Source organism: Solanum lycopersicum, chromosome 3 (genome assembly GCF_036512215.1).
Source record: "Solanum lycopersicum chromosome 3, SLM_r2.1".
NCBI lineage: Eukaryota > Viridiplantae > Streptophyta > Magnoliopsida > Solanales > Solanaceae > Solanum > Solanum lycopersicum.
In genome coordinates, this window is record NC_090802.1 from 4,348,396 (window position 1) to 4,419,515 (window position 71,120).

General features: G+C 30.8%; 8 protein-coding genes across 20 annotated transcripts in view; 4 read left to right on the top strand and 4 right to left on the bottom strand.

Annotated features, from left to right (window-relative positions):
* Nucleotides 1-4,088: 4,088 nt before the first annotated feature.
* Nucleotides 4,089-5,978, bottom strand: LOC101267488 (probable (S)-N-methylcoclaurine 3'-hydroxylase isozyme 2). The gene is made up of 2 exons (XM_004234317.5): nt 4,947-5,978; nt 4,089-4,771 (listed from the first exon to the last, which is right to left on the bottom strand). Exons 1-2 carry the CDS (start codon nt 5,844-5,846, stop codon nt 4,172-4,174), a joined length of 1,500 nt encoding a protein of 499 aa, XP_004234365.2. The 5' UTR covers nt 5,847-5,978; the 3' UTR covers nt 4,089-4,171.
* A 4,631-nt stretch (nt 5,979-10,609) lies between these two features.
* On the bottom strand, nt 10,610-12,388 carry LOC101267203 (probable (S)-N-methylcoclaurine 3'-hydroxylase isozyme 2). Its single transcript, XM_004234316.5, has 2 exons — nt 11,416-12,388; nt 10,610-11,293 (listed from the first exon to the last, which is right to left on the bottom strand). Exons 1-2 carry the CDS (start codon nt 12,274-12,276, stop codon nt 10,694-10,696), a joined length of 1,461 nt encoding a protein of 486 aa, XP_004234364.1. The 5' UTR covers nt 12,277-12,388; the 3' UTR covers nt 10,610-10,693.
* A 6,678-nt stretch (nt 12,389-19,066) lies between these two features.
* On the top strand, nt 19,067-26,481 carry LOC101266907 (E3 ubiquitin-protein ligase BIG BROTHER). Of its 8 annotated transcripts, none has more exons than XM_069296246.1 (8): nt 19,067-19,590; nt 22,364-22,551; nt 22,682-22,901; nt 24,010-24,044; nt 24,148-24,207; nt 24,292-24,510; nt 25,251-25,359; nt 26,135-26,481. In XM_069296246.1, exons 2-7 carry the CDS (start codon nt 22,426-22,428, stop codon nt 25,335-25,337), a joined length of 747 nt encoding a protein of 248 aa, XP_069152347.1. In that variant the 5' UTR covers nt 19,067-19,590; nt 22,364-22,425; the 3' UTR covers nt 25,338-25,359; nt 26,135-26,481. The 8 variants fall into 8 exon arrangements, with proteins under 8 accessions (XP_069152347.1, XP_010317582.1, XP_010317579.1 ...); XM_010319280.4 differs by having other exon boundaries at nt 24,292-24,336; XM_010319277.4 differs by having other exon boundaries at nt 24,386-24,510.
* A 4,266-nt stretch (nt 26,482-30,747) lies between these two features.
* Nucleotides 30,748-34,251, top strand: LOC101266604 (F-box protein PP2-A13). Its single transcript, XM_004234314.5, has 3 exons — nt 30,748-31,264; nt 32,009-32,124; nt 33,607-34,251. The coding sequence occupies exons 1-3, from the start codon at nt 30,926-30,928 to the stop codon at nt 34,025-34,027; spliced, it is 876 nt and encodes a 291-aa protein (XP_004234362.1). The 5' UTR covers nt 30,748-30,925; the 3' UTR covers nt 34,028-34,251.
* Nucleotides 34,252-39,696: 5,445 nt separating this feature from the next.
* On the top strand, nt 39,697-43,700 carry LOC101266305 (F-box protein At4g00755). 3 transcript variants are annotated; one of them, XM_004234313.5, is made up of 6 exons: nt 39,697-39,803; nt 40,348-40,569; nt 41,752-42,165; nt 42,267-42,448; nt 42,825-42,943; nt 43,140-43,700. In XM_004234313.5, exons 2-6 carry the CDS (start codon nt 40,443-40,445, stop codon nt 43,405-43,407), a joined length of 1,110 nt encoding a protein of 369 aa, XP_004234361.1. In that variant the 5' UTR covers nt 39,697-39,803; nt 40,348-40,442; the 3' UTR covers nt 43,408-43,700. The 3 variants fall into 3 exon arrangements, with proteins under 3 accessions (XP_004234361.1, XP_010317578.1, XP_069152352.1); XM_010319276.3 differs by having other exon boundaries at nt 39,736-39,972; XM_069296251.1 differs by lacking the exon at nt 39,697-39,803 and adding an exon at nt 40,040-40,257.
* Nucleotides 43,701-47,118: 3,418 nt separating this feature from the next.
* On the bottom strand, nt 47,119-55,016 carry SEU2 (transcriptional corepressor SEU2). The gene is made up of 10 exons (NM_001365625.1): nt 54,970-55,016; nt 52,869-54,009; nt 52,659-52,790; nt 52,273-52,321; nt 50,317-50,531; nt 50,164-50,232; nt 49,490-49,590; nt 48,852-48,945; nt 48,623-48,692; nt 47,119-48,469 (listed from the first exon to the last, which is right to left on the bottom strand). Exons 2-10 carry the CDS (start codon nt 53,805-53,807, stop codon nt 47,385-47,387), a joined length of 2,754 nt encoding a protein of 917 aa, NP_001352554.1. The 5' UTR covers nt 53,808-54,009; nt 54,970-55,016; the 3' UTR covers nt 47,119-47,384.
* A 9,986-nt stretch (nt 55,017-65,002) lies between these two features.
* LOC101265513 (protein COFACTOR ASSEMBLY OF COMPLEX C SUBUNIT B CCB2, chloroplastic) lies at nt 65,003-71,057 on the top strand. 2 transcript variants are annotated; one of them, XM_004234310.5, is made up of 7 exons: nt 65,010-65,479; nt 65,566-65,684; nt 65,768-65,839; nt 67,292-67,435; nt 67,568-67,721; nt 67,870-68,061; nt 70,422-71,057. In XM_004234310.5, the coding sequence occupies exons 1-7, from the start codon at nt 65,269-65,271 to the stop codon at nt 70,430-70,432; spliced, it is 903 nt and encodes a 300-aa protein (XP_004234358.1). In that variant the 5' UTR covers nt 65,010-65,268; the 3' UTR covers nt 70,433-71,057. The 2 variants fall into 2 exon arrangements, with proteins under 2 accessions (XP_010317574.1, XP_004234358.1); XM_010319272.4 differs by lacking the exon at nt 70,422-71,057 and having other exon boundaries at nt 65,003-65,479; nt 67,870-68,170.
* LOC101265206 (dihydrodipicolinate reductase-like protein CRR1, chloroplastic) overlaps nt 70,800-71,120 on the bottom strand; it is a 4,253-nt gene continuing 3,932 nt past the window's right edge. For 2 of the 3 annotated variants that reach the window (XM_004234309.5, XM_010319273.4), the window contains one exon: nt 70,800-71,120. This exon is cut by the window's right edge. The gene's annotated coding sequence lies outside the window, so the exon portion shown is untranslated. The other variant, XR_003246297.2, reaches the window with a different exon arrangement.

Consider the following 71,120-nt stretch of genomic DNA (forward strand, 5'->3'; position numbering starts at 1 on the left):
TCAAATATGAAGTCGCTATTTTTAGAAAATCTTTTACTCCTAATGTGAGACTTTTCAGTGCAAATCTAGATATTTAAACAAACCATAATGTTCGTAGAAAGCGAAAAAAAATTGATTAAACTAAATTTAAATAATTAAACCTCCGAATTGGCATGCATGCTAGTCTAGCTAGTCAAATAATAAATGGTTTACGTACCTTAATTTCCACCCCTATTTATCGTACGTAATCTCTAAATTTATAATAATTATATAATATAGTCTACTTCTAGTAGTAGTAAGTATATATTCTTTTCAAAACTATTATTCTTTTCAAAAGTAAGATTTTCCTCAAATGCTTAATTAGATATATTCATTTGTTTGTGATCTCAAAGCAAAAGATAAATTGCACGTTAATTCACCTTGCATTTAATCTTGAGTTAAACTTTTTTATAGAATAGCTATAGGTTAGTGCATGTGCACAGTTATATTCATAGCTCTCTGCTAGTGCCAGTTGTTAATTACTATTATTTTTTCTTTTGAAATGTTTGAATGAGAATATTTTTTAAATAGAAAAAGGATGATCACGTACTAATATATTTGTCTTAAATTTTAACTTTGTTGAATCATATATAAGGAAAAAAGTTCTCAACCTAGATTGCTATATAAGTTTTAGCTATGATTTAGGCATAGCCATTATAGTTCTCTCAAATAAAAATTTCAAAAACGATTAAGATATTGTTACGTTTCGTATAATTTTTTTTATCAACTTCTCACTGTGAGACGTTAGTACATGATCTAATTATAGATGGATAAATAATATCTCGTGAGAGGTACCCCTAGGGAATATATCCAATGAATTTTATTTAACATTATTTTGAACTAACCTACCAATTAGCTTAAGATCATTAATTTTGATCTTCTATTACTAAAATAAAAAATTCTCCATATACAATAAATTCAAGCATGATTTTTTCTTTCAAGAAAATTATATGTAGCTAATAAAAGAAAACGTGTTTTACTTGAAATAACACTAACCACAAAACACTTAACGACAATAAATTTTGATAATTGAGTTGATGATATTACATTCAGAGTCTCTCTAAAATTTTTAGCAGACATCTATAAAGTATTGATTATAAATACTTATATTAATTATTGTTACTAGATATAATATAGCGATAATTATATTATTGCTGCTAAAATGTCCCTCCTATTATTCTATATGTATTATTGATTAAGTTTTTAAGTATGAGTAATGAATTAAGCTATTTAATTTTGTTTAGGATTTGATACTTGTTATAGTTTATCTAATTCATGTTTAAATTGAACTTAAAGTCAAATATGTACAGGAATAAGTTTTTCGCTTTTTGTTTTAGTTTCTTGTAGTGGAGAGTTATTAAAATTATTGAGAGATTTATGATATTGATGTTTAATGTCTTGAATCGGATCCGTTACAACAGAAAGAACGGGGTCTCGCTGTCAATTCTGTATTTTGGGATTTGTTGGGCTCTTAATTATCTGTCAATTCTGTATTTTGGGACCAAGCCTGTTAGGGCGTAGCTTAGCACTATACATAGACGATATGACAAACCCTATTCTGTATTCTGTTCTTGCCTCTCCATAATAAAACTGCTCCTCCTCTTTCTGTGGACGTAGCCAATTTATTGGTGAACCACGTAAATCTGTTGTCTTGTTTTTCGCATTTATATTTTCTCGTATTATCTCGAATTCCCCATAACAATTGAGAATAAATTATTTTTCTTCAAGCTCTTGTTCATAACTCAAGAAAAGATAAATTGGGAAAAAATTTCGAAATAACAAACATTACCCCTTAAATAGGACGCTTTACCTATAGTTTAACTAATTACAATTCATTACAATATTTTGTTTTGTCACCATTTGTATATCTATATTTTTTTTGTGAATTTTGGAGAAAAAAAATATAAAATACAAGCTACAATATGTATCAAAATGAGTACATATTAGGAGGAGAAACGAGCGAGATTGAGAGAGGATTGTATTTTTGTATTTATTTTGCATTTGTATTCTGAAATTTAATGCATAACTGTTTAGTATTATATATTACTTGTATTCAAAATACAACGAATACAATTATATTCATCTGTTATTTCATTGGATATCATTGATATTAAATATATTTGACAGGGAAGAGTTGAATGCATATTGTATTCCTATGAATACAAGTAAAATTGATACAAACTATTTTTCATAAAAATGTTGACATTTTTGCCATTTTCCATAATTTTTCCTAAAAAGAACTATAAATTAGTGATACGAGTACCCGGGCCCCCAAATATTTTCTCCAGCCTTTTTTGTTCTTATAAAAAAGGATATACAATAATCGTCGTCGACTCAAGAAAATTATATACAATATATATTATGTATATATAAAGCTCTATATCGCCAAAGTTCACTTGTGGAACGTAAGCGAACTCGATTAACCAAAATTTTGACTTTAAGTTTTCAAATATTCTTGATAAATAATATTTGGGCTGTGTTTTGATGAAATTACACCACGTTAATCTTCAAGTTTTTTCAAAGAATTTCGATTATTTAAGAAATATAATTTATACCTACAAGTTCTAAAACTATTAAAAATACCTATAAATTTGTATTATCTATTTATAATGAATATGTTCAGTTAGAAAATAACATGATAACATAATTGATAACAATCAACAATAATGAAATAACAATATATGCAAGAGCAATACATTAATTGCATATTTAAACTTGTCATTGGTTCGATTATAAATATAATCAATTAAAACAAATTGCTCTTTTTTATCAATTTTATCACTTAAATTAGAATTCAAATTTTTTGAGATGAGATAGTAATAAATATTAGTTGAATTTAATAAATAATGAATATTTTTTTTACAAAATATAGAAGCTTGGGATAATTTTTAATTTTTTAAAATTCTCAAATATCAGAACATGGCCCAATTCAAAATACTAGTTTTTTGGGAACTTGGCAAATATATAACTAAGCATCAATTTCCAATTTTTTTCCCAAATATTCTTGGTGCCAAACGGGTTGAAAATTTTTTTCCATCAATTTATAATTTTTCCTACAAAATAGGCTAAGATAGAGTCATCAAGTGATATACGTGTGTCAAAATTTTACTTGGTAAAAAAGAAAAAACTGCGCTAGATGGGCCTCATGGAATTTGCTTAGTTGGGTTATGAGGCCCAATATTACTCGCCCAGAAAGTGATCATAATACTTTGGGCAACTTCACATATAGCAAACAAAAAATTTCATATTTGTATGCTATAACAAACTTTGCATAATAGCGCTCCATAGCAAATATAAAACTGGATAATTTGTTATACATATACAATTATATAATTTGCTGGCCTAAATTGTATAATTCGCTGGCCTATGTCGCTGCAATTGTATAATTTGTTTTGCATACAGTTGAATCAAATTAAAATGTATGTATATTGCATAATTATAAGTGTATAGCAAGAAAATATATGTTTTTCTCGCTTTATATAAGAACAGAAACACAATATATACACTTCTGTTGTATAAAGCTAGAGAAAATTGTATTTCACTGCAATTGTATAATTCGCAATTGTATAATTCGTTGGCCTTTTTCTCTGCAATTTTTGAAGTAAAATGTTTGTAAATTGTATAATTAAGTGTATAACACGAAGATATACATTTTTGCATGTGTATATACAATTTTCTCTCGCTTTATACAAAACAGAAACAGAATTATACACTTCTGTGTATAAAGCGAGAGAGGCGAGCGAGATTTTTGGGAGAGAGACGCTGGCAAATTTTAGCTAATGTTTGCTATGAAGCACAATTAAATCAAACACTAGCTATTCCATTTAATTTAGGTTATTAGTTTGCTATTATATACAATTTTCCCTAATACTTTCAGATCAACCCTACATAGTCCACCAAATTCGGATAATTAATACACGCTATTCAATACTATTCTTAAACATTTTACCAAAATGATACGCAAGTCCAGTTATATATACGACATACAATCACAAAAATACACCATATATACATCCCACATATACCAGAAAATACACTCATTTCACAATCAGTTACATCCACACTTGATATAGGAATAATAGTATATAGTTTTTATTTGTAAGTGAAGGTACATGTTGCATATGGAGAGATAAAAAAAAAAAGATATACATAATTACATTGGGACAATGAGTAGAGGCTTCTCCTTCTGTATAGTAACACCAAACTTGTCTTCCATATCTAACTGCATTGGATCCTCACCATTTGGAAGTGACCACTCAAAGTAATGGATCAAACTAGCTAAAATCAATTGAATTTCTTGTCTAGCAAAACCTAAGCCAGGGCATATTCTTCTCCCCGCACCAAATGGTATGAACTCGAAATCTTGACCCCTGAAATCCACATTAGAGTTGAGAAATCGCTCTGGCCTGAAAGATAATGCATCTTCCCAAGTGTTTGAGTCACGCCCGATTGCCCAAGCGTTCACAAACAATTTCGAGTTCTCTGGGATGGTGTAATCCATGATCTTACACGTCTCAGGTGCACGACGAGGAATCAAGAAGGGAGTAGGCGAATGGAGTCTCAATGTCTCCTTGACACAAGCAGCCAAATAAGGAAGGTCACTGATGTTTGATTCTGTAATTATATCATTTTCTCCGATCTTACTCGTAAGCTCAGCTTGAAGTTTGTGCATAGCGCCCTTGTTCCTCAGCAGTTCCGCCATTGCCCATTCAATGGTTGAGGTTGTGGTGTCAGATCCCGCAGAAATTAATTCCTGAAATTCATGAACAGGATTGTGTCATGTCAGCCTCGATTAATTTTGACTAAGAATTTCACATCAAATTTTCTCCGCTTGATTTCTCATATTGTCACTCAACTTCATCACTATTAATTGAGTGACCGTCTGAGAAATCAAAGTATACTAGTTCTAAAAAGATTGAGAAATTTACTGTCAGTAAGATATTGATCTGTAAATCTGAGAATCCACTATCAATCATGACATCCAAAAAATCCGAGCTACGACGGTTAACTGCCTGCCTTTTTTCCTTCACAATTTGACTCCAGATGTTGATCAATTGATTCTGATACATTTTCGTCTGCTTACTCAATCCCTGCAAATCCAGAGCCTCTAATAAAGGATAGAATTCTGATATATTTGGCATAGCTCCCAATTCTATAAATTTCCTAAAAACACGTTTGGTTTCACTGGTTTTTGTTTCATGATCCAAATCACATAAATCTTTTGAGAAGAAAAGGTTCCCAAACGTGTTTAAAATGGTGCCAAACAGAATTTCAGATATCATCACCGTTTCTCCTTTCTTGGACTTGAGAAAATGTATCATTTCCGATACTTTTTTCTCCCTGAGAGCAGTCTGTGATTCTACCGCTTTGGGTGAGAATAAATGTGTTCGACAAAATGCCCGCAAGAGCTTCCAGTGATTGCTCAAATCACTGGAAAAGACAATCGAGTGTTGATTAATTACAGAGAGTTCATATGGAGCAACACTGGGCGGAGACCGAGCTGATAGAAGACGATCTTGAGTCTTGAGGATTTCAGCTGCAGAAGCAGGGGACGAAGCTACCACAACCAGTTGAGTTCCCAGCTTGACAGAAATCAATGGGCCATGAATTTGGGCAAATTTTGCCAGTGAAATATGAGGGTTTTTCCCAATTTGGAGAATATTTCCTAAGAGAGGCCATGATCGAGGACCTGGTGGAAGATTTCCAGATTTTGGTATGAATTGTTTAACGATGAGAAACAATAATGGAATGAAGATAAGAAAGGATGGTGGCAGCATATAATACTCCATTAATTCAACACAAGTAAGTATATTGAGAAGATATTTCATAATTGGTTAATACACATATTATATAACACCAAAATGTTCCAAGTTGTCATACTCACCAATTACAAATACGATTAATATTTTTCTCCCTGTCCTGTCTTGCTCGTCTCTCTCCTCCCTCTTCCAATCTTATTTGTCAGATATATAATTATATATAGTTTGATAGATATACATACATAAATTTATACATACATAAATTCATTAAAATAATATAATATGATGCATTACAAGACAATGTATAATAGTCATTCAAACAAAGTGTAAGGGAGCAAAATAACGAGAGTTTTAGGATTAAAAAAGAATATTATAGTTCAAAATGAATGATTTTTTTAAAAAACTTAAAAAATTATTATTAATCACTATATATTTATTTTACTAGATTTACCCTTTTTTTTAAAAAAAAGTTTTCGAGTGTTAAAATTCCAAATAATAATTACCTATACTTTTAGAAGTGTCAAAAAGTATATATTGATTAATTATTATATAATTAATATCTTGTCATGTTTTTAATGATTTATTTATATTTATTACTTATGTTGAACTAGAGAATATTACTACGAATAATTCAAGTTGACTTACATTACATCTCCATCTACATATAGGTGACTTTACTTCCTAAATACTCCTCAAATTCATTTTCATATGGTACTTTTTCTTAGAATATACTTTTCCTTTTAGTTAGTTACTTTTGATATATATAAAAAAAAAGACCTTTTTTTTTAATTCTATCTTTAACAATTAATATTATTTTTTAAGACTTAATATTAAATATCAATTAATAGTAAAGTGTGACAAAATACGTATATCAATAATCATATTTCTTAATTGATAGTCAAATTAAATAATGACAAGTAAAATTTTTTTTTGTATAAATTTATAAAGTATTCTACTTTTTTATAGAAATTTTGTTCAATATTTTATTTTTTATAGATTTATCTTTCGAATTATAGCTATATTGATGTTATGTAATAATTAAAAAACAATTATACAAATAACATATTTATTATAATAATATAATATAATACATTATGAATAATACTTAACAACCAAGCAAGCTATGAGTTTCGAGAGTAATAAGAAAATAAGTAATTTCAATAAGCATGAGTGTTTTCCGGGTAAAAAAAAATAATATTATACTGACTTTATTAACACTTTTCTTATTGTGCACGAATGATTTGAAAAAATAATTAAAAATGCATTATTATTATTATTTTTTTTGCTAGAATCACCCTTTTAAAAAGAAAATAAAATAAGTTTTCAAGTATTTTTAAATTCCAAATAATAATTATCAATATTTTTAAGCAGAATGAAAAAGAATATATTGATTAACTTTTATTTTACTAAATCAAGAAATATTAATCAAAATTTATCTACGTTATCTTTGCAATTAATTTCTTTTAAAAGTGTTCATATTTATTTATAAATTTTTATTTTTAGTAAGAAATAAAGCAATAATTTTTTTATATCTATAATTTCTCCATATAGTGTAAAAAGGAGGAGGCAAAAAATATTTATTTTTCATGACAATGGCTAAGTTAATATGCAAGCGTTTACTCCTTTCATCCATTTATATTTGTCATGTTGCACTTTTTAAAAGTTAATTTGATGCATTTTTAAAATTAAATTAGATTATATTAACTCAATTTTTTAGATAAAATATTTAGATATTTAAAAACTACACCAAAATTACTATACATTGCAATTTTTGATATATCAATATAATAAAATAATATATCTTAAAATATTTATCAAAGATTTTATAATTTAATTCTAAAATAAAAAATATAATAATTAATAATAGACGAAAGATGTAATTTTACTTGTATTCGCTACTTTCGAATAGTGCGAATATTGTATATTTGAATTTATTATGTTCATTAAAGTTAAGATGAATTTTAAAAAATCACTTAATATTTTTGTCAGCACATAATTCTTAATTGGCATAGGATAAATAATTTGAAGAAAAGAAAGCTCGGAACTGTACTTAAAGTGAACAGGTCAAACTCACGTTTAACATTATTTTTCTCATTTTATATAGATAGATCATAGGAAAAAGAAAATATTGCCCCCATTTCATAAGGAATAAGCATAGTTGAACAATTTTTTTTTTTCGTTCAATGTTCAGAATTCACATTAAAATTTTGATTAAATTAGATTTGTTTTATAAGATTTATTTGGAGAGGCACTTTCAATAAATTTTTCTTTATATCTAGGGTTATAAGTCAATATATCTGACTATGAATAGAACAATCTTATCATTGTGCATGTAACAAACCAATAAGGGCGGCGCTGGAGTGCATTTATTTTTAATTTCCTTTTCTTTTTCCGCTACCGTCTTCTCTGAGGCGGATGAATAGTTAAGAGGATTCGTTTAGTGTAGTATATAAATATAATATTAAATAGAGTGTATTAGTAATGTTTGCATTAATAATGTTTGTATTAGTAATATTTGCATTTGATGCTGTAATATATCACAAATATAATAATCACAGTTGAAATAAAATGAACAAAAATGTATAAACAAATCTTTAGGCCGAGGCATGAATTCTCGCTCTCTTTAAGGAGATTCAAGCTCACTGCGACATAATTTACATCGATCCAGCAGTATAACTCTTGACTTGTAACCTCCAGGATACAACAACCCAACAACAGTGTATAACTCAAACAACTTCGGATTAGTTGAAGAGTCCAAAGCTCCACAAAAGAACATCTTCCTTCAACATATAATACTCTATTTTGTATAGTGAATATAGTTGAAGACTTAGAATATATTCTATGTCTCAACTCCCTCTTTCACTACATTAACTTCAATGTAATACCACTCATCTTTTTCGCTCTATATTTTCTTGTACTTCTCTTGTTTCCTCTCCTTTTCAACACAAATGAAGACTACACTATTTATAGGTGATGAATTTTTCCTTGCAATGAATCGGAGACAGTGGATAGTAAATTTGCCATATGAATGGCTCAAACGTTACATAAGTTACAAGACATAAATATAGAATAATAGATGAAATTAAGAGTTGGTGGTTACTAAAAGCTAATGACCATTTTGTTCCATAATTGATGAGAGTAAAGAGACACAAATATAATGTCCATCAATAAACATAACATGATATATAATGCGGCATATAATATATATTTTTTATTAATATTAAAATGTCACGTCAACAATTCCCCAATATTAAAAAAAATTCTAATATTGTAAAAATATTGTTGTTACCTTTTCTTCTCTAATTTTACAAAATATTATATACTAATATATAAACGTTAAATAATATTTATTGTATAAAAATAAAAAATAAAATTTAACCGAACTTATGAAATTTAATTAATAAGACATATATTGTTGAATATGTATATATGAAAAAGATATTTTAGTTTTGAGAAAAATAATTTTTTTTTGTATAAAAACACTCTTACTGAGTTGTTAAACACTTAAATTTTCAAGAAAAATATTTTTCTAAAATAAGTGTTTCTGACTTCCTAACAGCGAAAACATAATCTTATTCTTCTTCTACTTTTCTTCTTTCCCTTTCATTCTTATGTTTCTGCTGAAGCATAATCATCAAAGTCAATGCCTTAAAAAAAGTTCGACGTACTGTAAATATGAATTTAAATCGAAAAACACAAAATATCGAGAAAATTTTATTGTTTATAGATAATATTGAATTGATCGAAATTAAATAATCGATATATATTTTATGTATAATCAATGTATATTTAATGAATAGTTAGTTATATTTAACTTTTTAATTGTATCATAATATATATTCATAAAACTCACGTAATGTAAGCCATACTGTACGATCAATGAATAATTTTTTGACTTTTGACAAACTATATGATATCGTCAATGTATACATTTTTTTTTATGACTTTTGACTATATTTTATGTAAATTAAGCATGACAATTTTTATTTTAAACCAATTACGTACTTTATTGTATGAATTTGAATATGACCCTTTAACTATCTTGCATTATTTATTAATCAAGTAATGTGCCACCGAGTAAATTGAGTTTTATAACTTGTTGAAATTGGAGATTAAATTGAGTAAAATTTAAATTTTGTAAAAAATAAATCTAATTAAAAATATCTTGATCCTAACTATTAAAATTTTGGTCAGGTTACTTATATTTGAGCTTATTTTAGACACCCCTTTTTGATACTTGGTACTTATTGTATTGTATTATACTATTAATTTATATAATATTTGTTTTGATTACTACTTAAATATATTGTATCGTATTATTTAAACGTATTGTTAGGTGACAACGACAAGTCTCATTTTGTATACCAATCAATTTAGTGTGATCGCATATATAGTTAGCTTTTTATTTTCTTCTTATTGTTTCTTGATTTATTATTTAATAATGAGATAAAGGTAAAACACTTAAACTATTCCCCTATTTTGAGTTTCATACTTAAACTATTGATAATTTGAGTTTCACACTTAAACTATCACTTCCAAATAGTTTAGTTATGAAACTCATAAAAGAAAGGAATATGTATTTTTGACACTCAACTCTTAAATACACATATTATATCTTTTAACATACATTTTTATTGTAACTCTATCTTGTATTCTACTTTTCTTGTATATTTTATGATTCAAATTACAAACATATGTGACATTACGTAACAATAAAAAATAATGTAATGTATTCAATATATTGTTATAACAACCCGATCCGTTGTTACTAAAGGACCTCTTGTGCGGAGTCCTAGAAGTAGAAAATATTTTAAAATTTAAGCTCACAATAATTTTAACATAAATAAAAATGACATATTTACTAATTTCATTAACTTGAAATAAATTGAAGAGTGGGAAAAAAAAAGATGCACATATTATTTAGGAACAGCTAGTAGAGACTTTTCTTTCTGTAGAGTAACACCAAACTTTTCTTTCATGTCTATCTGCATTGGATCCTCACCATTTGGAAGTGACCACTCAAAGTAATGGATCAAACTAGCTAAAATCAATTGAATTTCTTGTCTAGCAAAACCTAAGCCAGGGCATATTCTTCTCCCCGCACCAAATGGTATGAACTCGAAATCTTGACCCCTGAAATCCACATTAGAGTTGAGAAACCGCTCAGGCCTGAAAGATAATGCATCTTCCCAAGTGTTTGAGTCACGCCCGATTGCCCAAGCGTTCACAAACAATTTTGAGTTCTTTGGGATGGTGTAATCCATGATCTTACACGTCTCAGGTGCACGACGAGGAATCAAGAAGGGAGTAGGCGGATGGATCCTCAATGTCTCCTTGACACAAGCAGCCAAATATGGAAGTTCACTGACGTTTGATTCTGTGATTATATCATTTTCTCCCAACTTACTCGCAAGCTCAGCTTTAAGCTTGCGCATGGCGCCCTTGTTCCTTAGCAGTTCTGCCATTGCCCATTCAATGGTTGAGGTAGTGGTATCAGAACCCGCAGAAATTAATTCCTGAAATTGAAGCACATGAGTCTCACTCATTTTTGATAAAATTTTTACATCTATTTGAAACAGGGCTCAACCCGAGTATATTAATTCTATGAAATTGATCCAAAGGGGATTTGAGAGATTACCATCAATAAGATATCGACCTGTAAATCCGAGAATCCATTATCAATCATGGCATCCAAAAAATCCGAGCTACTACGACTAATCGCCTGTCGTTTTTCCTTTACAATTTCACTCCAGATGTTGACCAATCGGTTCTGATATATTTCAGTCTGCTTTCTCAATCCCTGCAAATCCAGAGCATCAAATAGAGGATAGAATTCTGATATATTTGGCATAGCTCCCAATTCGACAAATTTTCTAATAACATGTTTGATCCCGCTGGTGTTCGTTTCATAATCCAAATCACATAAATCTTTTGAAAAGAAAAGGTTCCCTAACGTGTTTAAAATGGTACCAAACAGAATTTCAGAAATCTTCACAGTTTCCCCTTTTCTAGACCTAAGAAAATTCATCATTTCCGAAACTTTTTTCTCCCTGAGAGCAGCCTGTGACTCTACCGCTTTGGGTGAGAAGAGATGTGTTCGACAAAATGCCCGCAAGAACTTCCACTGATTGCTCAAATCACTTGAAAAGACAATCGAATGTTGATCAATAACAGAGAGTTCATATGTAGCAACTTTGGGCACAGATCGAACCGATAGCAGACGATCTTGCGACTTGAGGATTTCAGCTGCAGAAGCAGGAGATGAAGCTACCACAACCAGTTGGGTTCCCAACTTGACAGAAATCAATGGGCCATGAATTTGGGCAAATTTTGCCAGTGAAACATGAGGGGTTTTCCCAATCTGGAGAAGATTTCCTAGCAGATGCCATGGTCGTGGACCTGGTGGAAGATTTGTAGATTTTGGTACGAGTTGTTTGAAAATGAGTAAGAAGAAGGGAATGAAGATAAGAAATGATGCTGGCAGCGTATAATACTCCATTGAAATGTTCCCCTAATACTGGTGCGACTTTTTCTCCCTTAAAAAGCACTAAATCTCCAAAGTACCAGAAGAATTTGACGTAAATTTAAAGTACATTCTTATGTTATATAAGTGATCAAAAAATATCTTTGCATTTAGATTCTTATGTTATATCACTATATGAGTGTTATCCAAAAAGTTACAAAATTCATCTTTCTCTCTATTTTTTAAAGAAATTCAAGCCATCAACATAAAATGTATTAAGTCGAATGAATATATATATTCACACGGTTAAGCTAGTCAAGTTAGATGTTTTTTTTTATTTTGAAAAATTGAGGGTCTAAAACAAAATGGATTCAAATTCTAAATATTCTTTGTAAGAAGTATAGCCATACAACTCCGACTTCAAAAATTTCAAATAAAGTAATTATTTTTTTATTTTCATAACTAAACGCCTACATAATTTCACTAGATTTTCAGCATATATGTACATAGTATAAAATGTGAATTGAATTATATATATAGTACATACGCATTAAATATTTTATTAAAGAAAATTTGTAAATAATTAGACGTAGTATTTTTTACATAATTTTTATAACCATCGAAATCTACTGTATAAATATTTCAAACATATGTATTATTGCAAGTCAATTTACTTGATGATGCAAAAAACATATAGACTAATAATACAAAAAATTTAAATTATGACAATGAAAGATTCATTTTTCTATCCATATCCTTATTCTTTTTAGGTAATTTTGATCTTCTCGTCGTGAAGACATGACCAAATCAAAGAAATATCTTTTTCTATTGATTCAATTAGTTTCTTAATAAAAATAGACTGAAGGCCAACACAACCAACTATTCATAAAAGAGAAATGAATTACAGAAATCAGTGAATGAAATAAGGCGAAAAAAAAAAAAAAGCCAGTACCAGTAATTTGAAAAAACGATAGACATCTAGCGCATTCACTCGTTTTTTCTTTCTGATAGGCCAACTCAAAGAGGGAAATGCAAGGGGCGTTAGCGGTCTTTTTTGCCTCGCCTGCTACTGGGAAGAGCCGCTGTCATTCTTCGCTTCGTTCGAGAATCAACTGCACATGAATAGGCTCTTCTTTAGGCCTTCAAGGAGGAAGCAGCGGCTTTTTTCCAAAATTCCGGGGAAAATCAAATGAAATTCTTTTCGTAAGGCAAGAAAGTCGCCTAAGGAAAGTAGAAGTCTATGCACACTAACCGAATCTTTTTTTGGATAGTATAAAGAGGATTTATGTCCACTTAGATAATATAAAAATGTACATTAAATTTGAGTCATAATTGAAGTTAGCAAAAAAAAAAAAAACTCATAAATTACTCTTTATGTATCTTTATTTCTATCCTTAATGATGATCAGTCCAAGAAAGGATGATTGCGGGATTTTAAACAAACTTCAAAATTCAGACACAAATTAAAGAATATATTATTATTATTATTAAATAAAAGAAGCAAATATACATATATGTGAGTTTTTCTCATTCATAAATTATATCACAAATTAATATTATAATATAATGATGTCAAAGTTTTATAATGTTATTTATTTTCCATACAAAACATTAAATATTTCATATATGGTTCTATATTTATATTTTACCATGTTCCCAATTATCACTTTGACTTTAGTTTCTCTAATTTCCTGTTATTATTATCTCCATTATACAACTTCCAGACAATTTATAATTTTCAAGTTAGGATAAAATTAAAAAGATATATAAGCTTTTGTTTATCAGAGAATTTATCCTACTGATATATATAATTTACTACTTATTGAAGCAACAAGAAATTAGAAATAAAAACTTACAGAGTTTCTGCTGAAATTTCTTAACATAACATTGTATCATAGTAGTAACTTCGTTAGTTCTTTATCTTTCATATAATATAACTTATTCGACTCAAATGATACAAAGTGAATATTTATTTTCTAACATTAAATAAAAGAATATGATTACATAAAATTATAGTATCTTTGTCAAATGTATCTTACATCATATGTCTAACTCAACAATATCATGTCAGGTGATTATTTTTCAAAAATATGGATATAAACTATTTCAAAATTTTAGTTTATACAAAGCATTAGAATATAGAGTTTGCACAAGCTAGTAAAGTGTAACAAATGGCTTTTTTTTTTCTCTACTATATAGTAACATGAAGAGTGGAATGACCAAGGGTAGCTTTATTATTTCTAGTGACCAAGGGTAAAGTTGTTCTTTTATTATTGGGAAAAGGGTCTGATATACCCCTCAACTTTGTGATTTAGAGCTGATATACCGCTCGTTATAAAAGTGGCTCATATATGCCCTTATCGTTATACAAACGGCTCACATATACCCCTGTCGTTACAAAATGGCTCACATATACCCTTCATTTGACGGAAATTCAAAAATTAGTTTTAAATTTATATTTGTTACTTCTAATTTTTTTTTAAAAAATTATTTAGGGATATATATGATTCTTTAAAAATAATTTTATTATGTTTTAAATTTATTATGTTTCGTAGCGATAGTTTAGTAATTAAAAATTAGAAGTAACAAATATAAATTTAAAAATTTAGGGGTATATTTTATTATGTTTCGTAGCGATAGTTTAGTAATTACGGTTCATAGCAACATGTTAGAGGGAGGATAATGGCTAGTAAAATTGGGAGAGGAAGGAGAGAGGTGAGCGAGAGAGCGAGCAGAGAGTGGAGATACACGATTTGTGTATGTATGTCTGTCGAATTGAATTGTATATGTATATTTTGTAACTGCTATACATATGCGTTTGTATATTTGGCGAATGAGATTAGAAGAGGGAGAAAAGAGGCGAACGAGAACAAAGAGTGGTAGAAAGACTAATTGTATTTATATATCTGTAATATATAACTCCGAGATATTTTGTCAAAGGATATCATTAGTCCTTGTCAACTTTGCTTCAACAGTAAATTATTGTGTGATTTTCTTATTAGTTTTTCTGGCAATAGTTTAATTTTAATTTTTTCACCTGACATGTTTAAAATTATAAAATTAAAAAATATTTTAATACATTTGATTTAACTTTAATTTAGGAGCTTGAAATTTTTTTATTATTTTTTTAAACTATGTATCAAGGGAAATTAAATTATTCTTTATTAAATAGTGGAGCATTAAATATAGTAAAAGAAATTTGTTATCCTAAATCTGGTTTGTTGAATTCCCATACAAAATATATTTGTTTTAAATTTGACAGTTATTGACATTTAGCTCATGATAATATTTTGTTAGAATAATTTAGAAAACTCCCTTTAGATATAGCTTCATAAAACCTTCATTGTGAATTGTGATTTAGCATTGTTACGCCTATCTTTTTTCATTAATTTTTTTCAAAAATTCTTTTAACTTATCATTGATAAATTAAATTATGATCTACCTAATTTACCCTTTTAATATGTTTTTTTAAAAAAAATTTAATATACCTTTTTAATGATACAACTTCAAAACTCTAATTGTGTATAACTTTTTGGCTTCTACAAACACCAGAAAAATCGTAGGAATTGATCAATGATATAGTGCTTGTTCATCTCATATGAGATATGCTTTTGTGCGCTAGAGTTTCCTTATAAGCTTAATTCACATCTAATACATAATTCCCCTCTTAATATTTGACCTTTTTTTTATCTAATCACAATTAAAATCGTCGAGTTTGAATCTAATTTTATAGGTGAAACGATTCAAATCGTAGTCTGAAAATTTTGAGATGTTATATATATATACATACATTTGAGCGAATAGCCATATCATTCTTGTCTATATAGTCAACCACATTTTAAAACGATACTTTTCGTTATCATAAATAGTTGGTACTTCCTAGAGGTCTACCTGATCAATTATATCAAATGAACCATGTTGCACATTTGTTGATTAGCAGGAAAATACGCTAAAACAAAAATAACTTTTAGTGTCAATAAATAGACATATTAATAATAAAGAGTGCTAAAATTTTTAGTGACAATTAGATTTAATGTTGATAAAGGTTTTAGAAATATATACAAAGTATGCTAATTACTGCTAAGAATACATGTTTAACGGTATTTGAGCTATTATCGTTAATTAATTGTCGCGCTAAAGACATGAGAGTGATGAAATTTTTTTTTGTTGAACATTTGAGTTCTTTTGCGATCTTAGATACTGATAGCAAGTTAATTGTAAATTGTGGAACATGAAAGACATTTGTTATAGTGTTCCTATATCTGAAATAGAGCTAGCTCCTGTGTTTATGACTTGAGAAATATATCTCCATTAGGTAGAAACACTTTTTTAGGATTAAATGTTTTTAATTATATATTGTGTCTTTGTTCATTAGTTCAATATCATATACCATGCGACTAATTGAAAATAAATAAAGGGAAAAAAGATAAATATATTTTCCAAATTATCGTAAATGTTATGCAGATATTTTTCGTTATTTTTTTGGGACATTGTTGTCGTCGTCCATAAATTAGAGCATATATGCCTTCACTCTAACAAAAGGGCAGGGGCACCAATGTCTTCAAAGTATGACGGCAGGAGCATCAATGTCCCAAAAGTATGACGACAGGAACACCAATATCTCAAAAGCATGACGGAAGAGACATCAATATCCCAGTGTTGGGAAAGACAAGACACTAACAAAGAATGTCTGACAAGATAACAACGGAAGAATACCCAAGTCTATACTTTCCCTTCTCGATTTGAACCAAGAGAAGACAAACAACCACAAGCAATATGATAGTAAGGCAGCAAGTAATTCAACCAAACAAATATAACAAGATAATAATAAACCAATCACACAAGACACCAAGATTTACGTGGAAAACCCTTCGATGTGAAGAGTAAAAAACCACGGGACCAAAAGCTCCACTATAATCACCAAGAGTTACAATATTGTTCTCCAAAATTGGCCACAAAACAAGTGTCAAACAACGAGCAACAACAAAATAAGATTGCACCAAATCTAGAGAATTAAAGGAGCAAAATCACCAATTTCGCAGCTACTGTTTACGACAGCAAAACTGAAGCTGCAGGACACCAAATCCAACTCTGTCAGTTCCTAATCAAAGATTGAGATGAATATAATAAGCTGTCCAAAAATCAGCTCAATCGGACAAGAAACGAAGCGGGAATCGCAATTTGAAGTTGGCTGTTAGGGCTGAATTTTTGACTGTGAAAAACTGCTCTTTTTTTCCTTTTTGGCTGCTGAAAAACTCTTTTTATATCTGAAAATAAGACCTAAATATGCTTATATTTGCCTCATAAGAATGAGCTTATGGGAAAAAATGGATTGGTCCAAATTGGACTTTTATTTATCCATATATGAAGGGGAAAAGGTCCATAACCCAACACCCAGAAATATGACGAAGAATATTTGTAAAGGTGGAATGATGTAAATGTAGTAGCTCATCACAAAGTGTTTTTCTTGTCGTTGAGATTCCTCTTTGCATCTGCATTTTATAATATACTTTTAAAGTAATGTGTCATCATGAGCACCATCTTTATTTATTGTGTGATAGAAGTGCTTTCTCTAATGAATAATATAATAATAATAAATCTTGTTTTACTTTTCCCTTACTTCCTATCACCTTTTGGAAGGTAAATTAGCAATAATCATATTTTTTTACGCAATATTTATGTGACAATATTATTATTTGAGATAAGTGAAAAACATAAGCTTCGACCATAACTTAGACACTATTTTTTGCCGTGTTATTTTATCACTCGTAATTCAAATTAATATTATCAAAAATTTCTTCATTCTTCATGATTAATTATTATCTTTCTTCTATAATCACCTCAAATAAGATAACTTACACGTTTAGTATATACGCTCTCATAACAAACCAACAAAATAAATGTAATAGAATAATAAATTGTTCCAATTAAAAAAAAATTATAGAAAAATTAGACTCAAATAAATTAAAATAGGACCAAGCCAATAAAATAACAGATTAAATTGAATTTGAAAATTAAATAGATAACATTAGAGCAAATAAAGTAACCACTATATAAGATGTCACGTGCAAGGATAGTTTGACATCACATATCAAAATAGCAAGTACAAATTTTATTAGGAAAATTTCAATAGAACACGACTTTTTGATTTGATTTAATTAGCTAAATTTATTTTTAAGTTAATTTTTTTAATTTTTGAAGTATTTGATATACATAAAAAATAAGTTAAAATTGATATAAATCAGTTAGAAAGTGTTTGACAATATGAAAAATGAGTTAAAAATCAAAAATAGATTTTCTATTTCTTTTTATTTTTTATTTAAAAATTATTTAAATTTGATTTTTATTTTTAATTTATAAATTATTTTTTTAAGTCAATTAAAATAGACTTTTATATTAACGACTTCACATGTCGATTCATCCCATAAGTACGTACTAAATACATTCGTAGTTGTATTTTTGTTGTTTTTACAAATTATTACTTATAAATATAATGAATATTATAGAGTATTTTTCAACCATTTTAATGTATTGTAATGGGTATTTGATAAAAAATTTAATTTATCATGAAATAATTAATTTTGATACTATTGTGACACTTTTTCATGAAATAAGTTAGTTTATTTTAAAATTTATAATCATATTGTAATGAATAAAACAGTACTAAATTTTTTTCAGCACACCAAACAAAAGAAGAAAATTCACTGTGGGTGGACCAGTGGACAGTCGCCTTCTTTACCGTGTCCATATGCCTTTTGTATTTTATTTTGTTAAAATTAATATTTAATATTGGTGATAAAATGTAATTTTAATTTGATATTTTTAGTATATTGCGAGTTCGAATTCAAATTTTTTTATTACAACAGTCTCACTAAAGCATTCAAAAAATTTAATTTTAAAAAAGATATCATCTCAATTCATTGCATTTGTGTTCTTTTGATGTTCATACTGTCTTTTATCTCTGTGTATAAATCCCAGCTTTTACTGTGTTTTGCAAACAAACAAACAGTTAATATATATGGAAAGTACACATTGCAGACCTCTAGTAAAAGGATGAAGCTTTTATCCCCAAAAATCAAACAAAAAGGCAAAAAGGCTATGTAAGCAGGATTTGTATCTTCTTTGTGAAGAAGGGAAAAGTTTTCACTGTTGTGGCTTCTTCTGAAACTTACCATGAATAGCACCATTATACACCAGTACCATTTTTCATAAAGCAAAGTGGACCCCTTAATGTCTACCTTCCTTAGATATAATATTCATCGGTTCCTTTCATTCGACCTATTTTACAGTCTACAGTTACAAAGATGAACTCACAGTCAAGAACCCCAACTCGTCTTCTTTCCTCAAAAAGGTAAAAGTTTTCACCTTTAATGCCATTTTCATGAATAATTGAGTCAAATTTCAAGAACCCATCTTTTTTGGATTTGTATTTCAAGATTTTAAATGTAAAGTGACAACCTTTGAATCTTGCCAATTTTACTCATGATTTCATCTGTCATAATTGAGTAAAAACAAGATTTTCCCGGGTCGAACCCTGTGACCCGGTCATTTTACTGTGGAAAGGGGAAATCAATGTAAGGTGTTGTTATGAAATTAAATCATGATTTCCTGTTTTTGCCTTTCTTGTTATCATGAATTCTCCAGATTTGTGAATTTTGATATAAATTAAGGTAGTTGTAAGTTTTTAAGCATGATTTCTATTTCAGTATGTTACTTGGGTGGGGGGTCCATCGAAATCAGCCTCTCTACGGTCTGTAGGTAGGGATAAGGTTGCTTCGCCACACCCGTGCGTGGGATTACACTGGTTATGTTTGTTGTTGATTTCTCTTTCAGTGTGAATACAGTGTGGGAGAGTAACTTGGTACCTCCTTGTTGTATCTTGATAATGTCTTCCATCCACTTCTCTACCTGCTGGACCCTGTATAAGCCTTAATGAAGGCATCTGCGAATGACCCTATTGAGTTTTCAGGCAAGAGTCAGTATCAGGTTAATGCTCCCTTCCTGAGCGTTTCTCCAAGCTTTTTAACTAGTACCTATTATCTCTAGCTTTGTCAGGTCATTCTCTTTGATTCCGGTTTTATAGGGGCTGTGACATGGTCCCTGACACCTTTTGGTTCCATTGTACTTCACGAGAATCTGGCATTCTGAACTTAATGGATATAGGTAGGGGGCAGCACTTAGTTTCCTTGGTTGTTGAGAGTATCTTTCCACATCTATAGGTGGAGCCTCTGAGTTCTGATCGATACACTTGTTTTGCTCCTTAAATTTGTCTCAAAAGAGTCTCCGGCGGAGCTAAGGGTTCGTTTGGCCATGTGAAATTTGAAAAAGTAATTTTTGTTTTCGAAATGAAAAATGGTATTTAGAGATTGACATGCAGTTCGGGAGCACCAGTGCCTTGACCTATTCTACCAGTTATCGATCCTTCAGTTCCTAAGTCGCTGGGAAGTCCCTCGGTAAGAGAGCTTCCTGGTATGAAATTTGGAGTGTCCCTGCCCTGGTTCCACTCTTGGTGGTGCAGGCGATCATGTGTTGACATTCGCGGTCAAGGCCATCAACAAAATCTGCCTGTTCCAATCTTGTTGTTCGGTTGTTAAATTATTCTTGTGTATGACCAATCATTGCACCTTTTCTTCCCAACCGGGTTGTGCGATTTCTTTCCTTTTGTTTGGAACTCTTTGAGTTGACATCTCCTTTGACAGTCGTGCTTTGCTGAGTTCCCAGGAGATTGGCCTGAAGTCGGTGTGGCAATTGTGATCTGCTTTGTCCTGCAATTGTACTCTACAGAAACTACTATTGCAATATCGATAAAGGATCAATATTGTTTTGGAACAGCCACACAATTACTAGGGTCCTACTGTGGGCGAAAAACTGTTTGACCTATGTCAACCAGTTAAATTTATAATGTTGAGGTCACAAGCAGTGCGATTAATCCAAATCTAATTGATCATTTGATAATGAGTTTAGTGAAAATAACATGATAACAGTAGCAAAGTGAATAGTCAAACTGAAGCAATAGAGAAAGAAATAGAGAGAGTGATTCTTATTGAATTTTCCGGGCCGACTGATGGCGAACAACAATGAACAACAATAGATACATAATAATGTTGCTGAACCGTAGGCATAATAATGTGTGTAATCAGATGTCTTACAATGATGGAAACATGGGAGTATCTATAGGATAATCTAATCGTGACCGGCAATGTGAGTCTTGCACGTTTCAGTGATAAGATCGTGACTATTAGATGTGATATAATGAAATTTCGGATATCTCAAAGTTTGGCTGTCGTAGGGAATTTAATGATTGGATACTTTGGACTTTCTGGTTGTATCCTTCTGGAAAACTGTTGTCTGATATGGGTGAACCGGACCCAGGGACAAGTTCTGAGGTGGCTTAGGGTTCTTCGGTTTTTGACCAGGCTGACTTGAGGAAGACTATGAGTTCCTTCTGCACTTGCCACATGTCCAGTCAAATAGTCTTCGCCCTGGTATATTTATTACCTATACCAAAAGGCCTTTCAGATAAGTGTTTGGCATTTCCCTATCTATTTTAAATGACATTTTATCTTGCCTATACCTGAATTGGTACATTTTCTTGTCTGGTGCTTGTGGCGTGTTTATTATGAGTCTTCATAGTTTCTAAGGTGTCAAAATCAGTCATTATTGGCATTTTGTGAAGTTGCAGAATTTGTTTAATTAATCTGCAGTGTGTTGTTGGTCATATGCAGTGTCTGATAGCTTTCGAACCCTTCTCAAGTAGTCGTATTTTCATATCTTTTCAATCTATGGCATTATGTACAATATTTTGAAGAGGGGAGAGATTGTCAAAACTAAAAGACAATCTATTCTGTCGAACTCACTTGGTTTGCAGTCATGAATGGTTCATTATAATCCCTCTACGGATGTATATTTCTTTGTCTTTATCCTATCCTTAATTGTACACCATTCTATATAAGAGGTTAGATACATGTATATGAGGTGAATGTGAGAAAGACACCTATTTCTGGAAATGGGTGTTACTGGATATTCTGTGTGTGAAAACTTGATATTCTTTATAAGCTTCTTTCAAGTCCTTTTATCATCTTCACCTGATATATCTTTTACCTGATCAACTCTAAATTCTACAGAGAGTGAAAGGATCCTGCAGTCTGAAGAAGAATAGTGTGAAATCGTACCTGAAACATTTACAATGAGTAACAGCTTGTTACATAGTCATTATTCGAGTGGTGGAATCCCATCAGAGATTGCTGAGAATCTAAAAGATTTTTTTCCTGAGGATGGCGATTTGAGTTATGAAGAAGTTCTTTTGCAACAGGTATCACAGAAAGAAATAGATGCTTTTGCACAAGGTTCAACAGCAGGCAGCCCTTTTGTTGACCATCTTCCTATTCCTTATTCAGTAGTTAACAGTATTTTCTGTTGACAGTTGGATTGTTGTCTTGCAGGAAACTGTTTACTTATCATTTCAAGCAAATGGAAAAAACAAGAGTATGAGCTCTGAATACGGTCAAACCAGTAGCGGGCATCCGTTATCAGCACAAAAGGGTGATTCTTCTCAAAGCCCTGACTCACAGTTGGCTCTGGATGAAGCTATAGCTAGATCTTTGCAGTTGGGGGATGATTTTGAGGATTTTTGTAGAGATGAGCTTAATTCTACTGTGGCTGGTAATTGCATAAGAACTTCGTTTATTCCGTAAAATTTCTTGGTCATACAGCTTCTATCTCTGCTTTGTCTAATGGTACAATTTGCATGATATTACCTGTTTTTATTTTCTACTTTTAACCATAGATGTTCTTCTCTGTGATTATAGAAGATGTTAGTCATCTTATTCTGAATGGTTTATATGTATAACCTTGAACCATGATTTATAGATGCCAAGATGTTAAAACTATGCTAAAATGAAGTCTTTCTTACACTGATGAGTGAAGACTGAACTGTAGAATGGACAAAAGGATAGTAGCTTGTAGTACAAAGGACAAGGAACTCACTGAATGAACATTAATATTGAGATAGTGAAAAGCATGAATTGTACTTGTAATGCATACCAGTTTTATGAACTGTTTATACCAAAAAATGCAGTTGATTACCTTTGTGATGCAAAGTGTGCATGTGAATCAAGTATTTGTTATCCTGTTTTTATTTTAAAATAAAAGTAACAATTATTTTAAAATACACGTGTGATTCACTGGTATGCCTGTTTTTGACACATAATAGGTGATTGTAAGTCATGTGTGAAAATCTGGTGGACACGGGTGTCCACAAGGCACACATATGATCACTACCTTAGTTTAGATGGCTAACTGGCAGCAGACTTCCAGTGTTATTTATGTATTTTGCCAATGTTTTAGCTTAGTGATGATTAGTTGAGAATTTCATTCGTCAATAATGGAGTGGAGCATGAGGATTTGGTGTTTGGTGATTATTAAAAGTTGCAAAAAGTGAAAATGGTGTTTACCTTTATAGGAGCAAGTGATATGATGTAGGAGTGCGAAAAATATTTCGTGTCACGCTATAGTGTATTATTGTTCTTCAGTCTTCTAAAACCATTTCAAAATAGGTGTGTGCATGTTCAGTTTACTCAAAAAGCTAGATTGTACATCTAAACAACTTTGGTGGGTGAATAGAAGAGTAGGAAGTAAATAAATAAAACAGGTTTTACTTCGCGGGTGTTTGAAACATAGTTTTTTTGTTTTGGAAATATTCAGTTCAAGTATATGATTGGATTAAGTGTCCACATTACTCATAATCAAGTAACCTCCACATCATCTGCAGGCATCAGGGAATCCCCTCCTAGAGAATCACCTCCGGTCAGGGTTTGCTTCGACTTTATAGTTCTCTTGTTGTTTTTATGCTTAATAATATCGTATCATGTATGCAAGAATTAATGCAAGCTTCTATTATTAAGTGCAGGCTGAGAATCCGAACACGAGGAGACAAGATGATATTGATCCAGATAGTATGACCTATGAGGTTAGACTGGAATCACTTTTTAATCTTTTTGATTAAGCTTGAAATAGTAAAAATTGAGTGCAAGAACTGTAATTTATGCACCAGGTTGTTTACTCAGATAAATCTTGCTCTTCTATCTTTTGCCACCAGGTGAATTTTCTTTTATTCCATTTCGATTGTCTTCTTTCATTTTTGGTAGGAATTGCAGTCTTTAGGAGAAGCTGTTGGCCAGCAGAGCAGAGGGCTTTCACAAGACCTCATAAGTCGTTTACCAAGTTTCAAATACAAGACTGGATTCTTCTCAAAGAAAAAGAAGATGGGAGAGTAGGAATAAATTCCCTTCTGATAGTATCTTTTCTACCCTGACTTAACTCTTTTGTGTCAGCATTTTGAAGAAGTGCACTGGTCCTTATACAAAAGTTTACTGATAAATGTGCTAGTTCAATAATTGACCCATTCTGTTGATGATTTGTGTCTCATTCTTACCAGCATAAAGCATTACTGGCATTTTTTTTGGTGTTTCTGACTCTTAGTTCCAATGTCTAGATGAGAATGGACCATAATGAAAATGCTATTCATGATGAGCTATTCCTCTTCTAAAGACCTAATCCTGCATCTTAATTAGAGCCCCCTCAGCATATCAGAAGAATGCCGCCCCCTCTGCATAAAAAAAAGAAAAGAAAAAAGAGGAAATGTTAAATTTATCTTTTTGGCATTTTTCTGTGGTTAACTGTTGTCACTGCCCTCCCTAACATTATCATCTCTGTCATTTTTGTCTCCATTTTTTTATTAATTAAAAAGTAAGTCTGTCGACATAAGTTGCCCTTCGGTCCTGTTTCCACCATTTACCATTCATACATTTTTAACAGCTAAAACAGCGGTCAGTTATTGTTTTTAAGTAGCCCATTTGACAATTTTGAGTAGGTTTCCTGGAAAAGATGTTTGTAGAGGTTGATCTAGTCAATAACTTCATTTTGATTAGAGTGTAGAAACAAACACCTTCAAACAAGCTGAGAAACAGATATGATCGTCTAACTTGGTCCTTCCAATTTCATTGTATGCAGGTGTGTTATATGTTATGCTGCATACAGAAGCGGAGATATGTTGACCACTTTGCCTTGTGCACACATGTTTCATTCAGAATGTATTAACCGCTGGCTAAAAGAAAGAAAGGTGAGAAATCATATCCTCACACTTAGGATCATGTCCCCTTCAATATTTTCCTGTTTAAATTTTTTTTCCTCCAATACTCAAGTAAGAACATATGATGAAAACATCAAAGAGGCTTAAAGAGAAGTTTTAGCATTGCTTCTCACTATTCGTGTGAAAATGAGATTTTGGATCACAGCATCCTAGTCTGATTGAAATGTGCCAACATTTTTTTAGATGCAGTATCTGTAAGGAGTTCTTTCTCGTCTCTAAGACCGGTCAAATTCTCACCAACTTATAGTAGTTCTTAATCTCATGTTTAGGCTTTCATTCTGAAGCATACTTGCAGAGCTTTACAAAGTTACAAAAGTGAACAATTGAAACCTAAAATCCTATTTTGAAACAAATAGTATTTTCATCTTTTAATCGGTTAAACACAAGAAGTTCTAGAATAAACACTCTGTATAGGAAAAGGATGACTAGTTCGGGGTTAAATTGAAACGGACAAACGTGCAAAATTCACCTCTTGGACAATTAACATATCTTGGTGCTAATTGCTAAAGGATACCTCTTTGGAAGTTTCAATTTGTTATTCATTTAAACTCAATACTCCACTTTTACAGTCTCTCTACCCCTAAAGGTAGGGATATGGTTTGCGTACATTCTATCCTCCCTAGACTCCATTTGTGGGATTACACTAGATAATGTTGATTGCTTTTGTTGTTCAATACTGCCTTTTTTTCCACTGCAGCAAAACTGACCACCATCTTTGTCTTTTGTGCATGTGTTGTTGTCACAGAATTGCCCCCTCTGTTATGAAGAGGTGAAAGATGAATGACCTTGCAGATCCAATGCGTTGTTGCTCAACTGATCTGCCTTCAAACATCACTTTTCTTTCATGTAATAGAGAGTATCAGCCTCCTTTAAGGACTTATATTTGGTTTGTAAATATCCTTGTGGTTTGATTCCCCATATTTCACTATCTGGACACATTAAGCAAACAGAACTGTCTAGTCCTGCTCTTGGTATCAGCATATCTTGCTAGACATTGACTTTTCAACATTATGCCCCTAAACTATGTGAAATTAAGCGGATATGTACGTAGTGGTAATACTTTAGCACAAATATCCAATATTTTGGTTCAAATTTGTCCTTATTTTAAATGCACTCACCAATTAACTATGCCCTTCTTTAACAATGTATGTATATTTGCAAATGTTCGGATTGCAACCAGCACATATGAAGTTCGTGCTTTTATTTCATAAAGAAAATGAATTCATTTTAGTAGCTTCGTTGGTTGGCTTTCAGAACTTTCACTTTGTTGAGGGTTCGATTCTCATTTTGAAATCTATCCCACATTTCACCTTCCTTGCTTCTAATTTTTATTTTTATTTTTTTTAAAAAAAAAAGATGAATTCACCTTAATGGCAGGAAGAAATGAAAATTATGTGAATTTGGTCAGCCTAATAAGATGAAATAAATTGTTGTATACTTGAATTAGATTAGTAAAGCTAGATACAACTTACACTAAAATATCCTTTGGAGTCTATTTGAATCATCATTAATTTCACTTTATACACCCTCAGTCTCAAATCATTTATATCTATCGCATACAAACAATTGAGAAATTTTGTATTTTCATTTGCATTACATTTAGTAAAAACTTAAGAATTTCATAGCGTAAGAAGTAAATTTCATTCTATTAATACTCTTTTTTTAATTACAATAATCTCTTAACTTTTACATAATTCGGATACATAACTCAATATTCGTATACATTGATGTTGATATATTATGCATTAAGTTGTTATGCTAAAAAGGGAAATCTCATATATTACACTTATACGTTTGTTTTTATGACACAAATTTCAACAGAACCAACAACTTCAAAATTCAACTTTTTCCCCTCTTCATCAATGAACTATTCAAATTAGATTCGAAGTTGCCGATAATTTGATAAAGATCCTTAATGAATAGTTGTTGGACAAACAAATAAGATTAGATACTTTATAATATAGTATCAGGATCTTGAACACGATAATCTTACATAAAATTCGTTAAGGCACATACCTAATAAGGAACACATTATCACAAAGAAAAGCAGAAGCGTTAGTTGTGAATTAGTTCCTACCTTTTTGTCCTAACTTTATGTTACCACAACCATAAGCTGGAATTAATGTAGAGAATATGTGGTAACCTTAATGGGTGGAGGGAGGACCAATTTATAGAGGTTATGATTTAATACGATAACCAATTTACGGACGAGATATGTTCCTTATTAAATATTATTTATGGTATTACCTGGGTTACAAGTAAACTTGGGCCATAAGTAAGAAATAATTAATAGTAATTAAATAATAATTCTTACAAAACAATCTCTTTTTGTGAATCTCAAATCCACCATTGCAAGAGATCGATGAGACGAGGAAAAACTTAAAATTCGATACATAGTATAAGGAAATCACGAGATTCAATTCTTTGCAAATTGTTAACACAATTCAAAATACTTATGCTAGTTATCATAAGTATTAATTATGATAACTAATATCGTATGTTAATTAGCATATCTAGAATCTTATCCCTAAATTCATATTATGAGTTGAAGTAAATATTATTTATATTCATATGATTGGGAAATTCTCAATTTAATACGTTCATATATTTTTTTTTCCCCAAAGAACGGAGAAAAAAAAAAGACAAAATTAAAAAGAAGTGGTTCACGTGTTTTAATATTAATACTAATAATTTCCATTTCAAAGTTGTAATTGTTAATATTATATTTATAACATGGCCAATATAGTAGTTTTTGTCTATTTAATATTATAGATATCCAAAGTCTTTTCAAATGATGAAGCAAATAGGAGAAAGCTAGGAAAACGACGTGAGTCGTGACTCACGTGTTTATGAATATTAATTTTAATTTCATAGTTGTAATTATAGTTAATAGTCTTAACATGGCCAGCTTGTCTTAATTACACTTAAATAATACAAATAGAGTGCTATAATTAGAGTAGCTTAAAAGGTTACATAATAGGATAAGACCCTAAACGTGAAGACAAGTTGAATGCTTATTCTTCATGACAACCATAGATGATAATACAAGTAAACTATCTTTTTTGACAGATAATTAAGAGTGGATTTGATTTGATAATTAATAAGATTATATTCCACTCAATATATAATTAGCCTATCATAATTATTTTCATCTTCAAACTCAGATTCTTATTAATTAAATGAGGAGTCATATTTCGTTGTTATTTTTTTAGTTAGTCGCTTAAATTTTAAAAAAAATCACTTAACTATCGTTAGGTTAAGTGAAATGAAAAGAGCAATTTCTTTAAAGGAAAACTTACATAGATATATGATAATAAAAATATTTATCATTGATAGCAATAATAATTTTTTTTCACTTAATCACTTTTAATTCATTTATAATACAAGTTTAATACATATTACAAAGAACAGTTTATTATTCACATATAATACAAGTTTTAATGACGAATAATACATTTATCACATATTTTAATACACTTATAATACAAAGTGACAATTTTTTACTAAACAAATATGATATATTTTTAAAAAACAATTATAATTCATATATATTGCATACATAATTCACTGTTAATATATATTACAAATTTAACAAAGCATTACTATAAATAATAATAAACAAAAAATATCACTAAATTCAATAACTATTTTCTAAAATATATTAATTTATGTAATTTTTCGTTTCTTTAAACAAACGGTTAGCAGTGTGAACCAAATTTAGACACGATGCAAATAGCTCTAATGAATGTGGGCTCAAAAATATTTAGTTGATTTGACATATATAAGTTGTTGAATAATAATAATCGTGTGTCGTTGCATATCTCCACAAAGTTACTATCTAATTATGAAAGTGGGGACAATTTTCTCTCGTAGAATAATTAGGCATTTTGTTGCATTTTTTAAAAATGAATAATTTGGCTAATTTTTTTTATAATTTAACTTTAAAAGAATTATAAAAATTAAAAATAGACGAAGAGACTAATTTATACTATATATTTGATTTATTCAAAGGTGAAGTAACAGTTACATATGTTGCTGTCGAGATAATATTTTTGTGTATGTTGGTGAGAAAATGATCAAATTATAATGTTCCTTGAATGTACGGGATTGGGAATCGTTTTTTATATATACCACATAATCAAAATAGTTTTTGATGTATAAAAAAGTATATCATTTTGATCTTTATACATACCATATTATATACTCGAAATAATCTTACTTCACGAAGAAAAAAAGTTATTCTTATTTTCATCTTAAATTTCAAGATAACAATGTAAGTGAAAAAATAAATTATTTAAATTTAACCACCTAAAATTCACTAAAATTGCTCGACAAAAGGACACAAGACCCTTTGACAGATGTTCCCAAGATGACCTGCATACTTATTACTGTGACCACATGCTCATAATACGACTTCGTATTTTAAATTAGGTAACTTTCACTTATAGCTAAATTATATTTGTATGTTATTATAAAGTTTGTATAATTATTCTTTATAGTAAATATATAAATGTATAATTCGTTATACTTATATAATTGTATAATTTGTTGGTTTATTTAGTTGTAATGGTATAGTTTGCTAGCCTATTTCGCTGTAATTTTATAATTCGCTGGCCTATTTTGCTGTAATTGTATAATTCGTTGGTCTATTTTGCTGCAATTATATAATTCGCTGACCTAATAATATCTGTATAAAATTTGCATTTGTATACAATTGAATCGAAGTAAAATGTTTGTATATTGTATAATTATAAGTGTATAGGAAGAAGATATATGTTTTTGCATGTGTATATATAATTTTCTCTCTCTTTATACAAAACAGAAACACAATTTATACACTTTTGTTATATAAAGTGAGAGAAAATTGTATTTCACTGCAATTGTATAATTCGCTAGCCTGCAATATCTGTATAAAATTTGTATTTGTATACAATTCAATCAAAGTAAAATGGTTGTATATTGTATAATTAAGTGCATACGAAGAAGATATATATTTTTGCATGTGTATATACAATTTTCTCTCGCTTTATATAAAACAGAAACGCAATCTCTGCTTTATAAAGCGAGAGAAGCGAGCAGAACGAGAGTGGCGAGCGACAAACGTTTGTTACAGAGCATAATTAAATCAAACAGTAGATACTCTATTTATTTTAGATTATTAATGTATTATTTTATACGATTATCTCTTTTAATATTATTATTTTTTCTATCTCAATTTATTATACATATTTCATTTTTATATATATTTCTAAATTATCTAAAAATATGATAAGTCACGATAATCAATAATTTAAATATATACTTTAAAGAAATATGTCTCTACTACTATAAAGTTGAAAAAGTCTTCAATTCCAAAACCAACAACAAGTACTTTCTTTCTTCTTCCTTAATTAAATTCGTTTTCCTCTCTTTTGGAGAAAGTCCTTCCTTCCTCTTTACTCAACAATTCATTCATATTATACCATTCCACAATTATATCATTATTTTGCTTTTTTTATGATCACAATATTCTAGCTAGGAGTTTTTATTTTCATATATGGGGGCTAATAATTCTGGCTTGGTGGATCATGAGAAATTAACAAGTAATATGAGTCCTTTAGAGACAGGACTTGGAGACTTGCCAGAAAGCTGCATAGCTTTGGTCCTTACACATCTTGACCCAATTCAGATCTCTAAAATTAGTAGAGTCAGTAGGACATTCCATCAAGCTTCATTAACTGACCTTGTATGGGAGCCAAAGTTGCCTCAAAATTATCAAATTCTTCTCAAAAATTATAAAAATCTACTGTCAAACGCTAGCGACCAACACTTGACAAAGAAAGATATATTCGTCAGATTGTGTCGTCCGAATCACTTTGGGAGTAGCAACTACAAGGTGTGCATATGATCCTTTTTCTTTTGTTCTGATATTACGTTGAATTCATCTTATTTTTTTGGTCAATTTTAGTTATTTAATTGCTACAATTGTTAAAAAGGAATAGTAATTAAAGTTAAAAATAAAAGATTTGGTGACTGGTAAAATAATAAGATTTGCAATCATTTTTTACATTATCTTTCTATAAGTAGAACATTCTTGTTCATTTGTAAAACACACCAAAAGTTAGATAGAAAAATCAATTTGAGGTATTCCATAGACTATGCAAGAAAAAATTATCTGTGAAGAAAAATAAAGTGTGAGCGATATTTTAGTAAGGTGGAAACCAAAAGAGTGTTGTTGTGTAGTAATCACTTTAAGTATTGTATTCGTGAATACACTGTGTAAAATTCTTTACTATAGTGATATCAGTTGCTCTTCTTGGCCCGTGATTTTTTTCGTTATTGTGAAGAATTTTCACGTAAATTTCTTGATGTCGTTATTTTTCCTTTTTTATTTCCATTACTTTTATCATATATGTTATTGTGTTTATCAGCGTTTTTCCAACATATTACACTGAATATGTTATTATTATTGAATAAGTATAATTTTCTTTTCAAAATTCCTTTTGTATTTGGTGAAGGGAAAATAAAGAACAAGGAGAACAAAATTTACAACTTTTTTTTTAAAAAAAATAATTTATATTTCTTATATAAATATATTTATTAATTATTTGATGGAGATATTAATGTTTATATATGGCAGGTATTTTGGATGGAAAAAAATAGAGGAATGTGTGTTTGTATATCGTGGAAGGAAATGAAGATAACAGGCATAGAAGACCGCAGATATTGGACCCATGTTACATCTGATGAATCAAGGTTTCTCCGTCAACTTCACTTTTCGCGCTATTTTAACTGTCGTTTTAATTTTTTCTACTATATAATTTATTAAGTTATCTCTTTAAACAAGACATTGAAAAGAGTAGTACGTTTCAATTTTAACGTAATAATCATGCATTACATTTTCATTATAAATATTAAATAAAGAAATTAGAAATGTCTTTGATTATGGGACATGAATGTTGAATAATGTAAAAGAAAATACTTTGGCGTGTTGGGTGTATCAAGAAAGAGATTGTTTTGATTAATAAGCAAATTAAAAGATTATTTAATTACTATATTAGAATATGAATAGGGAGTTGGAGTCATTTAAAAGAAAAAAGAAATAAACGTAACCAAATTATGATAGAAAGGATCCATTCATTTTTAATCACAAATCTTTGAAATAATTGAATTTACACGGTGCGGAGATAATCTTTTTTAAAAAAAAAAATAAAAACGATGCATATCTAGCTGTCAGAAAAAATTAAGTCTTTCCACATACACAAAATATTTTACGTATCTCTTTGATCTCAATTTTATATGATATTTTTTATTTTTTGAGAGTCAAATATTTAAGTTAGACTAAAAATTTATCTATGAAATCTCTAATTTTTGTAAAATAAAACTTATATATTTGTAAATTAGCTAAAAGTATCATACATCACAATATTTAACAATCAAAATATTTAAACTCTATATAAAAAATCAACAATTAAAAATAAACTTCTTTAAATTTTGAAATCCAAATATACCCTTTGGTGTATATTTTAACACTATATACACTCTAGTGGTTTCTTTGATATGGAGAAAACGTGGGAGGATGAAAATTTGACATTTGAACAAATTAAATGAATTCCATAGTGATTAGTGGGATTGCTTTTACTTAAAAGATAGGGAAATTTTCGAGAGAGAAAAAAATTGTTACTGTAGTTAATTTTTTATATAAATGTTTTTAGTGTCGGTGATCAACCGATTAATAGTACGTTCGTATCATATTATAAATATAATTTATAATAAGATACCTTACATCAAACAACAGGTTAAAATGCATGATTTGAATGAGTGAAAATCTTTTAAATGTGAATATATATAAGATACCTTTCTATATTAGATCTAGCAAATGTATGTGGCTGGCAATTTATATCATTTAACGACAATGTTGTAAAGAAGTCAACTAATCGTATGGTTGAGAAAAAAATAATCCTTTTGATAAGCACTTTTATGATTATAGACTATAGTCTTATCCAACGTAAAAAACGTGGTATATATATAATTCTTAGTGTTGGACTTATGACTGTTCCAGCTAGCACCGTACTTTGTAGCCTTATATTATCATTCATTATTATGAGAGTGAAAAAAAAAAATCTTTCCATATTATCGATTGTCTCAAAAATACTTTTGAACTATTGAAAATGCTCAAATATGTACGTCTAACGATGAAAGTAACATATTTGAACGTTTTAACTGATAATTCTACAGGTTCAACACATTTGCATTTCTTAAACAAATATGGTGGGTTGAAGTGGAAGGGAACTTAGAGTTCGAATTCCCAGCGGGGAACTACAGCGTGTTCTTTCGTCTTCAACTGGGAAAAACGTCGACAAGACTAGGGCGACGAATCTGCACCGTTGATCAAGTGCACGGGTGGAATATCAAACCCGTTCAATTTCAATTATCAACATCAAACGGCCAGCAGGCAAGTGCACAATATTACTTGAATGAGCCAGGAAAGTGGATAAATTATTATGTTGGAGATTTTGTTGTGGACAGCATGCAAACAAAGTTAAAGTTCTCAATGACTCAAATTGATTGCACTCATACTAAAGGGGGTCTGTGCTTAGACTCTGTGCTCATTATCCCTACTCACATTGGACCAAAAAAAAGTATGTTAACTTTTTGAATTGTACATGGCGGAGTTTGACTTAGCGATTAATGAAATGTATGTAAGGGTTTGAGTTTAAGTAGGGCAAAGATTGTTCGATAAGTTCTTCTCAATGGTTAAACTTTAGTGGACATAGCTATTAGTAATTGTAGCAAGTAAAGATAGATTCAGAATTTAAACTAATGCGTTGAATTGTTTTGAATTACAACATTGAATATATAACGTTGAAAATTGCCTGGTAATTTCTTCTCAATGGTTAAACTTTAGTGGATAAAATTATTAGTAGTTGTAGCAAACAAAGATAAATTCTGAATTTAAATTTATTTTTTGAATTTTTATCAGTTTTGTTCAACGTTAAATTAAATTCTAGTTAAAATTAGGGAAAATTGTCCAATATAACAAACTATTAAATCAAAAATATATGGTATAGCTACAGTTTCATTTCATTCTAATTCGTAGCAAATACATTGTCATTCTCGCCTCTATCTCCTATATCTCGCTCGCCATTCTCAAAGTCTCTCTCGCCTCTCTCATTTTTATACAAACAAAAATGTATAAATTGAGTTTGTGTTTGTATTTATACAATACGAAAGAGACTCTATATATAAATACAAATACATATCTCTATATCTTATACACTTATAATTACACTAATACAAAATTTCCATGCTCAGAGTTCTATTTTGTCTTTCTCTTTCTCGCTTTATACAAAATACAAATTATACATATACAATGTACAAATTATGTTTGTATAAAGCGACAGAGAGATTTGCTACACAAATATATATTTTTTAATCGATTCAATTGTATACAAATTCAATTTTTATGCAGATATACAAATACAATCATTGATATATATATATATATATATATATATATATACACACACAAAAAAAAAATTATCTAATATACATATATAATTCACCTCTCAACTTTATGTCCTTTTTCGTTTGCCTCTCTCATCTCTCTCCTATTGTATCTCACCATCTATCGTAACACAATGAATATATACATATACAAGTGTCCTTTTCATATACACAAACACTCGATTTATACAAATCGCTGCTATTTATATAAATCAGATCGCTAATATGATCTTTATGTTTGCTATTTCTAAAATTTACTGTTAAAATTATTTGTTCAGATCAAAAGATATTTTAGTAAATCTTTATTTATTTATTTATTTATTTCTTAATAGCTTTATGGACCATTGGTCCTTTTATATCTTATAATATTCATCACACTCAAAATAGGCTGAGATCCAATAAGTCTATCGGCCCAATCTAGCCAAAATAATGCCAATAGCCTAGCCCCAAAAAGAGAATAAAAGGACAACTCGATCTTGGAGACCAAAAACTTGTCATCCCCCAAAAATAGTAAATCTTAGTTGTATATCTTATATTTATATTTTCATGTCGAATGTTATGAATTCAAATAAATTGTAATTAAAAGTTTATATCCGGTTTTAATACAATTATTATTTATTGAAATAGTTAAGATATGTGTCTGCTGGTCGCAATGTAAAACAAAAACAAAAAAAAAAAAGTAACTACATGGCTTGCTTACTATCCTACTAGACAACTACCACCATGTTCCAAATGGAGATAATTAGTTGTCTTACTATCTAAAATGACTTTGTAATCCATAAATTAGATCAGGTCATGGTCTTGTAGTCATGTAGACGTTTAATACGATTTTTTTTTGTATTATAACACAAACAGTTGTGTGTTGTTAGTTGCTATAATTATTTTTTTGCAAGTCAAATTTGATGAGCCAATATAAGTAGGGGCGTGCAAAAATTGAATCGAAAAAATTTTATTGAGTTATTAAGTTAGTGGATTTATAAAAAAGTTATTGGGTTATTGATTTGATATCTATTTTTACTATTGTTATTGGGTAAACCGATAACCCAATAAGACGATAGTAATTATAAGTTTACCCTTCCTAAATATTAATTATTAATAACTTAATATATAACTAGACATTGTAACTATATCAAATTATTAGTACTCTATCCACTTCACACTAGGTTCGCAATTGTAGCTATTTGATTTTAATTTTAGTTTGTAATTATAGGTTGTAGCTTTTGCAAGTTTGTAAAAGTCTTAATTTGGTTAACATAAGAAATTTCATTTTATGTTTTGGCGATCGTGACATGTAATTATAGTTTTGTAATATATTTTCTTATTGATGCAATTTCTCAATATCTTTCTTGTTTCACTATATCAAAGCATTTAGAGAAGTGAAAAGTCATAAAATATTTTACGGATATATATGTATTGGGTAAAAGAATTGATAATGATAAAAAATTGATAAAAAAAATATCTTATTGATTTGTTATTAGATTAGCATATTTAAAAATCCAAAACCAATAGATCGAACCGATAATATATAAAACCAAATCGAACCAATCGTTGCTCTTTTCTGACTCATCGCGTTAGATTATACTTTATCTTTAATAATATGATTTGAATTCTGAAAGTAAGTAGAAAAGCAAAAAAAAGGGTAGAAAAATACGAAATTAATGATTTGTGAAATACTACTAGTTAAAATATGGATATTTCCAACTTTGGTATAATTGAAGTGGTAATTTGACAAAATATGTAAAATTTTGTTCACCTATCTAATTCCACATAATTTTAACACAATCCTTGGGTTGTTGTTTGTTGTGAGATAATATGGTCAAATAATTTTCCTTTGATACTTATCCTCTTCGACAACAAATCTTTTTTTCATTATTAAATCACATAAAAATAAAAATTATATTGAATTGGTGCGATTAAATTTTTTCCTCCAAAATAGCATGATCTCTAAATGGGATCATGTTTTCCTAAACAATATATGTAGTAACTAATTCTCACCCGACATGCGTCAATTAGAGTGTATTTGGTAAGAAGGAAAACATTTTCTGGAAAATGTTTTTTAATTTTTTCATGTTTGGTTGGAACAAAAGTTTTAAAAAAGGTTTTTCAAATCAACTCATTTTCTTCAAAATTAAGGAAAATGACTTCCCTTCAAAAATTAAGGAAAACATTTTTCAAAACTCTCCTCCAATTTCAAATTATATTTTTTTGGGGGAAAAAATTAATTAAAAAAAATACACTTTCAAAATTTTGTTTTTTCACCCGATCCCTGATCCCCCCCCCCCCGGCCAGCCCCCCAACCCCCCCCTCTCCCCAAAAAATTAATTTTGCTTTTTAAAAATATTTTCAACTTCAAATTTTTATTTTTAAACTCCTAACCCCTCACCCCCAACCCCAACCCTCCCAAAAATTAATTTTGTTTTTTAAAAATACTATCAACTTCAAATTTTTATTTTTTCACTCCTCCCCCCTCCCCCGCCCCACCCACTACCTCAACCCCACCCCCTACCCCCTACCCAAAAAAATAATAATTTTGATTAAAAAATATTTTTTGAAGTCATAAATTATTTTTGACTCTAGTAAAAATAAAAGATGTCTCTCAAAAATATCTTTCATTCATAAATAAAACACTAAAAATCATTTCCGAAAAATATTTTCTACTCACCAGTCAAACATGAGAAAATAAGTTCAAAATTTACTTATTTTTCAAAAAAAAAAAAATTAAAAAAATATTTTCCATGGAAAACATTTTCCACTTTACCAAACACTCCCTTAATGTTTTTCTGTATTTTTTTCCCTAAATAAAAGCAAACTTTTGATAGGACATATGGATAATTATTTAAATGTTATCGTAGTTGCCTTTTTGTCTAATGAAAAAAGGTACATTTATACAGCAGCAAAAATTAAGCAAGTAACATGTAAGTATACATAAGTATATATAAAAAGTAAAAAGTAAATTATTTTTTTTACTTTCATTTTATATGTCTTCTTTATTAAATAGTTAGTTCATACTAATATTTATCATCTTATAAAAATAATACATAAATTGTAATATTATTTCTGTTTTAATTTGTGAGTTATTGAACTTCAAATATATATTTAACTAACTTAAAAAAATTAAATGAATAATTAATATTCATTAATTTAATTAATTAATCAAAATAAATTAAATCACATTCTTGACTTAAAAAAAAATTAAATAAGCTTAGAATAATAAATTTTGTGCATTGATTAATGCACATAAAATAAAAGATGGTGGTATACAAATAGTAAGGGAGAGAGTAATGTGATATTTATTAAATTTGGAGAGTCAAACAAGTATTGAATTATTATGACACATAAATATTTTTATATAGTTTATTAATATTTTAAATTAGTAATTGTTATTATATAATATTATTTTTTATGTAAATTATTAAATATATAATTAACTAAAATAAACGTACGACATAAATTAAATTAAAAACAATACAAAATAGTAATTAATAAAGTAGGTGGACTCACAAAAATTAAATTAAAATAAATTTTTGATAGAACATATGCGTAATAATTTAAATGTTATAGTAGTTGCCTTTTTTTTTTGTCTAATGAGAAAAGGTACATTTATACAGAAGCAAAATACAAAAGACTTCAGTAGCAAAAAAAAGCTAACAAAAATATCATTGTCATACATGTAGACATGTTGACTAACACAAGCCTGCTGGTAAACTCTTATATCATGCACACTAATAACATATAGTCGTGTGTAAATAGAGCTGTCAATTTAAGTTAGCCTACTTTATTCAGCTTAATTTATATATGATTTGATATTTTATAGGTCTGATCATGTTAATCTAATTTTTGTGTAGGCCAAAAATGATCTACTCAATCCACAAGTACGTGGCTACAGATTTGTTTGTCTGGTTCACTTTTTACAAAAATTATATTATTTTTATAATTATTAAATTAAATTATAATTTATAATTTAAATTATCCTAAATATCGATAAAATATCACACGATGTTAATATTACTATTTGTTAATCAAATCCACAAATAAAATTATGTTTATAATACTTATCAAGTTTTGTTTTCAAGCGAAAGTACAAATATCTAAATAGAAATATTAATCTAATTGTTTTGAGTTTGGACAATCTTTAATTTTAAAGTTTAATATTATATTATATAATTATTTTTCATTGGCCCACCGCCAGGCCTTACCATTACAAGAAATCTGTGAATTACATGAGAATTTTCTTGGGGATTAGTATAAAAATTTGTAGGAAACTTATTTTCCTGCAAATTTTCATACTAATGCCCATGAAAATTCACATGTAATTCACAATTTTCTTACAGTGTACCGATGTTTCTCGAACCCCACAAATCAACAGGCTTATTCAGGATTAGAAAGCCCTTTTACTAAATGAGCTTCAAAAATCTTAACACAACCCTATTAAATCTCGAGTTAGACCAGACCGGCTCAATGGGTCTAGCCCATATTGACGGCTCTAAGTGTAAGTGTATTTAAGTGTATGTAAAGTAAAAGTAAATTAATTCCTCCGTTTCTTTCTATATGCTATTTTTATGATAAATAGTTAGTTCATAATATTTATTATTTCATAAAACAAAAAAAAAAGGAATAAATTTTAACATATTTTCTATTTTAATTTTATGAGTTTATTAGCTTTGAAAGTATATATTTGACTAGCATAGATAAATTAAATGAACTACTCATATTCAAACTAGTCAAAATAAATATATTTATATTTATTAATTTGAAAAAAAAATAAATTCACTGAATTAATTAATAGGTGTTGAGTGTACACGTGCAGGACAAAATGTGAGAGGAAATGTCATAAAAACCCATGTTTGTCATTTTCCTTGTGTGTTTATCTTCTTATCCCCCTCTATCTCTCTGCACTTTGCTTCAGAAAAAAACTCCAAATTTAGCAGGTAACTACTACTTACTTTATCCTTCTTTTCTACCTAAAAATAATCTGAAAATTGTGTATCCAAGAACCACATTTGATTCTTGAATTTGTATAAAAACTTCGTTCTCTTTCTCATTGAAGTTTTCTCTCACCTGGGGTTTGTTTTTTATTCCAATTCTTGCAAAAAAAAGGTGAATTCCTTTCTTCACTACCCTTTTTTCCCCTTTTAATTGTACTTGGGTTTCACCAGATTCCATTGTATGTTTTTTGATAAAGCTATCTAATTTGAAGTATTTGTTTGAACCCCAATTGTTCTAAGAACGTGAAATTTCTGTATATTAAGATACCACATTAGGGGTAAATTGATTGTATAGATTAAATCAACCCAAGTTTCGAAAAAAAAGGAGGGATGAAATTTCTGTATTTATGTATTTGGATTGGAATTGTGAATTCAACTTTAAAGATGCTTTGGAGTAGTATGTTTTGAATGACTTATATGTTCTACACTTGTTTTTTCTTAATTCAGATTATATGGTTTTAAGTTTGTCTTGTTGGGTTTTTGATAGGTGACTGAACGTGTTGATCGTTGAAAGTGATAAAGATTGAAGCTTTACGAGGTTTCGTTTTAGGGGAATAAAGTAAAAAGTTTGTAACAAAAGAAATGGAGGGTTGTGGGGATTTTGTGCAATGCCTTTTACCTGATATGTCTATAAAGATCCTAAGTTGTTTGGATAACCCGTCTGATCTTATCCGGGTTTCTGCTGTGTCTAGTTCTTGGCGTCAATTCGGTAACTATTCTATTTATGCTCTTCATTTTACTACTGTTTCATTAGCTTATTTGTGCTAGCTGTAGTTTTGTTAGTCTCAGCTTCGATCAAATTGAATAAATTTGAAGGATTGGTGATTATGCTATGCTCTTTGATTATACCTGTTGGATGCTGGATCCTCCTATATCTGTCCATCACTTGGCATGACCATGAGAGGGTTTCTTTGGAAATGGCTATGATAATATGAAATGCAGTCTCTTGTTCTTTGATTATTACTTTCAGTTGTTTCTTGTACTTCGACTATCGTATTAATTTGTTGTAGTACTGTTTTGTTACTATTTATTGTTTCTTGTACTTCAATTATTCCTTTTTTGACTGTTTTCTTCTTGAGCCAAGGGTCTTACCGAAAACAATCTCTCTACCTCTGAGATAGGGGTTAGGTTTGTGTAACACTCTACCCTCCCCAAAACCTACTTTGTGGGACTACTCTGGGTATGTTGTTGTATAATATAAAATGTCATTCCTTCATCTCTTCACATTCCATTACTTCCATTCTATATCGATAGCCTGACAGAGGTGTCCTTATTTCTATTGACGAGATTTTAATTCTTTTTGGTATTTATTTAGTGCCATTGTCAATTTTTATTACTGGCCTTGTGCTGTTAAAAGATTTGGATCAGAATATGATGCAAGAGTTTCTTTGATGGAATGAGAAGATCGAGATTTCCCCATCCTTTGTTCTTTCTCTTTCCCATGTCACATTAGTTCAGTGTACACAATGTTGAAATCACCATGAAATATGAACACTCTCTAACCCCTTTCAAAATCCTTGGAGTAACTGCTAAAGTTGCTTCCATGTGACCAGGAGGTCACAGTTTCAAGCCTAAGAAACAGCCGCAGGCAGAAATGCAAGGTAAGGCTGCCTTCAATAGGCCCTTGTGGTCAGGCCCTTTCTCAGAACCTGAGCATAGCGAGAGCTTTAGTGCACCAGGCTGCCTTCTTTTTCTTAAGTGCATTTTCCGCCTGTCTGGTTCTTTTGAATTTTGTCAGAACTGATAGTTCCTTGTGTTTACTCAGACCAAGACACCCTTGTGTTCGGGTTGCTTTTACTTTGATCTCTTAAATCATTCATTTAGGAGTAGTATGCAACTCTGTTTTTTCTTATTGACTGCCTTTTATATTTGATATTCAATTCTTTTGCAGTGATTGGAAATGACTTGTGTAAGCATCTCTGCTTAAAGAGATTTCCTGAAATATCAAGTGTTGGAAATATGATTGAAGTTGAAAACACTGTTTTACCAGTGGTATCTCAGCCTGAAAAGTCTACAGAGTGGTTATGTCTGGAGAGGAATCATAGAGTTTATGCATTTTTGTCACGCGGCCTTTCCAACTGTATGACGGAAGACTGCTTAATAGATGCAATTCATGCATCAAGCACTGACAACTATCCTGAAGAAAGCATTCTGAATACATTAAAACCAGGCGATCGTGTTGAGCGCAGAGCTTCATACTGGTCAAGTGGAGGGCAAAGTGATCCTACAGTTCCCGAGACACTAACATATAAATTAATCTCAAAGCTGTGCCTGATTTCAGAAATTCATGTACAGCCATTTCAAGGTTGCACCTCAAACTCTAATCTTCTATGACGTTTTGGAATTGTTCCTTCTGCTTATTTGTTTATGGTTTCATTAACCAGAAACATTATGATTTTGTAACAGCATATTTCCAGTTTGGCTTTCCCATTTATTCAGCAAAAGCTGTGAGATTCCGGGTGGGACATCCTAATGTTAAAATAGACGTAGAAAGTGACAATGGACAAGAATCTGTGGCTGGTCAAGCCCGATCTTTCTCTGACAAGGTTGTATGGACATATACCTCACCAGAATTTCCCTTGGTTCAGGTAATAAACAGTAGTGGTATTTCCGATTCCTTTATTCTGATTAGTTCTTACCCCTGCAATGGTCAAATGATACTCTAGGCTGACATCTTTCTTTGGGATAATAATTAGTTCCCAAGTCATAGTACTGCACGATTTCCCCAAACTTAAATTATTCCTGATCCTACTAGTGTTGGAGCATGTCTTTGTTGGAAGTATACCACCTATTTAAAAAAACTAGTAGTTGTTCAACTGTTCATCAATGAACTAATCTTCTTCTTTTGCTGACGAAAGCAACCAATTTAAAACCAACTTCAGCTGCAGCTAAGTTTTGGTTAAGATTTCTACTTTTATGTGTCTCGTCTTAGTAACAGCCAACTTTGGCATCTTATGGGTACAGGACAACATCTTGCAGAAGTTTAAGCTGCCAGAACCTGTTCTTTGCATTGGCGGGATCCTACAAGTCGAGCTCTTAGGCAGAGTTCAGAAACAACAATTGGATGGTCTATATTATATATGGTTAGTTCCCCTTCTTATGATTTGTCGGCCTCAAAATTCTAATTGACTTCTATTATCCGTGATTAAGTACTACAGCACAGTCTACCATAAGGTTGTTGTATATCTATATGAACTCATCGGTTTTAAAGGTCATGAGTATTAGCTCAGGACTTGAGAGGTTTCTAAGATAGCTTTTTATTAATTTGCCTTTTTATAGTGTGTCGCATGTCCAAGTTGTTGGAAGGCCACTCTTGTCAACATTTGATGTTGAGATACTCGATGAATCCGGGAAGTGCAGTCTGAAGTACTGCCCAAAAGAAAGGTTGTTGTGCGAGTCAAGTAACAAATCTACTAAAGGAGAGTCAAGTAGTCCTCCTCGGTTTCACAGGTTCAGGGCAAGCTTAAGGGGATGGGAGCAAATGATCCTGACTACACTACTTGGAGCCGGAGCTGGCGTTGTTGATGATGATGATTCAGATGACTAAGACGTCTAGCTTTCGTTCCTTTCAAGGCGTAGCAGTTGTGTTTCTGTGTTAAAATATGTCACTAGACTTGCTTTTGGACACCACTGCTGTAGTTTTATCTATAAACAGATGTCATGTCCATGTATGGAAGGCACATATCGTCATAAACATGTTCAATAATCTATAGCTTTGTTTCCTATTGCCATTCCAAATGCTAAATACTGTATTACTAATAGAGGGGCATAGCCCGTGTAAAATGTTCTTTAAAATTTTTATAAAATAGAGAAATCGCATACCATGCTAATTACATCCTATTTCGGAAGTCTTCTTAATTACAATAATTTTGTAATTTTCATGCTCTCAGATACATTACTCGGTTGTTCGATACATTGTAAATTATGCATTACTTAAGATTCAATTGCGTCGAATATATTTCTCTACTGTCGAATATATTGGTTTTTACTTTGTTGTTGTGTCAGATACATTTCTCTATTGTGAAAAATAAATATTAGAGAAATGATATTGTCGAATATATTGGTTTTTACTTTGTTGTTGCGTCAGATACAGACAAATGATATTCCCTCCCCAACTTGGTGGGGTTCAATTTTCCCATTTTTATGTCTTTTAAATTGTTAGTTATTATTTCAAAAAATTTAAAGTGATATATATATATATATTCAATAGAAGTTTGATTTCAGTTAAATCACTTGATACAAATTGCGGCAGACGAACTATAACACCGATATGGTTCATCTTTTCGATGCCCAAATGGCAATAACTATAAGAAAAAAACCCAAAGGATGTTAGTAATACAAGTATTTCAAGAACACAAAGAAAAACACGAGGAGGAAATATAAAATGATAAAATTGTTAAACTGATGAAATGAAAATAATTGATGTCAAGATTTTTGAAGTGAGCATCATATTTGACATGTATACAATTACATAGGCAAATTTTAGCCCAAAAAAGACATGTATGAACATTAGAAATAACCAGTTACCATTTAGCTAATAGAGATTATAGAATTCTTATCATTTGTCACATCTTTAATATACATACAACCTTTATAATTTTTAGTACCATTTATAATGCAGTGTTCTTCGTCCTTAACTGCCTTTTTTCTAAATAAGATGAGAAGATATGAGAAAGAATAATTCTCTCTATTCACTTTCACTCGTTCACTTTGAACTTTGCACGTCTCTCAAGAAATAATGATTAGTTAATCTACTTATTTACAAACATAATGGTGCTGAACCTCGTGCCAATGATAAATTCTTGTAATACTCCCTATTACCGAGGAACTTCAGGAGAATATTACAAGAATTGCGTTTCGATAATAGAGATTAAGGGCAGACATGCTTAGATAGATATCGAATTACATGTTGGAACATATTGTATCGAAATAACGAATATTGCATTGAAATATTTAGTTATATATATGATTCATATATGTTACTTATATTCTTTCTTACAGATATTTAAAATAGCATTAGTACAATATTATATATCACATCTCATTTAATGTCATTTTGTATCTAAGAGAGGATTGGTTAGTATTGTTAAAGATTTTGATGATTTTAATTATGCTGCTTTAATTGAAACGTTTTTTTTATAATTGATTAACAAAGAGAAGCACATTTTCAAAAAATATTTCTGCTTGTTGTAAAGTGTTAAGTTTGATCTATCATTAATTGAGAATTTTTTTATAAAGTTAAAAATCATAGTTCTTTAATACATGAGAATTCTTAAATTAAAATCGAACAAATTATGGTAGTAAAATTTATTGTATCATAACAGAGATCAAACTTCAAATTTCAACATACCAAATTGATTTGATATGATAATATTATAGTATAATATGTTTAAAAGTTGAAAATTGAAATTATTGAATATTTGTATATTGTTACTCTATTTTTAAGGTAACTCATTACTTCTTATTTTGTCTTTACGATAGGTAAGATAATACAATTTGTAATTATTTAAAATTTATTGGATACAAATTTCAAAAATAAGGCAAATATATTAAATTAAAGATATATTACTTCAAATAAATATTTTAGATTAACATAATTAAATTGATTATTTAAGATTAATAAATAAGCATTTACTTGAAGTTCAATTTTATGTTAAGCTCTACATCATTTCATTCTAGATGTCGATGTTACGTGTTAATGACATGATATATTAAGTTAAATGAAGGAATAATAGAATCATGCCACGTGTCAAAATGACATACATGTATCCAAATTAAAGGATGGTAGAAATATATCACATGTTCCAATCAATAATTCGAATGAAGAAACAATAGAATCATGCCACGTGTCAAAATGACATACATGTATCCAAATTAAAGGATGGTAGAAATACATGTTTCAACCAATGAAATATTTTCATATCACTTAAATCTGATTATATTAAAGAAGTTTATTTTATCACAACTTTTTAATTTTACACAACTTTTTAATTTTACAACCGTACATAACTCATAAAATTCATCAAAATTCTACGATGTTTGTGGATCAAATGTCACAAATTTCTCTATAAACACTCCAACATTTCCCTACAAGTTCTAGGATTCAAGATCAATCTCAGAGGATCTTGAATTCAAATACAAATCGAAAACAAGTTCATCAAGATCCGAGAGAGAAAACAAATTACGATTATTGCAATATGTTTCAATTTTCTCGATACGAATTTTATTCTTTATAATAATATAACTCGTCCACGTATACAAGATATATGATTTCTCGAGCGTGAGATCGTCTTGTGTGACGATCAATAGAGACAGGTATTTCTCTATCACTCGAACTGACTGCATTTTAGTTTTTGGACCTACGTTACTTTGTTATTTGTTCGGATTTTGGACCAGACTGCTTAGGCTGTTCAGATCCAAGTTGCATGCTCAGTGCTCACCTACCTTGTTGTGATGGTTTTTGTGGCGTATTCAAAATTTAAAATATATAAATTATTGAGGTAATCTCAAATTGACTAATATATAGTAACAATAATTGAATTTATAGGTTATTCATACATATATTTAATAAATTTATCAACAATAATATACCTAGTATTTCATACAAGTGGAATTTAGCGGGTAAAATATAGGATGGCCTTATCATTAGGACAGATTATTAAAAGCAAGAACTAACAATATTATATATCAAAATCAGGAACTACACTAAAACAATTAGTAGAATGGCAGCCACCAACTATCCTACTATCTAAGGTCATGACCTCGATAACTTGAAGTTGCGTCATATCTTGTCTTATCACCTCTACTCTTCCTTCTTTAGCCTACATCTGGCTCTCCTCGTACCCTTTATAACCAACCACTCCCACCTTCTTAGTGGTGCATCTACACATCTCCTATTTACATGTTCAAACCATCTCAGTTGCGTTATTCTCATCTTATCCACCACGGTAATCAGTCTCACCTCTTTCTGAATATCCTCGTTCCTAATCTTATCTCACAGAAATCCAAAGGCTTAATCCGATTCTGCATTAAAAAAGATGTGTGGTAGTTTAGGAGGATCTGGTTAACATAAAATAGTTTGGGTTTCAATTTTTAACAAGTTCAACAAGAGTTGCGATAGTAGATACATCCAATCGTTAAAGCAAATGGAGAGAGACAGAAAGCCAAAAGGCAAATCTTCCAAGTCCCCATCAATTTGCATGATAGGAAGTATTTGGATATCCCTACGAACAGACCGAAAAATAGAAAACAATGAACTGAACAGAAGATCAGTAAGCAGTTGATAATGTGTTGTCCAGTACATTTTCCATAGATTACACTTGTGCATGACTTTCAAGGTGTAAACAAGCAAAGAAACCAGGGCTGAATACCTAAAGAGTGCAAGTGCTTAAAACCACAACAGCCTCAAACTAGAAAATACGGGAGAATCACAAGGAAACAAAAATCTAACACAAGCAACCTGTACAAATGTATATTAGCAGTACTTTTATCTCTCATAAAAACCCACCCACCCCACGGAGCAACTCAACCCTTCCATCCAGGATAACTCATATTGTTGTCAAGATCACTGCTAAGAAAACCATTTTCAGCAAATTCCTGAACCATCTCAGGGGTAAGAATATCATCATCTGATACATGCATATTTGTGGGCAAATCTGGACCTTTTCGACTGAAGCCACTGTTGCCAGCCGATGAAGACGGTTCACAGTTAGATCCCGATTTGAAACTGTAACTTCGGGGCAAATCTGGAGCTTTTTGACTGAAACCACTGTTGCCAACCAATGGAGAGGGTTCACGGTTGGATGCTGATTTAAAACTGTAGATTCTACTCGGTGTGGGTCCTAAACTGCTCCCCGGCCCATGAGAAGATGTTGCAGCAGCTAGGGAACCATTGTTGCCAAATGCAAGCCCTTCCCTCGAGGCACTACCACCTCCCCCACTCTGTCCAGAAAGGCACTGCTGTTGAACTCCAGACCCATTGTTGCCAAAAGCAACCCCTTCCCTCGAAGCACTACCACCTCCACTCTGTCCAGAAAGGCACTGCTGTTGAACTCCAGACCCACCATTGTTGGTGTTCATGTCCTGGAGGAGCTGCTGGATCATTTGCTGCTGCAGCGCCTGGCTTCCCTGCGAGGATTGAGATTGACTTTGCGAGAGTAAACCACTACTCAGTAATTGCTGCTGTTGTTGCTGCAGACTGGTACTTGGCAACCCACTGACAGGTAAGTTCTGCACTGTCCCTGGCAACATACCATTGGATCCTTGCAACAGTGAAGATTGAGAGTTGTTTGAATTATTGAAAGAAGAAGACGCATCTTGTTGGGTTGAGTTTGTGTTTGAATTCATTGAATTCTGCCGCATAAGCGAATTTTGGAAGTTTGACAGCGAAAGAGCAGCTTGTCCAGAGCCACTTAAAGCTCCCCGACCACCCATCTGCTGGTTATTGCTGATTTGGTTATTAAGCCCAGGATGGAGAGACATAAGCTTGTTCAACGCACTGCGGTCGGTTGGCAGACCCTGAATATTACCCACCTGCTGCTCTGTTTCCTGTATATTTTGCATCTGAAACTTGGCTGTGTTATCATGTCGCGGGAAACTCTTTAAGCCCTCTGCAAAACAAGGAGTAATCCTTTATTTAGAATTCAACATGCCCAAAAACAGCTAATAGTTAAACACTAATGTGGGACAGTTAGTAATTGGAAGGACGGATATTTTTAGTTTTATCTATAATCAAAATTATAAAAAGAAACAAATATATTTACCAATGGAACCAGCTTTATGCTCACTGCAAAAATCCATCAAATCCTTCATGCTATTCACGACCTCAGCAATCTGAACATCACATGTCAAAGAATCAAGTACTAGAACATTAGAAAGCCAGATAGACGAAGATTTACACACTTTTATACATGGACTGAGAAAAATTATTGTCCTCATGTTTTCTTCCCCAAAAGTCTTTTATCTTCCCATTCCAGACTCATCCAAACATACCTGTAAGCATCTCACATATCTTTTGGAAAATCCCAAATCATTCAGTGACTGTAACTCCAAACTCTTTGCAAGTTGGCGTCCACTCGTGACGACCCTAACGCACAACATCAAAAATGTGACATGAGATCATAGTTCAGACCAATTGTCAGATATAAGAGACAATACATCTCCCGAAATTAACAAGAAGTTTATTCTCTATGGTTAGAAATGCATTAACCACTATGAACTCCTGGTATTACAAAAATAGACATAATGGAAGCTTGTAGTTCAAAAGAAGTCCTCATCAGGTGGTTCTCTATTTACTTGAGAATCAAACAAACTCCTTTTTTGGGGGCCTATCTTAGTTGTTAGCAGTAATGGAAAGTCATTACAAGCGTAGAGTGGAAAGCATATACTAATATGGGTTCATCATTTCGGATGAGGTAGAACTAAGTGAGACAGCCCAGAAAATACAGTAAAGGCACGACTCACAGTAGAAATTATAATCATATACACAAATTAGTAGACAGACAGGAAGTACATATAAAGCTAAAACAAAAGGAGAAACAAAATGAATTACATACTGAGAAAGTGAAACAAAGCCTTTTTTTGTGGGGGTCTGGGAGAAGGGGGGAGGGGACGGGTAGCTTTTCACTCACATGTTGCTGTTCGCTTGTAAATCCTCCTGAGAAACTCCATCAGGTCCAGTTTCTGTTAATGTACTTTGGCATTTCTGAGCAACCTGCACCAATTGATTTACCTACAAAGAACAGTGTTATGAGAGCAAGTCCTAAACACTGAAATTGCTTTTCATTCGCTGTCAGCTGAGTCATAAAGACTAAGTTGAAAGGGACTGTTGCACAAGTGGTGGATCGGGTCAATCAGAATCATCTCATTCTATTCCAAAGTGAATCTCCAGGACCTCCACAGCAAAGAGGGTTCTACTCAGGCTTGTCCCAGTCAAATCAAATAACCAGGATACAGAACAGTTAAACAGATTACACATATCCAATACATTAGTTGCATGATTCCATTCAAGAAACAATCGAAGGTGGTCATATAAACAAAATTCAGAAATCCTCTAAACATTGAATTCTCCAAAAAGCCACAAAACTGCATACATATTCAACATGAGAAACAAACACCTGCACATGGGAATACTGGACAAAGAAAAAAAAGATATAGACCCTTGGCTATCATAATGAGTGAACGTATTAAATATAAAAACCCTACAATGCAATTTCACATTGAGGATGGTCCAAAAAGTTTACTGAAAGAACAAAAAAAGAGCTTAGAAGAGTTAGAGCCAGTGAAATTAAATTCAGTTCAATACCTGTGGTGCAACTAATCTCCTCGGAAGAAGCTCTTCATGACGCCGAGCACAAAATTCCCATGACAATATCTGGGGATAAGCAGAAAAGCAAAGCTATAAATGAATTGAGTAAACTAGGCACTCATGGTCACAGCTAATCATTTTTTACGGTACCTTCAAATCAGAGGTAAAAATGATTCGAAGTCGACCTTCCCGAACCACACGAAGTTGTTCATATACACTTTCCTGAACTGCTTTGGCATATTCCAGCATCATTAACCCTGAGGGAAATCTGCATTCGCGCGGAAAATCCAAAAACAAGAGTTCATCGATGACACCACTGCTAAATTTGATTTCATTCAGCCTGGGAAGAACTTCGAAAGTTGCTTCTGTTGAAGACACCAAAAACGAAGCAAGTCAGATATCAGGTATTAATAACTACGCAATCATTCCTTCTTCTTTTTGGGAAAAAATTGGGATTTGAAATCATGATTCCAAGTCGCAGTTGGAATCATCATTTAAAATCATGACTTCATATGCATGTCCAAACACAAGCTTGCCGCTCTTTTAAAGTTCTGCCACCTGTAGCTAACTAAACAATAACTCTGTTGTTCTCACAAACTTTAAGAAGCTCATACTTCTAATTTCCAATAATGTTTACAGGGCAGCAGCCAAAGCAAAAAGACCGGATAGCATGAAAAATCAATGTCTGCAGGGACTTTAAGCACCAAGCAACTAAAGCAATTGAAAAAAGCTGACAAAGAAAGATAACGTACTCGAGTAATTAAAAAGCTGATAAACACAAAATAACAGTTATGGAATAAGGGGGGGCCAAAAATGCAATAAAGAGAAATATATCAAGTAAAAAACATGTCTTCTTTTTTTTCGGAATTATGAAACCGTGTTAATTAAGTTGCAGAATCAGATTCAGTCACTGATTTCATCGTGTACTAATATCCAATTCTCTTTTCCTGATCAGCAACAATTCCCCTGTAATATTTCTATCAATTAGAAATCAGTTTTCCATCTATGTTCATTGTTTAGTTCCTTCTCTTCACCGCATAGTCTGATGATTGCTGAGTCAGATGCCTCAAGACTTAAGAGGCGTTACAATTATCGGTTTCCACATGTTCTGACAACTAAAGGTACAAAGGAAGGATGAGACCAGCAATACATATGTCAAAGGACAATCACATGGGCCAAGGATCAATGTATTATATATGATAAGAGTTGGCAGAGTCACTTCACCAATCTGCTCTTCAATTTGAGTGTTTTTCCTTTATTTCATGTACAGACCTTTTCGATTTGAATAAAATAGTCACTGGGATCCACCCGTGACCTTTTCTTTTTTTTAATGTATTTAAGATATTACATCACGTCTATTCGATATTTACAATTCTAAAGTAACACTTCAAGAGCACTATCCACCAACGATTCTAGCACTTATACTAATCCACCAAGACCATACTGTATAAATGAGCATCTTAAGAGTTCAAATATAGGTTTACACTTCTCTTCCTTTTTTGGGTTCTTTTTGGTGCTCAAGAGACATTGACTCTAAAGTTCCAGGTTAGGAATTTATTGAAATTCTAATTTGGATAAGTACGGTTACATATTCGACTAGCAACATTCAGGTTTAGCAAGGGACATGCATTTTTTAATGCTATATTTACACAGTTCCATTTAATGCAGTTTCGAAGTGTCAGTTCCTCCAAGAATTCTACCCTCTTCTTCAAAGGGGTAAATTGAAGCTTTGTTGCATAACAGTTCCTTTTGATCCAAGAAAGACCACATCAACTATCACTACGGCCCCACGGAAGTGAAACTAGACAATATATAGTGTAATTATGCAGATGAGTGTCTGATAGAAACTGAAATTTAACTTCCGTGCAGACCAAGTTATATACAACAATTCTACCCCATACCTCCTACAGCCCCAAGGAAATGTCCTCAAGTTCAAAGTAAAGCAATTGTATTTCCTACATAAATAGTGGTTTTACTCTTATAGCAAGAATGGCTACTAGCTGATAGAACACAAGCAATAGAATTGATGGTATCGATAACATGACATACCCTAGTGATGTGCCAGCTTCAAATCATAGACTATTAATTGACAACTGTTCCACTTACCAAATCCTCTGCCCGATTTTGAGCCACAAATATCACAATGCCATGCATCCTGGTGCCCCGCATAAAAAAAAAAGGAAGAGTAAGAAAAATAATTAGAATATGCTGCTTACGTAATAAGTTTAAGGAGAAAATGAATTAATGTAATGGAAGACCAGACATCATATTATATCAAGCAAGCAGGACAATAACACGAGAACAAAATAATAGCCAGATACAAGTTATAACCCCAACCATATGATTAAAAAAATACTCTCTCAATCAAGCATTCAGCATAGCACATAATGTTGAACAAAAAGAGCACAAACCAATAGCAGTGGTGGTAGACCAATTTCTAACTTATGGAAACGAAAACTAATTCAAATAAAAAAACATGATGGTAAACATACCATAGTTGACTGAGGAAACACGCCAAGTGAATGATGTCCAACATTCTCGTATAATGACAAACACCATCTCTTCTTTGCCCGTGGGGAATAATACTCGGCGACAAACTTCCTCCAGTAAGCAATGGAGTTATCCTAAAAGACATCAAACAGAAATGAGACGCATGAACGTGTTCCATATGGGTTTTCACAACGAGAAACAAAGTCACTCACAGAAGGTCGTTGCCGTTGATGATATAAGTATTGCATTAACCGTCTCGAACACAAGACACCATCAGAGGGACGCTTCATTCCTGATACAGGCTGCACGCTTTGTTGTTGAATTTGTTGCCTTATTTGCAGCTGCTGCTGTTGCTGCAGTAACTGGGCTCTCTGCAATGGTGGAAGATACTGCAACAACTGATGCTGCTGTTGCTGTTGTTGCCTCAGCCTCTGCTGCTGAACCAAGGCTTGTAACTGAGGACTGGGGTTCTGCATGTGCACAGGATCTTGTCTTTGCAACAACTGTTGCAGAACTTGCTGCTGCATAACATCATCTTGCTTGATGTCTAGCCGCGGTTTCTTTTGCATCTGTGACAAAGCAACTGGATCCTGGATGAATGATCCTGGTACCCTAAGGCCTTGACCGTTGGCCAGCTGAACCTGCCCAACTCGAGATGTTGGCAAAGAGGTGGCACTAGAAGTTCCATGAAGCTGCTGATTATGCTGAGGTTGTTGGGAGTTGGGATCTTGGTTAGAGCTTTGCTGAGCCACTGAAGATCCATCCATGACTGATGAACCAGACACACTTATGTTATTAGAAGAAAATGACAACGGTGATGCAGGCAACCGCATGTAGGACTCCGTATTAATGCTGGCACTTCTCTGAAGATTGGGACCCCCTGAAAGTCCAGAATTGGCATCCGTAACCAATGAACTTGCCCCAACACTAGGACCTGAGCTTGCTACACTATTCAAAACTGTATTACTGACATCCCCAGAAAGAGGACCCAAGCTTGAGCGTGCGTTTCCAGGTAGTGAATTTGATGAATTCCCAAAAGATGAAGTCAAGTGAGAATTTCCCGCAACTTGAGACTGCCCATCTCCTTGGAAAAAAATACCAGAACTTGAAGAAGAATGTGCCATCCCTCCAGCCACACGAGAAGGCGCCATTGGAGGCACAATCCCCTGGTGGCTGGAATCCAAGTACCTCTCCAGTGCTTACCCCTTGTGTTATTTCAGGCTCTAGAGCGCAGAACTAAATTTAAGCCTTTGTATATAACCTTCAAAATTTCATCAACCAATCTGGAAACATCAAATCATCCGATTATGTTACTATCCTTGCCAACCAAATGAAGCACCAGATCTTTTTGTCCTGTGTAGTGACAAAAAATTTACTCACATCATTTTTTTAAAAAAAATGTAACAACAATCTACGTATGAAGAACCCATTTTAACATACCAAGCATTGAATAAAAGTAAAAACTTCCTATCCTAGCAGCTACCAGGAACAGTAGGGGGTCCGGAGGGTTTCACCCAAAACCCCTTGTATATACAAAAGTAATTTCTTACTTTTTTGGGTATATATATATAGATAGATAGATAGATTTTGCCCTGAACACAAGACAAGAGGTAGGTTAATTGGTTTAGAGGGTTCAAAATTTACCTTGAGATTCCAAGTTCAAAACTTGAAAAGGTACCACATTTTAATTTTTGGACCTCCTAAGTGAAAATCCAAGAGCCACTATAGAGATCATGTATCAACCAGGTGAAGAACACAACGTAAAAAGTGTTTAAATGCATGTATAAGAGAGCCAAAATCGAAACCCTACATCGTCATTGTAGACAAAAAAGGAAGAAAAATCCATCAAAACCCTAATCTTACAAACAACTAAAAATAAATAGAAAAAACCAGATTCTTTTTTTTTCCTGACTTAAACACAGATACTCTTTAATTAGAAATTCCAGTGGAAAATGTGAAATCAAACAAACACTCAAAAATCAAACATTTAAGCATCAACCCAACCCCCAAAAATCAGTGAAAATTACTCGAATCCTGTACAAATTCAACACAAAAAACATCGCTATAACATTAATTCATCTTCTGATTAGAAGCATCAGCTTCACCCCACTGGAAATTAACATCATAAGATCAAGCAACACAACAAACAGCACACAATTTCTCATCTTGCAGCTCATCAAAATCATGCTATTAACAATTACAACCAACATCAAAAAAAAAAAGAAAAAAGCTTAACGCAACATAGATTAAAATGAAAAAAAGAAAAAAGAGAAGAAAAAAGAAAAACTAGAGTGTAACGGAAGAGCTACGAACCTTGTAAGAGCAAAAACCAGAGAGAGAAAGAGAGAGCGATAGATTTTAGCGACTAATTAATCGGAAAAAACTTCGATGACAAATTTTTATACCTAGCGGGAATTGTCCAGGTAAATGACCGGCTTGACCCGTACTTAACCCTACAAAAACCGGTTGTAGCAGGTTGATAATGGACACGTTGCAATTGTAATAAGATCACGTAGCGGTGCTTAGATCATACGGTGGGCATACGAGGCCGTAGGGTTGATGAGACACGTGGCGTTATTTTGTTGGCTGATCTTGTAACGGAGGATTTAACAATGTAGGTCTCGTTTAAAGGCAGTGATTCTCTACAGTCATGCCAGCTAGAGATGGAACCATCATCACCGTTGGATCGTAATATTTTTAATGATTTTAGAAATATTAAAATTTGGTACATGTATATAGAAATTTCCTTATATAGTTAACTATTTTAAGAAATAAAATTATTTTTATTACATTTTTTCTTTAAATTTTTATGGAAGACAAAATTCTATGAAAGGTTTAAATAAGTGCATATAATAATGTTTTTACATTTTTAAAAGAAACGTACAAAATTAACGACGTAATTATTTTAAATTAATTTTTATACAAAATAATATTATTCACTATTACACTTTAGGTTTACGATTATTCTGTCATTAAATTTAAAACGATCTAAGGTCTATATCAATTTTGTTATTTATAAGTAAAGTTTGTTATTTGTGTAACACTTGTTGCGTAATATGTATTTTTATTGTAAAACTATAATTAGATATTTTTTAATATTTTACTATTTCAGATTTCATTTTTATTTTTGGAAAAAAAATATGAAGGAGGATAATAGTGCCCAGTTAAGTTTTTATTAGGAGGCCAACTTAAATTAATGATTAATCGTTGATGTATGGATCATGTATGTTGGTATTTAAATAAATTATACATGTCATTCTTGTAAGATATAAAGGAAGAATTGGTGGTCTAATATAATATTATTAAATATTTATGACGTTTGATTTTATGTTATTTTGGAAGCATAGATTTGTTGAATGTGATTTACAAGCGAATTCAATTTCATATCATTCACAAATAGTTATAATTATAATCTAAGGTAGATTTTATTTTTTTAAACACGAGAAAGCGCTTCAATATTTTATTTTAGATTTTCATCTCTTTCCTATTAGCATATGTGTTTGAGGAGTTTTGTATGACATAATTTTTTTACTGATCCAAACAAATATAATCACATTTTTATCTTTAATTTTATTTGAAAATAGTATTTTTCTTAAACGGTATATACTAATAAATATATGTCACACGTAAAGTGTGTATTTTAAATTATTAGTTAAGTACTTTATAAGCATGAAGATCATGTTGATTAGAGTTTTTACCTTTTTTATTAAAAACTTCATAATAGACAAAATTGTCCTTTACTTGTACTCCTTAAATTATTATTTAATTATCTTAATAATATTTAAAATTAATTAAGGACTTCTAAAATATATGGTACCTATTCAAATGCAGACATACTGGTCTGAGGTTTTTTTCTACCAGATAAAATGACTAAATTATTTACTAATATTTATTGCACATTATTCGAAAAGGAAGTTGTAAAACCTCTAAGAAAATCGCTGTTGTTTGCGAATGGCACTTAACTATTCACTCTTCTTTCAGAAAGTCACTTAATTTTCAATTTTAACTCAAAAGTCACTTAGCTATTCACTTTTTCCTAAAAAAGTCACTCAATCTATTAAATTATTTTTTAATTAAAATTTATTGATATTAATTATTCATATAACAAATCAAAATTTTAAAAAATAAAAATACCATTTAAACCATTAAGTGATTCACCCACCTAACCCGGCCCATTAAAAAATATGATATGACCCATTTTATTTTGTCTTTAATCCTAATTCAAGGTTTAAAGAGATGGATTAATTTAGAAATAAAGACAAAATAAAATGGATCATATCATATTTTTAATGGGTCGGGTTAAGTGGATGGATCACTAAATGGTTTAATTTATTTTTTAAAATTTTTGGTTTGTTATATAAATAATTTAATATCAATAATTTTTAATTAAAAAATAATTAAATAGATTAAGTGACTTTTTGAGGAAAGAGTGGATAGTTGAGTGACTTTTGAGTTTAAAATTCAAAGTTGAGTGACTTTCTGAGAAATAAAGCAATAGTTGAGTGACTTTTGAGTGAAAATTGAAAGTTGAGTGACTTTTTGAGAGAAGAGTGCATAGTTGAGTGACCATCTGAGGTATTACTCCTGAAAAATAACAAAAAGAGTTAAACCTAATCGATTATCGCCTATGAAACAAATTTTAGCTACCTTATTTGTAAAAACGATTTAAGCATAAATATCACTTTATCACATGAAATGAGTTAAAAGCATAAATATTACTCCATCACATAAAACGTGTTAAGCATGAGTGTAAATAATTAAATTAATAAATAAATTAAATTATCAGAAATTTAATGTATTGATATCAATAGATTTAACACGAGAAGGTAATAATAATAATTATAAGATTTAATAAAAGACGTCAAATTAAATTGAGGAGTGGAATTATATATTTTCTAGATAAATATTTTATAATTTTCTTTGGAGGATCAATTTAGTCATATTACTAATTAATGCAATTGATAACCTCATATGATATGCCTGAACTTGGAATAAATAAATAAATAATCTTCTAGAAGGCAATACGCTTTAGATAAATAAATATGTTACATTAAAAAAATTTTAACATGTATGTCAATATAATTTTTCTAACTAAATATAATAATTGTTTGGAATTAAACAAATTCTACACACGCTAGCCTCTTTCTCTAACTAAATATAATAATTGTTTGGAATTAAACAAATTCTACACACGCTAGCCTCTTTCTCTGCATTTTTTCCGCTTACTTCTCTTCTTCTATTTATTCTTATTATTTTTCGTCTCTTTCTATGTCTCTTTATCTTTCTCCTTTTTGTTATTCTTCTTCTTCTTTAAAATTTCATTCAAATAATTAGTCTTAAATTAGTTTTTGTTCATATTTTTTCATTTTAATCCAAAAACACGACAAGAAAAGTAATAGAAAGATAGGAAATTTGCACAAAATTATGTTTTCAAGCAGAAATTTGAAATTTATAAAATTAAAGCAGCAAGAATTCACCAACGATGGTCATTATAAAGCTTCAAATTTTAAATTTATTATTTGAATACGAATTTTTGATTAGTTTTGATAAATTGTTCTCACAAATAATTGAAAATGTCATTTGGAGATTATATCTCAATTTTAAGAGGGTTTTTGTTTTTTGTAAGTTTATAAGTGATTTTAGGAGAAATATAAGATTGAAAGTAAAAAAAAAAGTTAATTTTATGAAACTATATCACAATTGTATTAAAGTTGTATTATATATGTATTAAAATCATAAACAATAGATTATATTCAAGAGTAATACAAGTATAATTTAGTCTGTAGATTATTGTCATCTTTTTCGTTAGTGATGTTTTCATTTACTCTTAATTTTATCTTCTAGTTCAACTTTAGTATTGTGTAATACACTTTTAATGCAAATTTAATTCATTTTGTAGTTTATTATTTGTCACTTTTAGATTACTTATTTAATTTATTATTAATATAAGTTTAATTCACCCTATAGATCATTGTCTTATCTTCATTAGTTATATTTTTCATTCATGCTTAATTCCCTCTACTAATTCAATTTTAGTATTTGTGTAATACACTTTTAATACAAATTTAATTTATTTTTGCAGTTTATTGGTTGATTTGTTTCTATTGAATTACTTGTTTAATTTATTATTGATACAAGTTTAATTCATTTTAAAGATCAACCCTTGGTCTTTCATTAGTTACATTTTTTTATTCATGATTAATTCTCTCTTCTAATTCAACTCTAATATTTGTTATATACATTTTTATATACGTTTAATTCATTTATAATTTATTGGTTGTACTATTAAATTATTTATTTAATTTATTATTGATATAAAATTTATTCAATTTACAGATAATAAGAAGCTCTTTTGTTTGCCACATTTTGCATTCAATTTAGTTGCTTCTCTTTTTTTGAGAGATAAAAAAGAGCTCATAAAGAAGTGGATAAAGAAAAGAGAGGAAGAAAAAGTGAGAGAGACTGAAAAAAACGAGTGAAAAAGAGAAGAAAAAAAGAGCGACAGAAAAGAAAAAGAGCGAGAGGGACAATTTAATAAAATACATAATATTGTCATATATTGCTATAAATGGTAATAATTAAAGAGTATATTTAAAATAAGTAATTATTTTTTAAAAGGAATCCACTCAAGTAATTAATCTTTCATTTAAATGACTGAGGTGTTGGTAAATAGTTTTCTCACCGGAGAGTTAATGTTGGTATCATTTACGACGATCTAAATCGTGACAAAAGGCTTAAAAACAGTATTTAGGTTAGGGGTGTGCGAAAATCGAATCGACCAATAAATTGAATCGAAAAAAATGTTATTGGGTTATTAAATTTTTAATGGACTTATAAAAAAAATTATTGGATTTTTGATTTAGTATCAGTTTTTTACTATTGAGTTATTGGGTAAACCGATAACCCAATAAGACGGTAATAATTTATTATCTTACCATTTCTAATTATTAAATATTAATAACTTAAAATATAATTAGACACTATAACTATATCAAATTATTAATACTCTGCCAACTTCACACTAGACTGCTTCACTAGTTTTTACTGTAGGGTTCACATTGTAGCTATTTGATTTTAGCTTTAGCCTTGTTGGACTATTTTATTTTAGTTTTAGTTTGTAATTGTTGGTTATAAAATTTGCAAGTTTATAAAGGTCCGTAATTTGATTAACATAAAAAATTCCATACTATGTTTTGGTGGTAACATGTAATTATAGCCTTCATACTATATTTTCTCTTATTGATGCAATTTCTCATTATCTTTCTTGTTTTACTATATCAAAACATTTCGAGAAGTGAGAAGACATATAATGTTTTACGGACATTTTTTTATTGGGTAAACCGAAATCGAATCGATAATGATCAAAAACCGATAAACTGAAATACAATAAAAAATATCTTATTGGTTGTTATTTGGTTGGAATATTTAAAAACCAAAAATGGATAAACCAAACCGATAATACATAAAACCGAACCGAACCGAACCGATCGATACACATCCGTAACTTAATTCTCGTTTTGTAATTATTTTCTATTTTATATATAGGTATATTTGATTTTATATATATGTTTACGGTCATTTGCATGTTCCATCATATAGATGGTTGTGTCTTACTAAAGGGTCGTTTGGTACAAAAATGAATAATGCAGGGTTTAGCAATGCAGGGATTATTTTTATCAAGTGTTTGGTTCGTTGTTTCTTATCTAATTTTGTGTGGTTTAAATGTTTTTTTTTATAAAAAACTTTCCAATTATACTGTAGAGTTATTATGAGATTTTGTATTTCATGTAATTGAGTCAAAGTAGATAATTAACGAAGAATATTGTTTTTTTATAATATTTTTAACTAGTTAGGAGAATAAAATTTTTATTGTCATGTTCACTATTTTCTCACTTAAATTATTTGAGAGTAAATAATTGTCATCTTAATAAATTAGAGTTAATAACTCAAAAGGTCACACAACTATAATGATTATAGAAAAAATTTATTGAACTTTGATTTGTATTAATAAATTTTAAAAAACTCTTTATCATAAAATAAAATAAAAATATAAAATAAATATAGAAAAATAAATTAAATACTCGAGATGTGTGTGTATATATATATACACACACTTTTGTTTTAGACTACTTGTGTAATGTTTAGTGAACTTTCATTAAGAGACAATATTTTACTTATGAATTGTTCTTAAATTCATACATCAACATTAACATATTCGTCGAATTATAATATTTTATATTAATAATAAATAGATTAAGTAATTCATATTTTAGAAACAAAAATTATATCTAAATAATAAAAGTTGTAAGCTAATTTATTTAAATAACTTTATTAGTATAAATATAAAATATAAAATACAAAATATAAAATATAAAATCAAAAAAATAAATTAAATATTAAAAGGATTTGAGAGGTATTTTTGTCTTTACCTAGAATAGTCCATGGTATTAGAGCTAATACCTCAAAATGGAAGGTATTAGTAATACATCACATAATACCATATGGGATGTATTAACTAATCCATGGATTAGTTATACATAGGCTCACATTCCTACCAAACACAGTATTAAATTATACCACATCTAATACATGAATTATTTTTTTTAATACATCCTGCCAAACGCCCCTAATTGTATTACATCCAATATGTTTATTCTTCTAGTTTCCTATCATTTATTAAAATGATGTATTCTTTCAAATAAATAGGTTTGATTTCATTGGCGTATATACATTTTTATTTTTTATTAAAATGTTGTACTCTTAAAGATATCGACTTTGTTTGATTTGCTTGGCAACAACGTTACGACGTGACAATAAAAATCATCAAAATCTAAACTAAACCGAAAATATTCTAAATTTATATCCTTATGAATTTTCCATCACAAATAAATTATATATGTCTTAATTACTTCTATTTTTCTTAATAGATAGATCGCAGTAAATATTATAATGTTTTTTTATTAGTATTTGTTATGTGCCTATTTTTTTTTTAAAAAGATTGCTTTGATATCTGTTATTTAAAATTCAAGTTTTTTTTTAAAAAAAATAATATCTTTATAAATTAGATGTTCATAAACTTTATCTTTTTTAGACTTTATTTATAAAAATTAGAATTTAACTATTATAACAATACTATAATTTTATTCATTATTAGATGAACTATTATAAATAATTAATTAATCGAGCTATTGAGATTTTTGATTTAATTAGGTAGGTGTAATGGAGGTGGGGTATTAATTTTAAAAAAATATACGAAGAAGAAGAAGGAGAAAAATATATAATAGTGAGTGGAGAATCTTTGACCAGTTTGCTTTCAAAAGTAAAATAAATTAAAGCAAAGACTATATTTTTTTTTTTGATTTTCTGTTGGAACTCAATGTTAGAATTGAATATAATATATAAATATATTTTAATAATAACATGTTTAGTGTGCATCACCGGTGGAATTCGTTGTTGTTATTATTATTTTTTTCCCTTTTTTCCTTTTTATTATCATTAGTATATTCACGGGATGGAAAGATGAGGCTGGCAATATTAGTAATTGTTTACAAATAAAACAATTACGTAATAATAAACACTTATTTTTTTTCATTTTATTTTCTGACGTTATCCAAACTCTAGTACATCTATAATCTATATGTCAATGTCATGTGTAATCCAAAATCTCAACGATGGATGAATGAAAAATAAAAAGTGATCAAAATAATGTGATTAAATAACACTGGTTCCTTCTCCAATTTTATAAATTTCGTGTGAAGATTTTTTGAAGGTTTTTTTTCTCGAAAAGTGTTGAAGTAAACGATTATAATATGTACGATTTTATATTGTGATTGCACTTTCTAACTAGTGAAATAATATTTAATGATCGTGCAAACTAAGTATTTGATTAGATTATTTACAAACATTAAACTTCAAATTTACCACAAATATTATGAATGATATCACTATAACAAAAATAACTTTTAGTGATATTTAATATTGACACTAATAAAGAGTGTTAATCGCTAAAGACTTTAGGGACATATACAAAGAGTGACAACTGTCACTAAAAATACATAGAATTAATTATCGCTAATGATCATTTTTGTTGTAGTGCATGATAACGGAGAACAAACTTCAAACTCACCAAAAGAGGTGTAAATCATGTTAATAAGAAATAGTTGGCAAAAATATTTGATAAATGAACACAAACAAAATAAACCTGAAAAATAGAATTAGGGTTCAAGTCTTCAAAGATCTAAAATACCAACAAGATCAACAAGATAAACTTTAAAGGAAAAAGGTTCGAAATGCATTCGAACTTTGATCGAAATTACGATAACAATTCTAATTTTTGAAAAGGACCTATTACTCCCTTGCACTATTTAATATTATATTTTAAAGGTATATATATGTCCACATGAACAAGTTACTAATTTATAATTTATGATGTCCACTTCACACATATATACCTTTAAAATGTACTATTAAATAGTCTAGGGGTAAAATGTCCTTCCCAAAATTCGAGATTATTATAAAAATTTTAGTCAAAATTCGAATATATTTCAGACATTTTTCTCAGCTTTAAAACAATAAACATACTTAAAAACGAGAGTTTAGTTTTTTTCAAAAAAAATATAATTTCAAAAGAATTAGGGTTGGATCTTGTAACTTCAAGAGCTAAAACACAACTAAAAAATGAAGTTGAAAAAAATGTAGGTATTAATAAAACTAGAGTTTAAGTCATGAAAAAATATACTAACATCTAAGAAATTACAATTTATATCTCAAAATATAAAGTCCTTAAACATCAACAAAACGAATATTGGACATAGCATATTAATTTAAAACCTGGTATGTACAAAACTTTTGATCTATTACTATAAAATTCTAGCGTGCACCTATGGAACATATTAGTTAATTAATTAATAATTTTTGACTAATAAGTATTTAACTACATTGATGAAACTAATCTAACAAGTTTTCATTAACTAATTTAACAAATTAATATTAATATTAAACTAAATAACACATTAATAATTATTATTTCATAATATATAGTATTGTATTATATCATAGTACATTGTTTTGATAAATACAATTGAAGATTGCATAATTATATAATTAATGTTACACATTAACAATTTAAAGAACAAACTAAATAAACACATTAATAATTATTATTTCATAATATATAGTATTGTATTATATCATAGTACATTATTTTGATAAATACAATTGAAGATTGCATAATTATATAATTAATGTTACACATTAACAATTTAAAGAACAAACCTAAAAAAAATGTATAGCACTATTATATATAAAAAGATAATAAAAAATAAAATAAAATTATTAATAAAGAAATATAAAATGAGAAAAAAAATAACATTAATTTGATCTAGTATATAACCTTTCATCATTACAAAAACAATAAATGTTACAACACTATATCAATTTTCATCAATTTGTTCGTCATATAAAAATAAAATCTTGTTATTACATGATATAGTAAAATTTAATAGTTATCAAAGTAAATATCGTAGTCAAACTAATTAGGTGACTGAAAGAGGATCGATTTATTTTTATCGAACGTCATCCTAGGCAGTCTTGCAAACGTCTGAAACACTCAGCCTATCTTACTCACACAGATTTGACTAAGTATAGAAATACTTAAGCAGCAAAGTTAAACAACAAACAGAATATACAAAAACTCGTCCCAACCTTTATTAATCTTATAATTAATACATAGAGAAGGCTTTACGAATTTATCTAAGGCCAGAATCACTCTCTATAGCCTTAAAAGAAATTTTCACTCTGCACATGACAGTTACATGCGGCAGTTACAAATGACACCTGTCCGACACTTGTCATCACAGGATTCAAACTAAAGTTTTCAACAACTATATTTCTAACAGATAGAATTTAATTCAAACTACATCCTTATTCACTCGAAATATTAATATTCTAACACTTAGAATATTTCAGGCTACATTCCAACATTTAGAATATTTCAGTCAGCTTCCAATACTTAGAATATTTTAGCTGCCCTCCAACACTTAGTTTTATTTCAGCAATTCACGTGAAATGCCTTTGTTTTTGCCATCGTCAAGTCTTCACAGCTGTGCCTTGTCAAGCCAACACACTGCCTTGCCGATGACTCCAGCTCGCACGTAAGTCTTGTATGTTCAAGTTACTTTGCCAACACCCAAACACCTTGAACCTGTGTTGCACTATTTTGCCCCCATTCATGTTAAGATCAATGCCCAAGTCCTTGACATATCTGCACGTAGTTAGATCAAGTAATTTACGGGTCTAACAGTAACCATCAAAACCACTCACATAACTTTGGGTAGTATAGTTGTTTGTGTGACATGCAAAATAAAATTTCTCCATAATTGGATGCGTCCTCACTCCGTACATTCTTTTTATTTTATCCAGTAAAAAAGAGAAGGAAAAAAAGAAAAAAATAAAAAAAGAAAACTCCCAATTTTTTTTAATTTTCTTTTGAGAATTCAATAGAACACGCTCGTTACTGGAGCGTGGTACAACAACATCCCGGCGACGCTTAGCCGACGGCGAGGTTTTCACTGACATTATCCGTTTGCCGGAGGGAGACGGAAGCTACCGAAAATGAGCTCTACCTGTCTGTTGTTGAATTCATTAACGCCGTCATTGTTTCCCGTGAAAAGATACGGCAAATCCATATGGCCGTCGGAATTCCGGTGCCGGAAAACCAGAAAGTCATCATCATTGATAGTCTATAGTCGTCTTGAGAATTCTAAGGAAAGCACCAATGCTCAACAGCAACAGCTTAACCTTTCCGTGCTTCGTTTCACTCTCGGTATTTGTCTCTAGATTTCAATCAGTATATACGCATGTATTGTCTAGTCTCTAAAATTTGTGCCTGTGTTGGCTATTCTTTCAAAGGAATACCTGGATTGGACGAATCTTATTTGCCGAGATACATTGGCTATGCATTTGGTTTTCTTTTGGTATTGAATCACTTTCTCGGTTCAGACCCATCAGCCATCACCGCAGCGCAGCTAGTGAGTCAATGATTGTATTCAACTCTTTTGTTATTTGTTCTCCGCAAATGTAATCTTAATCCAGTGTATACTGTTTTCTACAGAGAACGGAAGTTTTAGGTCTTCTTCTGGCTTTGTTCTCTGTTATAGTTCCTTACCTTGGGAAGTTTCTTAAGGTAATTTCTCTGTCTACGTATTTTCTGTTGAGATAAATGCACCATTTTGTTCTGTACATCATTGGCTGCTAAAACAAATCAAGCAATTTACTTGAGCCTGATCAGTTTATAAAATTATCAAATTAAAAATCAGGATATATTTTATTAACAAGTGGAAATATGTGCCGAAACAAACAAGTAACTGAAGTTGCATGTGTCTGCAACTATGTATCCAAGCTACTATTCTAAGGTTAGAAATTTTAGCTTCTCCAATCTTAGCTCAGCTGCATATGTAATAAATGCAGCTAGCAAAGGACATTCGGCAGATATCAGCAGATTCATTCTTCCCTTTCACATGTGATTCTGCTGAACCTAATTCATCCAAATTCCAGCTATGATTACCACATCTAAACCTAGTTTTTTGTTATACCCCATTGGAGCCAATCTGTGTCTAGTGCTATGATTACCACATGCTGCTAAAGTCGGGATGAAGATCCACTTAGGGAATCCATGGTTATTACATACCAGCCTCCTCCATGTAACCATTTGAAATATCCCCCTTATCTTTTGATACATTCAATTTATGGAATGTATTTCGGACGCCATGACTCAAGCATCTTCGTCATATTCTTTGCCTTGAAAACCTTTTGTACCATTCAAGTTGTTTGTCTAGGTACAGCCTCCCATATTATGCTACCTATTCCGTAGTATACATGTACACACTGTACCCCGTAGAGTATCTTTCTTCTTGCATAGGTTCCATAGTAATTTGCCTGCAGCTCCATTTCATGTGAAAATATCAAGGATATGTAGCCCTCCAGATGATTTTGGATAGCAAACCTTCTCCAAGCTAACAAAGCTCTTTCAGATATATCTGTTCCTTGTCCATAAGAATCTTCTACTGGTGGCTCAGTTAATTGAATTATTCTCTTTGGCTGAACAAAAATTTGGGACCAGAATGTTTATATAATACATTGTTAATCAAATGGACTCTGCCTACATAGGACAACAATCTTGTAGTCCAAGATGTGATTCCACCCAACAGAGATTTTTATGGTTTGTTAGTATTGACATTACAAGCAATTGGTTTCTTTAATGCTTTTAATGCCCGGCCCCTTAAATGCCGTTATTATCGGTTCAGTTAAAGCAGTTTAGCTTTTGTCAGCAAATGAATGGACCAAGCATCAACCAAGTTTTAGGAAAAAAGAAGAAGATATGCTTAAATGATATTCACTTAAGTTTGAAACTACATCTGGTCACTCATGTTGCATTCGTTGTTCTATCTTTAGCACCAAAGAGGTTCGCAACATGCTTATATGATATTCATTTCGACGGTTAATTTCCTTTAACCGGTTGTATTCATATTTTATGTAGATATTTAAGAGATGAGATCTATAGCATCCTTCTTAAACTGGAAGATATGCTATTGAAAAATAAATCTTTAAGATATGTTAATGAATAAATTGGATTCAGGGTTCAGTTCTAGTAGAAGAAAGAAATCTTCCTGAAGATGCTGAGCAAGCCTTTGTCATTTCAGAGAACATATCAGATATTCTGAAGGAGGATTTGGCATGGGGAACCTATGTTTTGTTGCGCAACACAAGCAGCATATCAGTGGTATGTATCCATAATATCCATAGACAAGATTGTATCAACTTGGAGTAGTCAGAAGATCTTTCAAGAAGATAGTACAGATACAATTCTTAAGTTTCAAAAATTACAACTGTGAAGGTAACGTTGATTTTGTAGCTTTTCTCACTTCAAGATACAATTTGTGCTCGTGGCTACTGGAGAACACCGAAAGATGTATTGAAAGCTCACTTATGTGACTGGTTTGAGAAACAGATCCAGCAAAGTGGTCTTCATGATTTGAAGGAGACACTTTATTTTCCACAGGTCTCAGGTATTCATTTATTAATGGCGTTTCTATAAAGTAGATGTCCATTAAATAGTAAATTACGCATTGTCTAGTTTGGATGAAGGTGAAAACTACACTGTTTATTATAACTAAGTTACGGTATGTGGTTCTCCACATTTTTGTGATAATCTAGACTCTGAAGTGTGGCAAATGCTTCCAAAAGGAACCCGTTCTCTCCTCGTGCAACCTCTAATACAATCTGAAACCTCAGCTTCCAGCCAGGAGTGGAAGAATAATGGTTTTGTGCTTGTGGCTTCCAGCAATAGTTACGCATACAACAATAAAGATAGATCATGGGTTGGAGCTGTTGCAAAGAAGTTTGGAGGTAAGTGTGTCCATGCAGATCTATAGAGCCTGTAATATTTCTTCAAAGTATGCTATAAACAAATGCTGCTGAAAGTTACTTACATATATATATAAAAAATTGTTCAAAATTTGCTCGTTGAGCTAATTTAATGACATCCATAAAGCTTCAAAGCTGCGATTAGGTGCAAACTTGGTTGCAGATATGCTACGGTGTGTACTAGTTGAATTTCCGTTTTATGTTGACATCTCTTGGTTCTACTTGCTGCCCTAGGCAAATATTTAAGTTAACCTTTTTGCTGCTAGATGTCTTATTTCTTTACCATATACTTAAATCAGGGAAGTATTCAATGTTTACTTTTGGAAAAAGTTTCACCCATGGCGTTCATTGCATGCTTGACACGCTTTTTTGAAAAAGATAGTGAAGACGAGTTATATTTTGGTAGATGGTACTTAATAAGCTTGCGATGGATATTATCCATGACATTTTATTCTGAATGTATTTAATATTTCAGTTTTCTGCTGTTGAAATCTAATAGCTAGTCTTTTTAATTTAAGCTTTATGTGTTAGTTCACCCTTTCCTCTCTCGTCCACTGTGGAAAGAGAATAAGTGAAAGCTTAGTTTCTGATCATAGCAAGATTAGCAGCTGGTATCCAGAACTTACGATATTACATGTCTCATTCAAGACGCTGTGGTATTTGTAAATTAATTGAAGTCTTTCCCCTCCAGAAGGCTATAGACACAAATTTTTTGTATGAAGTAGATCCTCTTTTGGTTCAACCCGCCTGAATATAAGCTTATTCATTTTTTCATTTCTCTCCATAAATCAGGCTACATTCTCCTAGCTCGATAGGGAATGTAGCATCATATTGAGTAGGGATGCAATAATATGGTCAAGAAATGCATGGCACCTGAACTTCCCCTGTAATAAACATCACCGGCCCCCATAAGTTTCAAGAAAAATGGTCAATACTGAACCTAATCATGCCCACAAATTCCACGCAAGGACATTAACACAATTTTGTGAAAGTGTTACGCCCTGCAAGGACAATTGGTCCTCCTGATTTTTGATATCAAGATGCTGCATAAGATTATGATCTTTCACATCTGAATTCTCTAAGCGGAGCTTGCACTGTACCTTAGTTTGGTTCTGATTTGAATAATGTTTAAAATATTGTAGGGATAAAACTGTTTCTGGGACAAAGAATCATTTCTTAAAGACTTAAACTACATTTACTGTCTGCTTCAACCCGAAGGTTGCTAAATCTAGATAGGTGTAAAAAAACATCAAAGAGATAAGAGGACCCTATTTAGAATGTGGGTAGAAATCTATAAGAGAGTCTAGCCTAAAGACCAAATTGGTTATCTTCATGCATAAGGATACTAGATATCCTAATAGAAAAAAGAGTGTTTTTTTATTGATAATGGTGGGTCATGATGCTGTGGTAGATCAAACTGGGAGTAATGTAGGTGACAATAACTTCTGTTTGACATGTTATGTAGGTGGCAACACTCTTTCTAATAAGTGCTTCACTATGGAGTTCCAATGAGACCCAGTGCATAAGTGTTGGTATAATTGCATTCATGTAGGTGACTCAGTTATTTGCCTTTGACCATCTGTAAGTTCAAGCAATATTGAGTAATAGCTCCAAAAATCTTGAACGAAACCATAAACTATCACGAACCATTAAATTTCTTCTGTCTTGCTGTGTAAATTATTTACCTTAGCTTGTCCCCAAAAAATAGTACTCCATATGTACATCTCAACATTAAAGATTTTCTTAGAACAGCAAATCTGGATAGCATATGGTTGGAGAACATTACGTGCTTTAATTACCAAAAGAGGTTAATATTAGAGTTTTAATTACATATCACAGATTTTAATGGGAGCTAGCAGAACATTTCTTAATGGTGCTTAGCAAATTAATGACCTAGGGTATGGCTTCCTTTAGTCTCTAGGACATCCCCATCTGATTATATTTTCTTTATTGCTTTTATTCACTCTACTTGTCCTTTCTCTATTTATTTTCTGCAAATTACTATACTTGGTTCTGTTTGAGCATGTCAGTATATTGCAAATGATCCATCATAAGGATGGTTTGTGCAATAGGAGAAATTGATATCCATTCTATGAAGTTCAGATATAAAAATATTCCTCTGTTCTTTAGGTCTAGTGATATATATATATATATTTTTTTTTCTTTAAACAGTTGAAGCTAACTGTCTTAATTATTAGCTTTAAGGTTAGTCATTGGTTCGTATATAAGCTTGGATTGAATAGTCTCTTATTTTTCTAGTCTTTCGCTATTTATCTTGATCATGTGAAATGTCAATTTAAAGTGTACAGCATCCTGTGACAATTTGCTTTGTTTCTTTATAGGCAAAATTTGAAATTTCCATGTACTCTGTTGAAATCTGTATTTGAGGGAGTTCTTTCGGTTGTGCGACTAGAACTACAACTAGTCTTCGAAATGCCATGGCTGGAATTTGGTTCTTTGATGTGTAAGAATATACAACTAATGATGAATCTTTGAGTATGCAAGGAGCAAGAATCTTAAGAGGAAAAGGTAAAAAAATTAAAATAACAACAACGATTTAGGGCTCCATTGGCTGAATTCTATGTTTAGAGCACGGAGATGGATTTGATACCAAAATGCAACTTGAGCTTCCCTCGGTGAAATTTAAGTAAAACAAATGCTGTTTACTAATTACTACCTGTCAACCAGGTGTGAGGCAGGGGAGGAAAGAAGAATTGCAATAAGAATGAAGAGCTGTCTCAAATTTAGATTGGAAGTATGAATTTCGAAAAAAAGGTGGGGTGTGGGGGTGGTGGGATATTATTCAGTTTAAGTTTGACATCTTTTAGAGAGTACAATTTCTATATTCCGGCTTTAGGCGACATGGACAAAAAAATACTCAGATTTTATCAGCTCTTTAATAAGTTGCTCATTGTGATCCAACATTTTTGTAACATTCTTTTGACAGCAGTATATTGGGAATTTCTCTCTTGGCTGCATCTGTCTTTCGTATCTCTCCATTCATGTACTCTTTACAAGATATCTCAGTGTTGCCTATGGTC

What these genes read in the sequence shown, in the direction of transcription:
- LOC101266305 (XM_004234313.5), top strand. Translation starts at nt 40,443, where the DNA reads ATGGAGGGTTGTGGGGATTTTGTGCAATGCCTTTTACCTGATATGTCT. An exon ending in TCATGTACAGCCATTTCAAG is followed by an intron (nt 42,166 to 42,266) that starts GTTGCACCTCAA and finishes ATTTTGTAACAG; the next exon opens with CATATTTCCAGTTTGGCTTT. An exon ending in CAGAATTTCCCTTGGTTCAG is followed by an intron (nt 42,449 to 42,824) that starts GTAATAAACAGT and finishes TTATGGGTACAG; the next exon opens with GACAACATCTTGCAGAAGTT.
- LOC101267203 (XM_004234316.5), bottom strand. Translation starts at nt 12,276, where the DNA reads ATGGAGTATTATACGCTGCCAGCATCATTTCTTATCTTCATTCCCTTC. An exon ending in AGGTCGATATCTTATTGATG is followed by an intron (nt 11,294 to 11,415) that starts GTAATCTCTCAA and finishes CTTCAATTTCAG; the next exon opens with GAATTAATTTCTGCGGGTTC.
- LOC101266604 (XM_004234314.5), top strand. Translation starts at nt 30,926, where the DNA reads ATGGGGGCTAATAATTCTGGCTTGGTGGATCATGAGAAATTAACAAGT. An exon ending in TTGGGAGTAGCAACTACAAG is followed by an intron (nt 31,265 to 32,008) that starts GTGTGCATATGA and finishes TATATATGGCAG; the next exon opens with GTATTTTGGATGGAAAAAAA. An exon ending in GTTACATCTGATGAATCAAG is followed by an intron (nt 32,125 to 33,606) that starts GTTTCTCCGTCA and finishes ATAATTCTACAG; the next exon opens with GTTCAACACATTTGCATTTC.
- LOC101267488 (XM_004234317.5), bottom strand. Translation starts at nt 5,846, where the DNA reads ATGAAATATCTTCTCAATATACTTACTTGTGTTGAATTAATGGAGTAT. An exon ending in AGATCAATATCTTACTGACA is followed by an intron (nt 4,772 to 4,946) that starts GTAAATTTCTCA and finishes CATGAATTTCAG; the next exon opens with GAATTAATTTCTGCGGGATC.
- LOC101265513 (XM_010319272.4), top strand. Translation starts at nt 65,269, where the DNA reads ATGAGCTCTACCTGTCTGTTGTTGAATTCATTAACGCCGTCATTGTTT. An exon ending in CCATCACCGCAGCGCAGCTA is followed by an intron (nt 65,685 to 65,767) that starts GTGAGTCAATGA and finishes TGTTTTCTACAG; the next exon opens with AGAACGGAAGTTTTAGGTCT. An exon ending in ACCTTGGGAAGTTTCTTAAG is followed by an intron (nt 65,840 to 67,291) that starts GTAATTTCTCTG and finishes AATTGGATTCAG; the next exon opens with GGTTCAGTTCTAGTAGAAGA.
- LOC101266907 (XM_069296246.1), top strand. Translation starts at nt 22,426, where the DNA reads ATGAGTAACAGCTTGTTACATAGTCATTATTCGAGTGGTGGAATCCCA. An exon ending in CTCCTAGAGAATCACCTCCG is followed by an intron (nt 24,045 to 24,147) that starts GTCAGGGTTTGC and finishes TATTAAGTGCAG; the next exon opens with GCTGAGAATCCGAACACGAG. An exon ending in AAGAAAAAGAAGATGGGAGA is followed by an intron (nt 24,511 to 25,250) that starts GTAGGAATAAAT and finishes CATTGTATGCAG; the next exon opens with GTGTGTTATATGTTATGCTG.
- SEU2 (NM_001365625.1), bottom strand. Translation starts at nt 53,807, where the DNA reads ATGGCGCCTTCTCGTGTGGCTGGAGGGATGGCACATTCTTCTTCAAGT. An exon ending in ATCAACGGCAACGACCTTCT is followed by an intron (nt 52,791 to 52,868) that starts GTGAGTGACTTT and finishes GATGTCTTTTAG; the next exon opens with GATAACTCCATTGCTTACTG. An exon ending in AAAATCGGGCAGAGGATTTG is followed by an intron (nt 50,532 to 52,272) that starts GTAAGTGGAACA and finishes TGTCTTCAACAG; the next exon opens with AAGCAACTTTCGAAGTTCTT.